Genomic DNA, 72,089 nt, shown 5'->3' with positions numbered 1-72,089 from the left:
ATTTTTCGAAGTCCCAAAGAGCTAGTGGGATGGCTCTGAGGGCGCCGAGCTGAAGGCTACCGAACGGGTCGCAGGTTGCGGATAGCGAGCGCCCTGGTTCTCCAGGGTAGCTACGAATAAGCGTGGAAGTTGGACACGGCCCGGCTACCACCAAGCCCCCAACACGAAGCGCAAATAAGTAGCCCCGGACAGTCAGCGGGTATCTGCGCCGTAGCAGTACCGACGTCGCGCTTGTGCTGCCGCCTCCGACAAATAGCTCACACACACCCCTGCCCACACGCTCTGTACCTACCTCTTCCCTACCCACACAACTCATCTCACCCCGGGCTGGACTAAGGTGTCACTCGTACCGTGCCGAGAGTCATTCTGGCTGGGAGCCCGAGTCATCAAACAACTCAGTCTCAAACGGTGAGCTCAGGCAAGTGGCGACCGCCTGTTCTAATTCAGCCTTACCCGGGTACGGCGGATCTCTGCCTGGGTGGACCTGTCCTTTCTTCGCAGCTCGTGGGAATTAACATGAAGAATTTAACAAATATAAAACTAAAAGACTGCACAAGACAAGAGCCCGACACTCTTATAAAGTCGGAAGTCGTAACCAACGACGAAAGAAAGAGCAAGATCACGGCTCTGAATACCCCAGTCCACGTGACGTCCACCCCTGCCAAGGCCAGCGAACAACGCAGCCGGCTAAGCCCAACTCGCCATAGCGACAAGCCCAAGCCTCCCACCAGCATATGTGTGGCTAACAAGCGACTCCAACCTGAGGGTAGCGCTAAGGCCGGTCTCGTGGTGAGTACCAGGGCAAAGGAGTTTAAAAGGGTACCACCTAACCAGGCAGGACCTCTTGAAAGAAGGAAGGCTTCTAGGATCCTCAAACGGCTGGCCACCAATCCGATACGGGAGGATCAGACATCGAAATTGGATTACCTTAAAATCCAAGAGGACATAGCCTGGGCAAAGGCAATTATCCCAGACTTCGACATCGCTATGACCACCACCCACAGCAACAAGCGAGAGAGGTCGATGGAGTCAGCTCAACCAGCGAGCAAGAAGGCTAAGGTAACCAACCGCGGCACATGGTCGAGATCCTTTGCGGAAGTGGTAAAGGATCGGAAGATCATTGGTGTCATCGACCAGAGCGTTGAAGGCGGAAGGATCCCAAGAAACCAATGGGGTCTGGTTAGACGGGCCCTTGCATCAGTGGCCTTGAAAGTGCTGGACGAAAACCCAGGCCCGCCACCCGATTGCACAGATGCAGGGTGGTACCAGGGCAATGTAATGTAGAACAGTCAAAACAAAGAACAAACCCCCATTGTGGAACCCAACCCTAGCGAACCTTAAAAGAGAGTGTAGAACTTACTTCAATAAAGCTAAATACAACAATAGCGAATCCTCCTGGAATTTATATCATACAAAACTAAGCCTATACAAAAAGGAAATTAGAATATCAAAACGAAGAGCCTGGGCTAACTTCTGCAGTGGTATAGAATCTACTGCGGAGGCATCCAGACTCAGAAAAATTCTAGCTAAAGCTCCAGCGACCATTGGCTATCTTAAAACCAATGCTGACAGATGGACGGAAAACATTCAGGAAACCCTTGAACTACTATTAGACACCCACTTCCCTAAGAACACCCATGTAGTGGAGGACCTCCACATAGAGGAGAATTTAGACGACCAGAGTATTGACAACATTTCAAACCCTGGCCGCATTCAGTGGGCTGTCAACTCTTTTAAGCCCTTCAAATCACCTGGCCCAGATGGGTTCTTCCCGGCCCAGTTACAACGGACACTAGATATGTCCCTTCCCTGGCTGACAGCCATCTTCCACGGCTGCCTTGCTCTAAACCATATTCCAACAAGGTGGCTGGACGTTAAGGTAATTTTTATACCGAAAGCCGGCAAGCCCTCCCACACCAACCCAAAGGACTTCCGCCCGATCAGTCTCTCTTCCTTCTTGTTGAAGACCCTGGAACACCGCTGACTGTGCTGACATCGTTTCTTCTTGCTGCATGTTGATACCCACTGCTGCTGGCAGTTCTACGTCCTCCGATTGTTCAAACTCTATTAGTCTTTTAACCAATTCGGCTCTGGTGCCCGAAACTGGCACGTTTCTAGATCTCAGCGAGAATCTTAATACGTCGCCTTTAAGATCTGCTATCTTTGGCATTTTAATGTTGTTTTAGCGACTAGGTTGGCAGTCCTCTTTGCGAGCGAGACAACTATATGTACCTCACAAAGTTCTGCATCCGCTTTCTCACTTGACCAATACACACAAACTCCTTGTATGCATGTATGTGCTCCGGCTTCTAGAAAATTCACAAATACTCACAACCGCTTTGTGTGTATGTGCTTTGGCTTCTCTTGAGACTTCTGCTGCTCTTGAGACTTCTGCGGCCACAGGCTCACTAAGAATCCTGATCTAACTGATGTGCTTGACTCCACGGTTTCACTAAGATTCCCGATCTGCTTTCCTTGAATCCGCCTGCCACGTAGAACTGGAACACATCCGTAATTGGCAATTTAAGCTGTCACATAGACCTGGGAACACATCCCATTGCAAACTTTCCACGCCGACGATTCTTGCTGCTTTCTTAGAGTTCTTGGCACAACTCCTCCGCTTCACACATATCCAACCACACTGATCCCACTTCTGAACTGAGAAGGGTAGCTTTTCGTGTGGTGTAGGTTTATTTTAGGATAGTTGTGTTGGATATAAGGTTACATATAGAAATTATAACTATAAGTGTTCTGCGCACGTTCTGCTCTTGAGTACGACTCTGCCTCGACTACCTTACATTTTCAGAGTCTGGTAACATTATAAAAAGGGACTTCTTCTACACTAATATCGAAGGTTTGGTATATACTATATTAGGCGGTGTTCACATTTTCGAAAACATTTTTACATTTCCATTAAAAGATCCCTGAAACTTGTAAAAGTTGCAAGCGGGATCTTGACAATATGCATTAGCACAAAACGATTCCTTATTCATTCGCAAACTTTTGAAGTTAATTGAACACGCATTATTAACAGAGATAAAGTTTTCTCTTATCACGTGCTCCATGCTTTTTTTTTCTGAAAACTTTGTGCTGCATTTCAACACTATTTCCAGAAAACTCTGAATTTGCATTTCAGCTATTAAAATTTTACACGGCTGTGGTAAGCGAATGTGATTTGGGTCTAGATTCACCATTTCCACATCAACATTGAAACTTGTGTTGCCAAGCCGACAAGTTTTTCGAAGACATTTTAATGTAGCTTCGATATGACTTTCGTCAAACGGAATGGAAATCGAAGAAGAACTTAAAGTAATATTAAGATCTTCATTTAATTCGACTCCGTCTTTATTACCATTGAAATTTGGGATACTAACTTCAGGAAATTCATTTTCTGATTTCTCTGATTTATTTTCCAATAAAAAAGTGTTTCTTTTTAAATTCAACTTTTCTAAAACTCTTTTGTAATTTAGGAAAATTCGTTTCTGCCATTTTTTGGGAGCATTTTTTTTGCTTAAAATATCCACTAATGGCAATACAACAATTTTAACGTAAAGACGTAAGAATTATTTGGTACTCGTTTTCTGACAAACGGCCAGACGTCCCTATTAGTCCTAGCTCTAAAGCGGCTTCTATAGCCTTGGTCACGTTTAAATTTTTATTTCTGAAAATAACAAGAAAATATTCATGTAATTTTTATAATTTTTAGGGGAGAGGTCGGAAAATTAGGAGGTCTGTAAGTTGGGACACTTTGAGCTTGTATGTTGAGTCGCCTTTGAAATTGGGGAAAATGTGATCGTTCAAGGATCGTATTGTTTCTCATTATTATCTGGTCTAAGTACTTTAAAAATGGACTGGAAACAAGTTAGGACGAACTAAACTTAATTAAACAAACATAAGTATATAGTTTATAAAAGTTTGGTGTACTTTTGGTATAAGTTTTAACTGCTTTTAAAATTCATTTCAACAAATGAGGTGTCATTCGACGCGTATTCCCAGTAAGAATAAAACTAGCTAAATAGCCGGGAGCTTTTAGCACCACCGTATCCAGCAGCTCCAATTTTCTAAAATTTTACTTTTACACTTTCACCGCCTTTTCTCCCAAACAAATCTATATTTCGAAAGTCTTGGTATGCAATCTTTTTGTTTTTTGCGATACCTTTCGATTGGTGTATCACTCGTTACGATCGTTATCAGGAGCGTTGGCCAAGGATTCGGAGGACCCGGACAAAGGTTTAAGGAAGGCGATGACCAATGTAAAAAGCAAATTAACGTAACACAAAATTAGGCTTACTAACAATAATTGTCCTTTAACAGAAAACCTAAATAACATTATTTAATTAATATATATTTAAAAATATATACAAATTTATGTATTTTAAATTCTATAAGTGAAAACTCACGGAAAAAATCTGATTTTCACAAGTGATTTCACTTGGGACGTGTCACTTGCAAGTGATTTCATAAGTGAAAACTCATGGAAAAATTCTGATTTTCACAAGTGATTTCACTTGGGACGTGTGACTTGCAAGTGATTTAATAAGTGAAAACTCATGAAAAAAATCTGATTTTCACAAGTGATTTCACTTGGGACGTGTCACTTGCAAGTGATTTAATAAGTGAAAACGCATGGAAAAAATCTGATTTTCACAAGTGATTTGACTTGGGACGTGTCACTTGCAAGTGATTTCATAAGTGAAAACTCATGGGAAAAATGTTATTTTCACAAGTGATTTCACTTGGGACGTGTCACCGGCACGTGACAGGCCATACGAATAATGAGTATAGGTTAGGTTAGGTTAGGTTAGGTAGGAGTGGTTGGAGACTAAATATTAGTCCCCTCACTTAGGCCACAATGGGCCCCTTGTGATACCACATGATCTCCGAAAAGATCCGTTTCCCTAGCTCATGGGTTATCTGCTTTCGCGAAGTATTCTGTTTTTCTCAAGAAACATAGTAGTTTTTGAATGCTTACGTCCTGAATGGCCGCAAGGTTCGGAAGTGTGTAGCAACCTAGGGTTTGAAAGCGCTTTAGGTTATGCGCTGGGCAGAAGCATAGGATGCTCTCCTCTTCGTCTATCTGTTTGCAGCTGCGGCAGAAGTCGTGGCTACTTAGACCCAGCCTTATTGCATGAGTCCCTATAAGACAGTGGCCCGTGAGGGCATTTAGGAGAGTGGAGATGTTCTCCCTGCTACATTGTAGGAGAGTTTTTTTTCTTTTCGTGTTGTAGTTTGGCCATGTGAGTCTAGAATTGTGGCATGTTGAGATTGTGTTCCAACGGTTGTTGGAAAGAGTATACAATCTCTGCCTGAGATGGAGCTTGCAGGTAGCCATGTGCATCCCTACCGTATCCTTATCGCGAAGGATATCGGCGGTTGTCCCCTGTCTTGCTAGCTCGTCTGCTATGCAGTTGCCCTCAATGTTGCGGTGTCCAGGCACCCAGATGAGGTTGATACTCAGATGAGTGGCCATCTCGTTAAGAGATTTGCGGCATTCAGAGATTGTTTTTGAGCTCGTTGTGTAGGAGTCGAGGGCCCTGAGGGCAGCTTGACTATCCGAGAAGATGAAGATATCTATGTCTTGATGTACAGACGTGTTCAGTTGGGTAGTGGCTTCCTGAATTGCAATCACTTCCGCTTGGAAAACACTACAGTGGTCTGGTAGGCGGAATGAGACTTTTAAGTCTAGTTCGGGGGAAAAGACCCCCCCACCTGTTTGGGAGTTAAGCTTGGAGCCGTCAGTGTATATGTTGACGGCGTTTACGAATTTATGTGGGAGGTTGTCCCAGTCTGAACGGGTGGGTATATAAATTTTGTATCTTCTTTTGAAGTCGACTATGGGTGGGGCGTAGTCTGTATAACGTGGTAGGGGTGAATGCTTTGATAGGATATTGGAGTGAGCCGTGGAGCCTGTTGTCCATGCCGCTGCTTCACGGAGCCTCAGCGCTGTGGCTGATGCCCAGCTTTTGGCAAGTAGGTCCAGGGGTTGGAGATCGAGAATTGTATTTAGTGCCTCAGTGGCGGTAGTGCGCAGCGCCCCACTGATGCAGAGCTCTGCGCTTCTTTGGATCTTGTGAAGGATCCGGAGGTTACAGTTTTTATCTAGAGAAGGCCACCAAACGATGTTTCCGTAGAATATAATGGGCCTGACTATTGCAGTATATAGCCAGTGAACTATCATGGGGGAGAAACCCCACTTCCTCCCCATGGCTTTTTTACAAGCGAAGAGGGCTATGGCCGCTTTGCGTGTGCGATCTAGGATGTTATCAGTCCAGAGGAGCTTTTTGTCAAGAATGACACCTAGGTACTTTGCTTGGTTGCTAAAGGTTAGGCGCGTTTGGTGTAGTTTTGGGGGAACTAGAATTGGTACCTTGTACTTCCTTGTAACTCACAGTCCACAGCCAGCTGTCCACCGGGAGAGGGTGGATAGGGCTGTCTCCATTAGATTGCAAAGGGTTTGCGGGAATTTACCCTGCAGTAGGATAACCACGTCATCCAGGAACATCAACATATACACTGACGGCTCCAAGCTTAACTCCCAAACAGGTGGGGGGGTCTTTTCCCCCGAACTAGACTTAAAAGTCTCATTCCGCCTACCAGACCACTGTAGTGTTTTCCAAGCGGAAGTGATTGCAATTCAGGAAGCCACTACCCAACTGAACACGTCTGTACATCAAGACATAGATATCTTCATCTTCTCGGATAGTCAAGCTGCCCTCAGGGCCCTCGACTCCTACACAACGAGCTCAAAAACAATCTCTGAATGCCGCAAATCTCTTAACGAGATGGCCACTCATCTGAGTATCAACCTCATCTGGGTGCCTGGACACCGCAACATTGAGGGCAACTGCATAGCAGACGAGCTAGCAAGACAGGGGACAACCGCCGATATCCTTCGCGATAAGGATACGGTAGGGATGCACATGGCTACCTGCAAGCTCCATCTCAGGCAGAGATTGTATACTCTTTCCAACAACCGTTGGAACACAATCTCAACATGCCACAATTCTAGACTCACATGGCCAAACTACAACACGAAAAGAAAAAAAACTCTCCTACAATGTAGCAGGGAGAACATCTCCACTCTCCTAAATGCCCTCACGGGCCACTGTCTTATAGGGACTCATGCAATAAGGCTGGGTCTAAGTAGCCACGACTTCTGCCGCAGCTGCAAACAGATAGACGAAGAGGAGAGCATCCTATGCTTCTGCCCAGCGCATAACCTAAAGCGCTTTCAAACCCTAGGTTGCTACACACTTCCGAACCTTGCGGCCATTCAGGACGTAAGCATTCAAAAACTACTATGTTTCTTGAGAAAAACAGAATACTTCGCGAAAGCAGATAACCCATGAGCTAGGGAAACGGATCTTTTCGGAGATCATGTGGTATCACAAGGGGCCCATTGTGGCCTAAGTGAGGGGACTAATATTTAGTCTCCAACCACTCCTACCTAACCTAACCTAACCTAACCTATACTCATTATTCGTATGGCCTGTCACGTGCCGGTGACACGTCCCAAGTGAAATCACTTGTGAAAATAACATTTTTCCCATGAGTTTTCACTTATGAAATCACTTGCAAGTGACACGTCCCAAGTCAAATCACTTGTGAAAATCAGATTTTTTCCATGCGTTTTCACTTATTAAATCACTTGCAAGTGACACGTCCCAAGTGAAATCACTTGTGAAAATCAGATTTTTTTCATGAGTTTTCACTTATTAAATCACTTGCAAGTCACACGTCCCAAGTGAAATCACTTGTGAAAATCAGAATTTTTCCATGAGTTTTCACTTATGAAATCACTTGCAAGTGACACGTCCCAAGTGAAATCACTTGTGAAAATCAGATTTTTTCCGTGAGTTTTCACTTATAGAATTTAAAATACATAAATTTGTATATATTTTTAAATATATATTAATTAAATAATGTTATTTAGGTTTTCTGTTAAAGGACAATTATTGTTAGTAAGCCTAATTTTGTGTTACGTTAATTTGCTTTTTACATTGGTCATCGCCTTCCTTAAACCTTTGTCCGGGTCCTCCGAATCCTTGGCCAACGCTCCTGATAACGATCGTAACGAGTGATACACCAATCGAAAGGTATCGCAAAAAACAAAAAGATTGCATACCAAGACTTTCGAAATATAGATTTGTTTGGGAGAAAAGGCGGTGAAAGTGTAAAAGTAAAATTTTAGAAAATTGGAGCTGCTGGATACGGTGGTGCTAAAAGCTCCCGGCTATTTAGCTAGTTTTATTCTTACTGGGAATACGCGTCGAATGACACCTCATTTGTTGAAATGAATTTTAAAAGCAGTTAAAACTTATACCAAAAGTACACCAAACTTTTATAAACTATATACTTATGTTTGTTTAATTAAGTTTAGTTCGTCCTAACTTGTTTCCAGTCCATTTTTAAAGTACTTAGACCAGATAATAATGAGAAACAATACGATCCTTGAACGATCACATTTTCCCCAATTTCAAAGGCGACTCAACATACAAGCTCAAAGTGTCCCAACTTACAGACCTCCTAATTTTCCGACCTCTCCCCTAAAAATTATAAAAATTACATGAATATTTTCTTGTTATTTTCAGAAATAAAAATTTAAACGTGACCAAGGCTATAGAAGCCGCTTTAGAGCTAGGACTAATAGGGACGTCTGGCCGTTTGTCAGAAAACGAGTACCAAATAATTCTTACGTCTTTACGTTAAAATTGTTGTATTGCCATTAGTGGATATTTTAAGCAAAAAAAATGCTCCCAAAAAATGGCAGAAACGAATTTTCCTAAATTACAAAAGAGTTTTAGAAAAGTTGAATTTAAAAAGAAACACTTTTTTATTGGAAAATAAATCAGAGAAATCAGAAAATGAATTTCCTGAAGTTAGTATCCCAAATTTCAATGGTAATAAAGACGGAGTCGAATTAAATGAAGATCTTAATATTACTTTAAGTTCTTCTTCGATTTCCATTCCGTTTGACGAAAGTCATATCGAAGCTACATTAAAATGTCTTCGAAAAACTTGTCGGCTTGGCAACACAAGTTTCAATGTTGATGTGGAAATGGTGAATCTAGACCCAAATCACATTCGCTTACCACAGCCGTGTAAAATTTTAATAGCTGAAATGCAAATTCAGAGTTTTCTGGAAATAGTGTTGAAATGCAGCACAAAGTTTTCAGAAAAAAAAAGCATGGAGCACGTGATAAGAGAAAACTTTATCTCTGTTAATAATGCGTGTTCAATTAACTTCAAAAGTTTGCGAATGAATAAGGAATCGTTTTGTGCTAATGCATATTGTCAAGATCCCGCTTGCAACTTTTACAAGTTTCAGGGATCTTTTAATGGAAATGTAAAAATGTTTTCGAAAATGTGAACACCGCCTAATATAGTATATACCAAACCTTCGATATTAGTGTAGAAGAAGTCCCTTTTTATAATGTTACCAGACTCTGAAAATGTAAGGTAGTCGAGGCAGAGTCGTACTCAAGAGCAGAACGTGCGCAGAACACTTATAGTTATAATTTCTATATGTAACCTTATATCCAACACAACTATCCTAAAATAAACCTACACCACACGAAAAGCTACCCTTCTCAGTTCAGAAGTGGGATCAGTGTGGTTGGATATGTGTGAAGCGGAGGAGTTGTGCCAAGAACTCTAAGAAAGCAGCAAGAATCGTCGGCGTGGAAAGTTTGCAATGGGATGTGTTCCCAGGTCTATGTGACAGCTTAAATTGCCAATTACGGATGTGTTCCAGTTCTACGTGGCAGGCGGATTCAAGGAAAGCAGATCGGGAATCTTAGTGAAACCGTGGAGTCAAGCACATCAGTTAGATCAGGATTCTTAGTGAGCCTGTGGCCGCAGAAGTCTCAAGAGCAGCAGAAGTCTCAAGAGAAGCCAAAGCACATACACACAAAGCGGTTGTGAGTATTTGTGAATTTTCTAGAAGCCGGAGCACATACATGCATACAAGGAGTTTGTGTGTATTGGTCAAGTGAGAAAGCGGATGCAGAACTTTGTGAGGTACATATAGTTGTCTCGCTCGCAAAGAGGACTGCCAACCTAGTCGCTAAAACAACATTAAAATGCCAAAGATAGCAGATCTTAAAGGCGACGTATTAAGATTCTCGCTGAGATCTAGAAACGTGCCAGTTTCGGGCACCAGAGCCGAATTGGTTAAAAGACTAATAGAGTTTGAACAATCGGAGGACGTAGAACTGCCAGCAGCAGTGGGTATCAACATGCAGCAAGAAGAAACGATGTCAGCACAGTCAGCGGCAATTTCACAATTGCAAAACGAGATGAAGGAACTAAAGGACATGTTAGCTCAACTAGTTACCGTTCAAATGGGAAACGCAGCAGCAGCACATGCAGGAAATCAGCAACAGCACCCAATAATCGATTTGGATATCAACGAGATCAACAACGAGAGCATTCCTGTACAGGCTACTAACAACGTGAGGCAAGCTTCAGTCAAGGAAATTGCTAACACCTTGCCAGAATTTGATCCCAACGACGACAACGCCATTTCAGTCAATCAGTTCATCGATCGTGTCAACAAAGTGGTTGATGCCTACCAGTGGGACGAGAAGTTCCTGTTACTCGCCATTTATACAAAGCTTAAAGGTCCAGCCAAGATGTGGCTTGATTCATCACCCATTCTACACACTACGTGGAAAAACTTCGCCGAAGCTATACAGGATGCGTTCGGAGCAAATCCAGACGAAGCAGAAGTGCATTTCAACATGGCCAATGCAACCAGGCGACCAAAGGAGACGGTAAAGAAGTACTGTTTCAGGATGTCAGCCCTTGGGGTGCGCTACAAGCTCAGCGAGGCAGCGATCATCAGATATGTTCGCGCAGGTCTACAGCATCGTGAATTGCAAAACAGTATTGCAGCAATTCATTTCGCCACAATGAAACAGGTTCGTGATGCAGCCGAATCGTATTTCGTTAATCGATGTCGGCCAAATACGAGCAAGAAAGAGTATTCACCGAAAGCCAGCAACTTCGAGCAGAAACCAGACAGCGATGTTAAACCACCAAGGACAAAGGAATCCGTTATATGCTACAACTGCGGAGAAAAAGGACACTTTGCCAATTCGTGTCCAAAGGAAAAGAAAAAGTCACGCTGTACCAAATGCAACAAGTTCCACGAGCCAAATGGAAGTTGCCAAGCCACCAATGTCATGCGTGTAGGAGCCGCAAATCAGGACAAACTTTTCACAAGGAAAATCTGCGTACACTCGCACGATTACAGCGCCTTCATCGACACGGGTAGTCAAGCCAGTCTCATCCGACAATCGGTTGCCGAGCAAATAAACCCCAAGCGCCACAAGTGCTCTATGAAGATTAGAGGCATTTGCGGAGGTTCATGTATCCTCACAGAAGCGATGACTGTGGATATGGATATCGATGGGAAGACGATTACAGCGAAAGTGTATATAGCAGACAACGATATATTGCAGGAGGACTTTCTGTTGGGACAGGACGTCATCATCTCCGCTCATCTCGAGCTCAACTTTGAGTCAGGCGATTCTAAAATCGAACGAGCAGTCCATCAGCCAACAACCCCTGTAAGCACCAATATCGGGAAGCTGCTAGAAAATTTTAAGAACGAAAATAAAATTTAAACAAATGCGCAGCTTACTGGAGAACTTCGCCGATGTTTTCTCGGCAGGATTGGAAGGCATAGGAAAGACAAGCGTGGTCAAAGCAGACATCACCGTCGAAAGCAATCAGGTAGTAGCACAAGCCCCATACCGAGTATCCGAGCCAAAGAAAGAAATCGTAAGCAGCATGGTCGACGAGCTGCTAAAGCAGGACATCATCACGTTGTCAACATCAGAGTACGCCAGCCCGGTGGTGCTCATCAAGAAGCCGAATGGTAGCGATCGAATGTGCGTCGATTACCGCCGCCTAAACAAGCTGATCAAGAAGGAGAATTTTCCAGTACCGAACATCGAAGAACGTCTGCAGCAGGCGAAAAGGTTTAAGTACTTCTCATCCCTAGACCTCAACAGTGGATACTATCAAATAGAGATAGTCCTAGAGAGCCGAAAGTTTACCATCACCACAGATGGATTATACGAATTCAAGCGACTTCCGTTCGGATTGAAGAACGCACCTGCGGTTTTTAATCGACTCATGGCAAAGTTACAAAAGAGAGTGCAGAAAGGCGACATGATACACTACATGGACGACATCCTTATTGGCAGTCAAACATTTGATGAGATGTACGAGAAGCTTGAGAGGATCCTAAAAGTTTTAAAGGAGTGCGGATTAACGCTAAACCTGGACAAATGTGAGTTATATAAGCAGTCAATAACATTCCTTGGTCACCAGATACACGCAGAAGGAAGACGAACGCCATCAGAATGTTCCCGAAACCACCCAATGTTACCGATGTGAGAAAGTATTTGGGTCTCACTGGTTATTTCCGAAAATTCGTTGCTGGATATGCCATAATTTCAGCGCCATTAAGAATCCTATTGCGCAAGGATCAGCCGTTTTCGTGGAAAGCGCCACAAGAAGAAGCCTTCGACGAATTAAAAAAATGTCTAATATCAAATCCAGTTGTCACCAGCTATCGTCTAGACGCAGAGCATAAACTACATACCGATGCCAGAGCCGTTGGTTTAGCCGGAGTTTTGCTACAACGTGAGGAGGACCAGCTGAAACCAATCGCTTATTATAGCCGAGCTACTTCTAAGCCGGAGAAAAATTACCACAGCTACGAACTTGAGGCTCTAGCCGTCGTGGAATCGTTGGATCGATTCAAATACTACATTTATGGCAAAAAGATAAAGGTTATCACCGACTGCAATGCTCTAAAGACGTCGATGGAGAAACGAGAACTGATACCCCGGATTGCAAGATGGTGGTTACGCATTCAAGAATTCGACATAGATATCGTTCATCGAGCAGGAACACAGATGAACCACGTAGACGCACTCAGTCGAGCTCCGTTCGAAGATGCTCGAGAGATGGATACCGCAAGTCTGAAAATAGCAAAAACGATAATCGACGAAGAGGACTGGCTATTTTCCATACAACTACAGGACGAGAAAATACAGAAAATTGTCGCAAACATGAAATTGGAAAAGAAATCTGAGAGCGTCGAGTATGTGATGGAGCAAGATCGCTTGTTTCGAAAACATGGCAACAATTTATTATGGGTTGTGCCGAAGCAGTTGAGATTCCACATTTTACATGAATGTCACGATAAGGCCGGACATATGAGCACGGATAAGACTATGGCAAGAATTCTAAACTTATTTTGGTTTCCCCGAATGCGAAACTATGTCAAAAGCTACATCAAATCCTGTGTGGGCTGTGCGTTTTATAAAACACCAGGTGGACGTCAGGAAGGTCATACCACTACGATGACATTAAGCCGATTCCCTTTTCCACGATACACATGGACCACCTGGGGCCATTTCCGAAGAGTTCCAAGAGAAACGAGCATATTTTGGTAATAGTCGATGCATTCACCAAGTTCACCATTGTACGAGCGGTGAAAAGTACAGCCACTAAACACGTCCTGGATGTCCTGCAAGATGTAACCAGCTACCTGGGAATGCCAATTCGAATTGTAACAGATCTTGGTACAGCATTTACATCAAAATATTTCGATAAGTACTGCAAATCAAACAATGTTAAGCACATTTTAAATGCTGTAAGAACACCCAGAGCCAATGGTCACGCAGAGCGCACAAATCGCATCATTTTGTCAATGTTGTTGCGTTCCAATGACATCGATAAGCGTTGGGATGACAATATCCGATCAATCCAGTGGAGCATTAATACCATGGTAAATAGTACTACTAAATGCTCTCCCTTTTAGCTCCTGTACGGGTATGAACCTCGAGATATCCTGAAGAACGCGATAACCAACATCATTCAAAGCCAAGACAATTGGATCAACTTAGAGCAGATGCTGCGACAACTGTCAACGATCACCGAGCTGCCGCCAAGAAACGGTACGATGCCAAGCATGCGAAGCCAACTGTTTACAGCCTTGGAGACCTTGTGCTGGTCGAGAATGAGCCATTCAGCACGGGCACATCACGCAAATTGGAGCCGCGCTATAAAGGACCTTTTATAATCAACAAGGTCCTGCCGAACGACAGATATCTTGTAGAAGATATCCCTCACGCACAACGAAAGCAGAGACACTACAAGTCGGTGTATTCGTCCGACAAGATGAAGCGCTGGTGTGAGCTGCCACCGGAGGAGCCCGATGAAGATGACGACTTTGAAGATGATCCACCCCATGAATCCTGCGAGGACGCAGAGATTTGTCAGGAGAGTCCGACTGTGAACAGCGCCTAATATAGTATATACCAAACCTTCGATATTAGTGTAGAATAAGTCCCTTTTTATAATGTTACCAGACTCTGAAAATGTAAGGTAGTCGAGACAGAGTCGTACTCAAGAGCAGAACGTGCGCAAAACCCTTATAGTTATAATTTCTATATGTAACCTTATATCCAACACAACTATCCTAAAATAAACCTACACCACTCGAAAAGCTACCCTTCTCAAATAGAATCGGATATAGGCATTCCATAAACTTAAAAAAATCTGCTCAGTGCAGGGCCGTAAATAGATTCCTTTCCCAAAAAAGAAATTAAAGGCAGCACTGCATTTGAATTTAGAAATAAATTGATAAATTTGGCCAACACAAACAGGGCGCTAATTGGTAATGATCAAATGATCAATAAACATTTGTCCTATTACCGGAATTTTATATCAGAGGAAAACGCAAAAGAGGATTTTGATAAAGATCCCTTTAAAGATACCTTTGATATGAAATGTAAGAATTTTTCACACTTCATTCAGTTTCTATCGACGAAACTCGAAGTGTATGTACAGAGAACACATAAGTCTTTTGGTGAATAACATCAAGAAGGATACATTGCATTTAGATGCAACGGGATGTGTTGTGCAACGAATGAAATATGTGGAGAAAAGAATTCTCCTGTACTCATTGGTTGCACATGTTCCAGAATATAATATGGTATATCCTGTGGCGCATGCAATTTTGTCTAATCACTTTACATATGATATTGTTCGCTTTTTAAGCGAGCTAAATAGGTGCCAATATGCAAACGAATAATAAGTATGGCTATTATTCAAGCCATTTTGAATGAATTTAACGATCTAGATAGTGACATATTTCCTAGTGTATGCGTTCAATTTTGCACAAGTCACTATGCCAAAATAATGTGTGCTGATATCGACAGAACCGTTGGATTGGCTAGTATTGAGTTAAGAGATTTTGTTAGAAATGCTCTTGGTCTCAAGACCGTTAAGCAGGTGGGCTTAAAATCACGGTATGGGCATGTTTCTCGTACAGTGGTGTGGGCCCCATCCGTTTGATCGATGCGATCATGGACCAACATGTTTACGTAAATATACTGAGAACCCTCACTCGTTGTAATTATTTATTTATTTATTTATATAAAGCTAGCTGAAATTTAAAACTATAGGCTAACTAAATTAAGAACATTTCAATTTTAAACTTAATTTTGGTTTTTTTATGGAATGTGATGATTTTCATGACGTGGTCGGGGGTTGGGTTTGAGATAATCTTGATGGGGTTAAGCGAATGGAAGGATTCTTATCTGGGTTGGGATAAGGAAGGACAGTGTATAATGATATGTTGGATATTGGGGAGTGGTGGCAGAATGGGCATGTGTTGGGAAGTGTTCTAGTTCTACCTAGTCGTAGCTGGTGTTCTAATTATATTTTATTATTTATATATATATACTTCTGAGCAGATGTATTATTTTAGAGTAGATACTTTAAAAGTGTGTATATAGTTTTTCCGTTCATATAAGTTAGTCGATTACTAGATGTGTTACAAATTGCTAAACTAGTGAGGATTTTTCCGTATTTGCGCGTGGGTGAGCTTAAGTTAAAGACACAATGGTTAGGTTAGGTTAGGTTAGAGCGGCTGCCAAATCATTGACACACTTAGTCCTTAAAAGGTCCATTGTGGTACCGCGTGGATCTGTATCCCCTTTCTTAAAAATCTGCTGCCATTATTGCAGCTGGCTTAGCATATTTCCCATCCGGTTGCTTTAATGAATTTTATTATTCGTTTTAGGCTTATGTTCGCCAGTTCGGATAGACTGTTCATGAAGGGATTCCCTAAGTGGTACAGTCTAGATCTGCACAGGGCCGGGCAGGAACAGAACAGGTGTTCCACCGTTTCCTCTTCCTCCTCGTCCCTGCAGCTTCTGCAGAAATCGTTTCGGGGCGCGCCCAATCTGCTTGCGTGTGTGCCAACCAACCAGTGGCCTGTTAACACTCGTATTACCATTCCGCACTCGGTACGGTTTAGTCTTAATAGTTCCGAAGTTCTCTTCGCGTCGATGATTGGCCATGTCTGGCGAGAGATGCGACAGTGCTTAACATGTGTCCATGCTAGGCTCGCAAGTTTCTTGTATTGATTTCTAATGTTAAGCTTGCAGGTGGTTATCGGCATACCGATGTTCTCCTTGTCCGGAAGGAGAGGTACGGTAGTGCCATGCCTGGCCAGCTCATCTGCAATACAGTTGCCTGTAATGTTCCGGTGACCCGGGACCCAAATCAGGTAAATTTTAAACTGCAGAGCCATCTCGTGCAGAGATTTGCGGCAGTTTGATATGGTGTGGGAGTTTGTATTGGTCGAGATAATCGACCTGATAGCCGCTTGACTATCACTATAGATGTTAATCAGTTTATTCTGACAGTTTGCATCGTTCAGAAGCATCAAAGCTTCAATTATGGCAAATACTTCCGCCTGGAAGACGCTACAGTGATCCGGAAGTCTGAAGGATTTCCTGATATTAAGTTGTTCGGAGTATATACCTCCTCCGACTTGATTATTTAATTTTGAGCCGTCAGTGTAGAAATTGACTGCCTCTGTAGGGTCCGGCTGGCCTTGTTCCCAGTCTTCTCTGGTTGGGAGCAATGGTTATTTAACGTAAGATTACGATAAGTATGTAAGCTTAATCTACCGAGTGTTGTATGTAAATGGCTCAGCATTTATAACGATATATAAATAATCGCCAGTTCGATGTCACCTGGGTAAAGTTCACCCTAGCCCGTTGCTGCTACCACCGCTCCACCTACAGATCCTTAACCCGGATGTCGGCACTCTGCTGCCAATGGTCGAACACGCAGTGAGGGAAGGCATTTCCAATAGATCTTTCAGGCCTTGGTCACATCGTTGTCATGCTGTATCCTTCAGACAGATCTCCAAATGCGGCTCACCGGTACCGGCAAAAATGTGCTCTCCGGACTTCTCGATGATGCACTGCATCATTGGAGTTGGTCAGGCGCTTCAGACCCTACGCCAGCTTGGGCAGATCGGTAGGGTTCTTGGGCTCCACAGGGGATAGGAGGAGCTTCTTGACCTGAAATCGAATGAGAAGATAGTACGAAATTAGTAATTTCAAATATTGTATTCTTCACTGTTTAATCTGTAAAAATTTTAAATATTCTATAAGTGTATGAAGATATGTAAATCACAAATTACATTGACAATTATTTTCTTTCCCTGCCGATTCGAGTAAGGGTCGCGCCCCTGTAACTTCTGTAGTTCCATGACTATACCGTCGCATTTCAAACTCACATCCTTGATCTGCTCTGAGGGACAGCTTGGAAAACTAGAGGCGCTTTAGTCTCCTCTTCACGGCCGACGGACTGGTGTACTTTTTGTGGCCAAGGCAAGATGTTCTGGTGAATTCGACGCTCTTATTCGACGTCGTTGACAAGGTCTTACAATCGTCTATCTCAGATGAAACCTGCTAAGGACTGTGTGCCCGCTTGGGCGTGCTGATGGGAGCTGGCCCGGTATTCGCGGGAGAAGCATTGATGAGGGCTCTGGAATAGTGTATCGCTGAAGATAGATGTCTCCGAAATAGTGAGGTTGTTACCGTACAGAGATAGCTCTAAGAACTTGAGGCGCTTCAGTGATAAACCCTTCCATGCGTGGTGTCCATTGAGGAACTTGCCTTTTCATTTGCTGGGCGTTCCGGACTCTGCAGTTGCTCCCCATCGACCACGCCCGCGGTATAGAAGGTTTGCTTAATCTCGAGCCCAGGCGGCAGGTTGAACACTAGATTTTCTCCACCACCGCTGACATCTACTGTCGATGCCTCGTTGGCAAAGTCCAGCTGGCGCTGCTCCTGCTTCACCTGCAGCTGCAGCACGTTCTTTATATCCTCCTGCCCCGCTCCATCGTCCTCCAGCTTTGTCCAACAAAGGTTCTGATGGTGCTGTTGCTGCTGCTGCAGGGTGCTTTGTATCACAGATGAATAGGCCACAGTAAGGGGCGCCTGCCTCCGACCGCCTTTGTACCGGGGACGCCGTCTTGTGGACGATCACCTGGGCCTGCGGTGTGCTGACCACGTCCACGGCATGTAAATTCGTGATGGGCGATCCATCTGCGGAGCTCAACGCCGTGCTCGCATATTGCGCCGGATAGGATCCCGCCGGAACTGGCACTGCCAGCGGCACCGGACTGCCATCCTGCTGCTCAACTATTGTCGCTCGGAACGGCTGGCCATCCTTGCGCGTCACCTTGACCTTCCGGCCATCGATCATGTAAACGGTGTCCGGCTCTGTTTCCGCCTCGGCGATCTCCTGTTGCAGTTGCTGCTGGAGCTGCTGCTGTTGTTGCTGCGCTGCCTGCTGTTGTTGTTGCAGTTGGATCAGTTAAATCGAGTCGTTGTAGGCTTTTAATTGCTTTTCCTGCTTAATCTGCACTTTGTCGGCCACCAGGTTGAGCTGTTGCTGCTGCGCCTGCTGCTGTTGCTGTTGGGCCTGTTGTTCCTCCAGAGCTGCCGGCGCTGGCGGGCACGATGCGGTTGTAGGCGTAGGACCAGGGACTGGAGTTGGGATCCATGGTTGGCTTGGACTCTTCTACTGCTGTTGGCTGGTAATTTTTAGACGTTATAGAATCGGAACTGTCGGTCTGCTCGGGCCCAGCATTATCTTCACATCGGACTGCACAACGCTCCAAATAGCACGAGCGGTTTTTATGTTGAATTTCGGACGCAGCGTTACGTTTTTTTAGATTCGGTGCATAACTTGTTTGTGGATGAAACAATCTCCAAAATGCCCGCTCTGCTGCCCACCGGCCAAGGTGATTTGCAACTTTCTAGGTAAGTTTTCGCATTTCCTCACTCCTTTCTATTTCATCCTTTCTCTCTCCAGACGACCTCTCTCGCCTCTCGTCTCTCTCTCTCTCGCCCTTCAATCGTCCTCCGCCGGCTGAGCCTGGCTTCACGCTGGCAACACTCGAGAGCTGGTGTGGAGAGGACTTCGCATTTGCTTCGCTGCAGGTGAGTATTTTGGTGTCGTTTGGCTGCTTCCTGTATTAACCCAGTATGAATTTCAGGATGCTGGAGCTGCCATGTATGCCCCTTACTTCTGGCCCCTGTTTCAGCCGCGTTTCCCGTTTATGCCGGTTTTCAAACTCCGTTTTGTTCATTTTATTCAAATTTTATTTCGGCCGCTCCTCGAACGCTCTCGTGCCCGCCAGCCCCAACCTCTCTCCAGACGCGCACGCTGCGCCTGCCGCCCATGATGCGAGCCTCCTGTACCACCGGTGCCTCCGCGATCCCTTCGGGCCACTCCGGCTCCGCGATCTCTCGCCATCGCTGGCCCTCCGGCGCCGACACCGTCCGCGACAACTTCGGCCGGGCCACCACCTCGGACACTTCGGGCGCCGAGTGCTGCCGCTTGAGCGGAGGACGGCCGTTTTCCACGGGCTCAGGCCACACCCAGGGTCCTCGCTCCAGAGGCTCCGCGGTTACTGCGCTCCCGGTAGGCGTTGGCGTCGATGGCCCTGTCCTTGGCGTCGTTGGTCCGGTGCTCGGCGTCGGTGGTGCCCACTGCTCCGGTCTGCCACGGGTCCTGGGGTCCAGCGGGCTCACCCGGGGACCACATTCTTCCCAGATCCGGGGTTCTTCCGTCGCTGCCGTCTCCTCCGCGGGTCCCTCCGGGCAGGTCCAGACAACCGTCTGCTGCTGCGGTGGCTGCTGCTGCGGTGGTGGCTGCTGCTGCTGTGGCTGCTGCTGCTGCGGTGGCTGCTGCTGCGGTGGCTGCTGCTGCGGTGGTGGCTGCTGCTGCGGTGGCGTCCACTGTGGTGACCCCTCGTACCGCGGTGTGGGCGGGATTTCGGGCAGCCACCGCGGAGGCGAGGGCGCCCAATCGTCTGCCACTTCTTGCGGCGCTGTCGGAGCTGATCACCGGATCGGGGACGCCCCGCCCGGAGATCCGCCGCGAGGTTCGGGTAGGCCGGGCTGCCGACCATCCTTGCCCCGGGCTAGATCCTCCGGACGGTTGGTGGGCAGCCATCATCCTGCGCGCTTCGCTCCTCGTCACACGTGTGCTCATTATGCTCGTTGATTTTGATTGTGCAGCTGGAGCCTGGGCTCCCTTTAACGACACCTCGGTTCCGAGCCTTCCTCTTTGCTCAATCCCGCTATTTCCATCGGCCACTCCTTCTTACTACCCAGATCTACGGTACAGCTCTCTGCTCTGTGCCGTCTTCCCCCTTCCTTCGGCAGACTTTTGATGCGTGTTTTTCCTTCCTCCGATCAGTCCCAATCGAGACCTTAGACGCTCTGGTTCGCTCCCTTTGTGTTCTTCCTTGGAATTTGTTCGTAGTATCCTTTGGGAATCCTTGCAGGTATCCTTGGACTCTTTCCGTAGTACCCTTTGGGAATCCTTGGACGTATCCTTTGACTCCTTTTGTAGTATCCTTTGGGCATCCTTGGACTCCTTTCGTAGTACCCTTGGGCATCCTTGGAGGTATCCTTGGGATCCTTTCGTAGTGTCCTTTGGTCATCCTTGGAGGTATCCTTGGACTCCCTTCGTAGTATCCTTTGGCCATCCTTGGAGGTATCCTTGGGATCCTTTTGTAGTATCCTTTGGTCATCCTTGGAGGTATCCTTGGACTCCTTTCGTAGTATCCTTCGGGCATCCTTGGAGGTATCCTTGGACTCCTTTCGTAGTATCCTTTGGGCATCCTTGTAGGTATCCTTGGGATCCTTTCGTAGTATCCTTTGGGCATCCTTGGGGGTATCCTTGGACTTTCAATGTTGTTTTGCGTCTGTTGTGGTTGCTTGCTGTGGCCGCTCTCTTGTGATTTCAGTTTGTTGCTGTTTCAGCTCGCTTACGTGGATGGTCCGTTCTTTCTTTGTGTTTATGTGTCGTATTTTGCAGATTACTGGTGACGCAAAACCTATGACTTGGTAAGGTCCCTCGTATCTAGAGGCCAATTTTGCTGCGAACCCCTCGGCCACTTTTGATAAGTGGTGTTCCTTGGCCCACACGACGTCACCCACCTCTGGCGTCCATTGCCTCCTCCTTAGGTTATAATGCCTAGCCTGGTCCTGGGATGCTTTCTCCAGGTTCCGCCTTACAATCTCGAAGATTTCCCTGAGTTTGTTTGCTTTCTCTTCCGGGGTCTCTGTCGGTCGTCCGTTCCCTACGGTTTCTCTGTCGTATAGGGCGCTCGGTAGTCTTGGTTCCCTGCCTTGGGTAATGAACGACGGTGTGTAACCTGTAGATTCTGAAACGCTCGTGTTTACTGCCAGCATGATTTCTGGCCATTTTTCGTCCCAGTCTCTTTGGTTCTGTCCTGCGAACTGCGCTATCATTGTTTTCACCGTCCTATTGGCTGTCTCAGTCGGGTTCTCCTGTGGGGTGTATGGAGCTGTGAACTGTTGCTTGGCTCCCATTTCGACCAGGAAACTCTTGAAAGTTTTGCTGGTAAACTGGACTCCGTTGTCCGTTATGACTATTTTGGGGACCCCATACCTCACGATTATACGTTCTTTAAAAGCTTTCTTTAGGGACTCGGCCGTCGCGCTTCGCAGCGGCACCAACTCAGTCCACTTGGAGAACCGGTCTATCAATACCAGCAGCATTTGGTTACCGTGCTTCGAACGCGGCAGGGGTCCGCAAAGTCCGCACATACCGTAGCCCATGGTTCCTCTGGCACCTGCGTAAGCGTTTTCCCTGCCATTTGCATCTGATTCGGCTTGAATCTCATGCATGTCTCTCATCCTCGCACGTGGGCTCGGGCGTCCCTGTGCATTCCTGGCCAGTAGTACCGGGCTGCCAGACGTGCTATTGTCTTTCGGCTTCCTACATGGCCAGCCGCCGGTGAGTCGTGGTTCTCCTTCAGCACCGTTTCCCGTAGAGCTTTCGGGACGCACATCTTCCATGTTGCAACATCTTCGCTGCCCGCTCTATGAGGTATATTCCTGTACAGGGTGTTACCCTCCATCACGTAGTCCGGATACTTTTGCGGCTGTGTCCTTATCTTTTCGCGCATTTTCAGAATCCAGCTGCATGCTGCAGAAGCTTCCGCCGCCGACGTCTCCTTGATCCCTCGAAACGTTTCCGGCAGTGGCTGCCTTGACAAAGCGTCTGCCACCACGTTGAGTTGCCCTTTCCTGTACGCTATTTCGAAGTCGTACTGCTGCAACTCCAGGGCCCATCTGGCGATCCTCCCTGAAGGGCTCTCTATGCTGTTGAGCCACTTCAGCGCCATGTGGTCGGTTACTACTTTAAAGTGGTAACCTTCCAGATACGGTTTGAGCTTTCGGATTGCCCAGACGATTGCCAAGCCTTCGAGGAGCGAGATTGCTACGTCGAGACGTTCGGGATTGGGATACCAGGAATCTCCGAATTGAGACGCAGGTAGCTGAGATCCAGAGGGCTTCACGCGGCTAGGTCAAGGCGGTCGATTAACCCTGTCCACAAAGTCCTGGCCTTACGCCTGGAAAGAGTATACCAAGCCAGAAGGGAGAGCGGTCGATCGGTACGGTCTCGAGTGGAATTATCCAGGAGAGCCCTACGGATTCGACTTGCGAGGTCCCGGAGCGGCGTGCCCGAACCCCGAGTATAACAAGCCAGAAGGGAGAGCGGTCGATCGGTACGGTCTCGAGTGGAATTATCCAGGAGAGCCCTACGGATTCGACTTGCGAGGTCCCGGAGCGGCGTGCCCGAACCCCGAGTACCAAAAGCCACGCGGAAACGTCCCAGACAAAAGGCAAAAGGGTGAGGCTAGGGTGGAACGTTCGTTTACACTAGGCGTGGAAGCGAAGTAAGGCGCGAGGCAGCTTCCTGGCGTTCCGCCTTGACTGTCCGCGCGGGCTGAGCAGAAACCCCAGTGGGACCATCCGGGACAGAGCAAGGGTCAGGCGGCGGTGTGTCGAAAGGAGCGATCCTGGAGAGCGCAGCTTCTGTTCACCCTAGTCTGAGAATGGTGACGCTTCCCTAAGCCCGTACGGCCGATACCCCTCGCGAGTCCGAGTCGGTACCAGCAGTCACCAAGTCACGCGTGAGAAGCGATCAGCGAGCGAGCGTCTTCAGGGAGCTGCGAGGCTCTTCAGGGAGCGGCGAGGATCTTCAGGGAGCTGCGAGTATCTTCGGGGAGCTACAGGACAGGAGCACCGAGTCATCAAGGCGAGAGGTCGTCGAGTCAATCAGGACCGTCGGAAGCACCGAAGGTCACAAGCATCGAGTCCAGGCCAACCAAGCGACTAAGACACTTGTAATAATATACCCGCAATAAACCCAATACGAACCCGTGAATTCTGTGCTTCCTCAATGAGCTACTGGGTGGTCACGTTAATATAAATTTGGTGGGACCAACACACAATATACTGAGCTAGCCGCACGAATCTCGTAGCGAGCAGACCATAAAAATCAGTTCGTTACATCTGGCGCCCAACGTGATTGTCCCAACAGTGAGAACAGCACAATAAAAATGAGAAAGAAGTGGATTTACCGCCTCAAGAAGGAAGACTTCGCCCATGTCGCACACAGGCTCAACGTCGCCCTGGAGGGCAGGCTAGTCGACATGAGGAAGGCGCTATCGGAATGCTACTCCGAAACAGAGAACGATCCACAACTCGTCGACATCTGGGACGAGCTGGAGGCGACATACTACGACAGAGCCGGCCAAGCATTACGTTAACAACCGCCGAAGGGGACAACCTGGTGGCAAGCCTGAGCATTGACAACATGCAAAAAGAGGCCCACAGGAGAGAATCAAGCCAAGAAAAGAAAGCAGCAGCGCTGACCCCGAGGCCAAGCCAGGCGGACTATGCAAAGGTCGCTAAGAAGGTCCGCGAATGGTCGTTCAGGTTCGACGGGGCGGAAAAACCATTCGAGTTCCTGGAGCAGGTAGAATGGTCCGCCAACACGTACGGTTTGGAGCTTGATATGATCCCTCGAGCGATGCCGGAGTTGCTAAAAGGAAGGGCTTTGAAATGGTTCATCGCCTACAATAAGCAGTGGAGAACTTGGGTAGAATTCATTGAAAGTTTCCACACATACTTCCTGCCAAGAGATTTCTTCACCAGGCTGGCGGTCCAGGTCCGGCAAAGGAAGCAAGGCTTGAGCGAGTCGTTCAAGGACTACATGATCGACATGCAGACGATGGTGAGGCCACTTAGCTATTCTACGAAAGAGACGTTAAGGGTCATTAAAGAGAACTGCACCCCAAGCCTACGGATGTTCTTAAGAGCATACAAAGTGTCGGACCTGGACACTCTAATGATCCTAGCCGATGAGTACGAAGAACTTAAAAAGGAACGGGAAGTCTTCGCACAGGAGAACAAGTTCTCAAAGACAAAGTCGGCGTCACCAACACAGGTGACATGCAGGAGATGCGAGGTGGTAGATAACCAGGACACACGAGGAAACGACCAATGGTCACCACCACACCAAGCCAGACGACAGCAGGCAACAGACGCACCACGCGGAGGCCATTGTGCACCACCCCCACAGCAACAGAGACAGCCAAACAATACCTTGTGCAGGCCTCCAAGCAACACACAGAGGCCACAAGATGCCACCCATATCACAGACCCGCAGGAGGCCTGTCGGAAATGCGGTGGGAACGGACACTGGGCTAGAGGATGTCGAAACCAGCAGCTGCTGTTTTGCTGCGATCTCCGCCGCAGAGAGGCGAGCGGGGATCGCACAATGCCACTCCAAACTAACGGGCAAGCTAATCGAGGAGGAGCAGCAGTTGTCCGCAGCTGTGATGACTGGTGGGAACAGCTACAAAGCCACAATCGACACCGGAGCAACGGCAAGCTTTGTCAGCGAAGAATTGGCGGACAATGTTGCTGCTCTAGGACGGATTACAAGGACGAGACGGCAAGTTAGGTTGGCAGATGGAAGGTGCGGCGGAATTGATGCGCAGTTCGAGGTGGAGGTCAAATTCGGGACCACAAACAAGTGACCATGAGCCTGTTGGTTTTACCCGGAGTAGTGGATCCATTAGTGCCCGAGGATCCAAGGATGTTGGGATGGAACTTCCTGAAACAAGTCGGAAGCGAGATAAGGTGTGCTGGACACGAGAAAATAATACCAACCAGGAACCGACACAATGGATGGCTCGAGGAGAAGCTATCAGTAGCAGTCATTCAACAAGTAGACGAGTTGGACGATACTACAGCATTCCTTGAAACAGAGCTGGCAGACTTCAGCACAATGTCGGGAACATCGAATCTGGCAGAACACCAGATAAAAATGAAGGACGACAAGCCAATCATGCAGAGATACTACCCAAAGAACCCAAAAACTCAAGGGGAAATCAACGCAAAGGTGGACGAGCTTCTCCAAATGGGGTTCATAGAGCATTCAAAAAGCCCTTACAGCTCCCCCATCGTGATGGTGAAAAAGAAGACAGGCAAGTGGAGACTGTGTGTCGAGTTCAGGCAGATCAACGCGAAGTCAGTTAAGGATGCCTACCCAATGCCTCGCATAAACTACATCCTGGACCAACTAAGGGAAGCGCGGTACATCAGCAGTTTGGACCTGAAGGATGGATACTGGCAAATCCCACTGGAAGAGAGTAGCAGGCAGTATACGGCGTTCACGGTACCAGGCAAAGGTCTGTTTCAGTGGAGGTCAGTGTCGTTCGGACTTCACTCGGCGTCGGCAACGTTTCAGCGAGTTTTGGACCAAGTAATTGGCCCCGAGATGTCACCTCACGCATTCGCTTACCAGGATGACATAATAGTGATCGGTCGCACGCTGGAAGAACACAAAAGAAACCTGAGAGAAGTGTTCCGGCGTCTAAAAGAGGCAAACCTGAGGCTGAATCCAGAAAAATGCCAATTCTTTAAAAAGGAACTGATGTACCTGGGACATCGAGTGACAAGCGAGGGAATAGGAACAGATCCAGAAAAAGTAGCCGCCATAGCCGAACTGGAACCGCCATCGACCGTCAAAGAACTTCGGCAATACCTAGGAGTAGCGTCGTGGTACCGCCGATTTGTTCCAGATTTTTCCAGAATCGTCAAACCCCTGAACGACCTGCTGCGCAAAGGCAGTAAGTGGGAGTGGACACCAGAGCACCAGATGGCGTTTGAGGAGTTTAAGGCAAGACTCGTGGCAGATCCAGTGCTAGCATGCCCGGACTTCAGTAGAACTTTCATCCTGCAAACAGACGCCAGCGACTACGGCATCGGAGCGATACTGACCCAGGACACCGAAAAGGGCGAAAGAGTAATCTCCTACTCAAGCCGAACACTCAAAGGCGCGGAAAAGAACTACTCGACAACGGAGAAGGAGTGTTTGGCGATCGTCTGGGCGATCCGGAAGCTCAGGCCATATCTGGAAGGTTACCACTTTAAGGTAGTAATCGACCACATGGCCCTGGTGGCTCAACAGCATAGAAAGCCCTTCAGGAAGGATCGCCAGATGGGCCCTGGAGCTACAACAGTACGACTTTGAGATAGCGTACAGAAAGGGTCAGCTAAACGTGGTGGCCGACGCATTATCAAGACAACCACTACCGGAAACACTATGAGTTTTAAAAGAGGCATCGGCAACTACAGCTTCAGGAGGATGCAGCTGGATCCAGGACATGGGCGAAAAGATAAAGACCCAGCCGCAGAAGTACCCGGACTATGTTATTGAGGGTGAGGCACTATACAGAAACATACCTCACCGAGCAGGCAGTGAAGACGTCGCGTCATGGAAGATGTGCGTCCCAAAGTCGCTACGAGAAGCAGTGTTGAGGGAGAACCACGACGCACCGTCTGCGGGACACGTAGGAAGCCGAAGGACAATTGCACGGTTGGCAGCCCGATACTACTGGCCAGGCATGCACGAAAATGCGAGATTTGCATGCGGTTTAAGCCCAATCAGATGTAGGCGGCCGGGAAGAAGTTGAGCCAAGTGCCGGAGGAACCATGGGAACGGTATGTGCAGACTTCGTTGGATTCCTACCAAGATCTAAGCACGGGAACCAAAATCCTGCTGGTCATGATAGACAGGTTTTCGAAATGGACGGAACTGGTGCCCCTACGCAGTGCGACAGCAGAGTCGCTCAAGAAGGCGTTTAGGGAGCGCATAGTCGCAAGGTACGGGGTCCCGAAGGTGGCCATAACGGACAACGGAGTGCAGTTTACAAGCCGTATCTTCAAGAGTTTTCTGGCTGAGATGGGTATCAGACAACAGTTCACCGCACCATACACACCACAAGAAAATCCGACCGAGCGAGCGAACAGAACGGTCAAGACCATGATTGCGCAATTCGCAGGGCAGGACCAGAGAAACTGGGACGAGAAGTGGCCGGAGATTATGCTAGCTGTGAACACGAGCACATCGGAATCCACCGGCGTTTCTTACCCAGGGAAGGGTAGACGCAGCAGCCTGTAGGATAAGGAAACCCTAGGCACTGGACGAGCTACGGAGACCCCTGAGGAAAATTCCAACAAACTAAGAGAGGTATTCGAGATCGTGCGGCGAAATATGGAAAAGGCGTCGCAGGACCAGGCCATACACTACAGTCTGAGAAGGAGGCAATGGTCACCAGCGGTGGGCGACATAGTGTGGGCCAAGGAACATCACCTGTCCAAAGCGGCCGAAGGATTCGCTGCAAAACTAGCCCCGAGGTACGATGGCCCTTACCAGGTCGTAGATTTCGTCTCTCCAGTGATCTGCAAAATTCGCCACACACAGTCGAAAAAAGAAAAGACAGTTCACGTTGGCGAGCTCAAGCAACAACTAAACGAGCAGACAGCAGAAACGTCAGATGTCTAACAACGGGTACGAGGCGACAGGATTAGGCGTCAGGCCGAAGCGAGAGTCATCCATACGCCACACGGAAAGGACAATCAGGATAGCACAAGGACATGGATAAGGGTTTCTCGTTAATCCAGACTGCGAGGCCAAAGGATTATGCGTCAGGCCGAAGCGAGAGTCATCCACACGCCACGCAGAAAGGTCAAGGACGTGGATAGGGATGGAAGGTGATCCCGACCGCAAGGCAACAGTTTTCAGCGTCGGGCAGTTGCCAGAGTCATCCGCGATAACGCCAGGTGGAACGGACACTTACAAAACGGCACAAGGATACGGGTAACGTAGAAGAGAGTATGCGCGGAAGGAGACAAGCAACACAAGACGCGCAGTCCAGACATACACCGCAGCATCCGGAGATTCTATACGGAATGCGCCGGACGAGCTCGTCTAGTTGTTACCCGAGGAAAAGGGGAGGACGGTGCAGAATCAGATCTACACCGTAGCCAGCTGGTCACAAAAAAAAAAAAACAGAAACACGCACCACACCAACAGTTGACTAAAAACAAGAAAAAGAACGGGGCATGCATGGGCCGCACCAGCAACCTGAAATTTAAAGGGGGCTTAATGCAGGAAAGAGAAACGGACATCATAAATACTTACCTGCTGTGCTGGTTGCGAAGCGAATGCGAAGTCCTCTCCGCACCCGCTCTCAAAAGCTGCCAATGTGGAGTCAGATGCTGCCAACAGAGGACGAGTGAAGGGCGAGAGAGGACGAAAGGATGAGATAAAAAGGAGTGAAGGAAATGCAAAAGAAACTTACATACCTATGAAAGTTGCAAAATCACCACGAGCCAGGGAAGGGGGCGCCTCGATAGGCAATCGATTGGCACTGGACGATAGTGCGATCGATGGGCACACGACAATGGAAATATCGGCCAAGGTGGAAATATCGCAAACGAGCAGGTGGCAACGCCGCACCGTCGGTATCGATATGCGAATAAATATCGATCACGCACGAATGGTGTGACCAGGCGGAGGAAACATGGAAAGGAGTGAGACGCAGCAACGAGCACCGAGCTGGGATCGATAGCCCATGAGTATCGATGTCCCAGTGGAGACACGGGAAACATCGGCGCGGGAGATTTAAAGTTGCTACGAGGAGGATGATCAGCGCTGTAGAAGCTCAAGGGAGTTAAGAGCGTCGAGGGAGCATCGAGGGAGCAACGAGGGAGCGCCGCGGGAATCACAATGACTCGAAGGCTAGGACATGCAAGGAAACGCCGGAGAGTAGAATAAGTTCTAAATGTTTCCCGAAGTAAGGGGGGAATGTGAGGAGTTGAAGAACTCCCCACAAATAGAAGCAGCAGCAGATGGCCGGCCGCTTACCAGTTACGCGGCGAATTCGCGTAGTAACGGCGCGGCGAGGAGAGTTTGGAGACTTGGATGGAGAGCGAGAGAGTTTGGAGACCAAGGATGGAGATCGAGAGAGTTTGGAGACCAAGGATGGAGATCGAGAGAGTTTGGAGACCAAGGACGGAGAGCGAGAGAGTTTGGAGACCAAGCATGTTGAACGAGAGAGAATGGAGACTTCGCGGGCAAGGCAAGAGTGCCGGGTGCAAAACAGGATAACGGAACTCCACCGGACTTTGGACTCTCCCGTGAACTTTGGACCGGGAGAGGAAGTTCCACATCTCGGCAGTGGAGCGGCACACAGGCGTGCCACAAGCAGCACGGCAATCAGCGGAGTGGCAGCAGTGGGCGGAGCATCTATTGGAAGCGGTACGTGAAGGACAAGTGGGTCAACCAGGAGGCACGGACTTTGGACCCAGAGTCGAGAGATCCTTTTTATTTTTTTTTTCATTTTATTCAAATTTTATTTCGGCCGCTCCTCGAACACTCTCGTGCCCGCCATCCCCAACCGGACGCGGAACGCGCGCCCCTCTCTCCATACGCGCACGCTGCGCCTGCCGCCCAGGATGCGAGCCTCCTGTACCACCGGTGCCTCCGCGATCCCTTCGGACCACTCATGCTCCGCGATCTCTCGCCATCGCTGGCCCTCCGGCGCCGACACCGTCCGCGACAATTTCGGCCGTGTCACCACCTCGGACACTTCGGGCGCCCAGTGCTGCCGCCTAAGCGGAGGACGGCCGTTCTCCACGGGCTCAGGCCAGGGTCCTCGCTCCAGAGGCTCCGCGGTTACTGTCGCGCTCCCGGTAGGCATTGGCGTCGATGGCCCTGTCCTTGGCGTTGTTGGTCCGGTGCTCGGTGTCGGTGGTGCCCACTCCGGTCTGCCACGGGTCCTGGGATCCAGCGGGCTCACCCGGGGACCACTTTCTTCCCAGATTCGGGGCTCCTCCGTCGCTGCCGGGTCCCTCCGGCTAGGTCCAGACAACCGTCTGCTGTCGCCACCTAACTCATTCGGCCACGAACGTCCGGGTGCCGGTATGTCCGTCCGGATGTGTTGCTGCTGCGGTGGTGGCTGCTGCTGTGGTGGTGGCTGCTGCTGTGGTGGCTGCTGCTGCGGTGGCTGCTGCTGCGGTGGTGGCTGCTCGCGTTCGAGCTGCTGCCGCTGTGGTGGCTGCTGCTGCGGTGGTGGCTACTCGCGCTCGAGCTGCTGCTGCTGTGGTGGCTGCTTCTGCGGTGGTGGCTGCTCGAACCTCGGCGTGGGTGGTCGTGCTGGCGTCCACTGTGGTGACCCCTCGTACCGCGGTGTGGGCGGTATTTAGGGCAGCCACCGCGGAGGTGAGGACGCCCAGTCGTCTGCCACTTCTTGCGGCGGGATGCAGGGCTCGGGCGCATACCTCGGCGTGGGTGGGTACCCCGGGTTTTCCCACAGCTGCTGCTCCTCCTCCTCGGCCATCCGCAGTTGGGCCTGCCACTCCGGCGACTCCTCCATCTCCTTTCACCGCCGCTCCTCACTCCGCCTTCGCGCCACGCACTTTCGTCGAAACTCCCACGTAGCCGCTACCACAGCCTCGGCATGGCTACTGGGAGCCAGCTGGTCCTGGGGCGGCTCTTTGCTAGCCCACTCCACCTCCGCCTCGCCGGTCGGGATGCGTCCGTCGGCCCGGTTGACCGCTTTGGGAAACCGCCATCGCCGTTGCTCCACCCGCGGGTCCTCCACCCACTCGACGTCGCTGTCGGAGCTGATGACCGGCTCGGGGACGCCCCGCCCGGAGATCCGCCGCGAGGTTCGGGTAGGCCGGGCTGTCGACCATCCTTGCCCCGGGCTAGATCCTCCGGACGGCTGGTGGGCAGCCATCATTTTGCGCGCTTCGCTCCTGGTTATGCGAGTGCTCATGATGCTCGTCGATTTTGATTGTTCAGCTGGAGCCTGGGCTCCCTTTAATGACACCTCGGTTCCGAGCCTTCCTCTTTGCTCAATCCCGCTATTTCCATCGGCCTCTCCTTCTTACTACCCAGATCTACGGTACAGCTCTCTGCTCTTCCCCCTTCCTTCGGCAGACTTTTGATGCGTGTTTTTCCTTCCTCCGATCAGTCCCAATCGAGACCTTAGACGCTCTGGTTCGCTCCCTTTGTGTTCTTAACGTTCTCCTGATGTCCTTTATGTATTTCATTGCGCCTTTGTAGATGCCCTGTAGTATCCTTGGAGTCGATTTGTGGTATCCCTTTCGAATCCTTGGAGGTATCCTTGGAATTTGTTCGTAGTATCCTTTGGGAATCCTTGCAGGTATCCGTGGACTCTTTTCGTAGTATCCTTTGGGCATCCTTGGAGGTATCCTCGGAATCCTTTCGTAGTACCCTTTGGGCATCCTTGGAGGTATCCTTGGACTACTTTCGTAGTATCCTTTGGGCATCCTTGGACGTATCCTTGGACTCCTTTCGTAGTATCCTTTGGGCATCCTTGGAGGTATCCTTGGGATCCTTTCGTAGTATCCTTTGGTCATCCTTGGAGGTATCCTTGGACTCCTTTCGTAGTACCTTTTGGTAATCTTTGGACGTATCCTTGGACTCCTTTCGTAGTATCCTTTGGGAATCCTTGGGGGTATCCTTGGGATCCTTTCGTAGTATCCTTTGGTCATCCTTGGAGGTATCCTTGGACTCCTTCCGTAGTATCCTTGGGGCATCCTTGGGGGTATCCTTGGACTTTGTGAGGAGTCGTTTGACCCCTCACAAATAGCGCCACCAACATCGCCAGCGCCAACAGCATCGGCCGCCAGCGCCAACAACATCGCCAGCTAGCAGCTACAACATTGCCAGCGCCAACAGCATCGGCCGCCAGCGCCAACAACAACGCCAGCTAGCAGCTACAACATCGCCAGCGCCAACAGCAAACAAAACCCTCGCGAATAACTTTGTAAAAAAAAACATTGTACAGTGCATTTAATATATAAGCTTAGCCAATAATCATAAGATTTGTAGTTATATTGATACACAATAATTATTTTAGCTCAGCCTAAGCGATAGGTTCTGTTTACCTTTTCCCCCTCCGTTCTCACATCAGCAGTAGCCACACACACACACACACCAGGAGAGCAACGAAATATTCACCACGATAAGTGCAGCGCCGCACAGGAGCAAGCGAGAGAGGACATGCGATCGAGGAGGAAAACAACCCCCGAAAATTGGCACGCGCCAAGGGAAGAGCGATAGAAAAGGAGTACCGAAACTTCGACAAGTGGAAAAAACCCAGAGCAGCCGAAAACTTGAACAAAACGCGGCGGCACAGCTTAACTAGCTCTCTTTTGGAAAAGGCGGTGCACGGGATCAGAAGTGCGAGGAGTCATTTTTGCAAAGGCGGTGCACGTGATCAGAAACAGGAGCTCTCTTTTGGAAAAGGAGGTGCACGGGATCAGAAGTGCGAGGAGTCATTTTTGCAAAGTCGGTGCACGGGATCAGAAACAGGTCTCTCTTTTGGAAAACGCGGCGCACCGGACCAGAAGTGCGAGCAGTTCACTTTTGGAAAACGCAGCGCACCGGACCAGAAGTGCGAGCAGGTGACTTTTGGAAAACGCGGCGCACCGGACCAGAAGTGCGAGAAGCAGGGGACTCTTGCAAGGGCGGCGCACGGGATCAGAAGTGCGATCAGAGCAAATTTATGTGGACAACAGGAGTCTTTTGCCTTCGGGCTGATGCCAAGTGACCCAGGAAGGCGTTTACCTAGACGACCTCGAGGAGAGTGTGCCGGCCCAGGACCAGCGGCGGAGCACCCGGAGTCACGCGTGTGTGTGTGCGTGAGAGCGAGACGGGTGAGTGAGTGGAGTGAACCGCGTTTTGGCCAGCGAGAGTCCCGTGCAATGAGAAATTTCTCGAAGGCCTCGATGCGGTTTCGCCCAGAGTAGGCTAGAATTTATAAACCATGACCTAACCTAACCCGTTAATTGCGAGCACTGAGAAAAAAAAAACATGAACCAAGAATTTTAATAAAGAATATTTTCTTACATATCTGAACACATGTTGTTGCCATGTTGTTCTTTTTCCCTTTGACTACTTTGATTTCTGATTTGATTTCCGAGCTGACTACACCGAGAGAAAGGGGTGGACCCAACTTTAGGAAACCCGTTGCTCATTAATTAAATAAAAATATTTCTCAGATATTAAAAATACTACGCACTGCCACACCCTCTTTCCAAAGGAACTTCGGGAAATATTTTTTTAAAAGGAAAATTTATTCTTCTTCTTTTATCACTGCCGGCTGTATTGAGCCAACTCGCGCCCGACTACGCTGGGAAAACAAAATAAAGTAGAAACTCGAGTTACAAATGAATCAATAAAAATACCCCAATAAAAGTATTTCTCGCCTGATTTTAATGCAACTCGTAGGGAAAAAAAATCCAATCAAGCTGGCCACGCATAAATATGAATATTTCCAGACAAATGCCTAGATTTTAGGCCATAAATTCTGCCCTAGGGAAAAGTTGTCCCCATAATCGATCCCCTCTCTCTCGGCCTTCTCGTAGCGAATGCTATGAGCCAGGCCCAAATGCGCGTTACCGCTGACGCTTTTCACTCTGCTACAGACACCGAATAAACTGTTTCTCTCACTCCGTACCCCGGTGGCTGGCACTCTACATCTCACGCCAGCCAACCGATTTTCGTCTTAGACCTTTTTGTCCCATATCTTTACAAATATTTTCGGAAAAGAGACCCTGGCGGGACTGAGTATATCCCAGCCTACGAGACTTCTTTACAGAATGGAGCCCGAACAGGGACATGGGGTTTACGAAAATTTTAGACGACCTAAATATGGCCTAAATACCCATCTGTGTACAGAGTTTGAAAATTTTCGGTTCAGTCACTTAGAAGCGAAATTTTTAAGTCGGAACGTAAGGAGAGTCATATATCGAGGGACACAAAAATTTCTAGGGCAGGAAACAGGAAAATATATATATATTCAAAAATATACCAACGCATCGAACATAACCTCAGAAAAAAAAACTTAGAATTTAAGCAGAGCACATGGCATTCGGGAGAACTTATACAAAAGTATACCCATACACAGCGAGAAATTTCTAACGCACGCAGACACACATACATGTATTTCTAAGCAGAGCAAAGTACATAACCTAAAATCAGAGATTCTTTGTTCCAAGCTCACGTGGCCAGCAAATCAAGTGAGGACGAAACACATACAGGCAGATAATCGGAAAGAGAGAGAGAGCGAGAGCCCTCTAGGCTAGCCAACTCAGGTCACGAGAGTTTCGAAAGAACGAGGTAGGGAAAAGCTAACGTATACTCCCTACAGCGCAGCCATTTTGTTTTTTTCGTTTTCACTCTCATCGTCGTCCCTCTCACACGAGCAGGAGTCGATCAAGTACAGGCAACGGGATCACATCGTTGGGGGCTTCTCATATAACCATCGCCGAGTCAACACGTGCATCGGCAGCTCTCAAAAACATCGTCGTGGAAAAATTTAAAACTACATCGTCGTCGAACAAAATTTAATCACCGTCGAGAAAATTTAGGAATTAAATCGTCGTTTGACATCGGATTGTGGTCACCATCGTTGCACGTGGGAATTCAGTGAATTCTTGGTGACAAACAAAATAAAATTTTCAATGAAGATTTTAACCAGTTCGAACATCGTTTGACCCTCGTCCAAGAATTTCTCTCGTCCTATCGAAACTTTTCCTGTCGTTTGCCAGTTAACTATTATTTCACAGCAATATGGGGGCGCGTTGGATTTCGTATCTCCGGAAGCGGGAATTGGAGGCGATTCTGAAGGAGTTTTCCTTGGAAGCAACCGGAACAGTTGAGGAAATGAGGAGCCGGCTGTCTGCTTTTAATAATCGGGACGACCACGTGCTGGAGATAGCCGAGCGGCTACAGGATTGCGAAGCGGAAATTACAGCCGCCCTAACGGATAGGAAGCAGCGTTCACCGACTCCGAACCCACACCCACCGGGTCCAACACAGCTTCAGGTGCCAGCACTGGAAGGCCGAGGTGCCGCCGATGTAGTCGGAGACACGGAGATCCATCCGGTCAAGCGGGATATTTTTCCCAGGAAATCAGAGATGTCCGCAGCCACGCTAGCGGAAAAGCTGAAGAATTGGGGAATCACTTTTGACGGGACCACGGACCCCATAACCTTCATCCAACACCTCGAGGAACGAGCCACCGCACACGAAGTTGACGTGGAGAAGATGCCGCAGGCCATCCCTGCTCTTTTGACGGATACAGCTGAGCACTGGTTTCGGACAAGCCAGCTGCTAGGAAAATCTTGGACGAACTTCAAGAAGGCGTTTCTTGACTTCTTTCTGCCACCCAGGTACTTTCAGCGACTCGAGGATGAGATCCGCACCAGAGATCAGCGACGGGGAGAGACTTTCAAACAATACCTAGTCAACATCAGACTCATGATGCACAGAGCGGGGTATAATGCGGAGCAGGAGTTGGACCGGATCTATGAAAATCTCCAACCGGAGAACCAGATGTACGCAAGGAGGCACGACTTCACCACTTTGGAGCAACTTACCACTTTAGCGGTAAACTACGAGGTCACCCGCGATCGGAGCACAGGAAGCCATGCCAGAATGTTGGCCGAACCACAACCAGCGCCTACAAGGAACGAGTACGAGATCCCAGCGTATGCAGGAGCATCACCAATAGGTCAACAGAATTTCACACGACCGGCCAGACGACCACCCACCCCAGCCACAGTTTTACAATCAGTTTTTCGAGTGGTGAACCGGTCAATGGTGCCGAACTTCAGTCTTGCTTGCAGGAATTGTGCCCAGGAGGGTCACCGTTTAGCTACATGTCGCAATCCCATAGTCCTCTTTTGTTGGGATTGTGGTCGCAGAGGAGTACGCACTCTCGAGTGTTGCCGTCGTACCCAGCCGGGAAACGAGAGGAGTCTTCCCCGGAATTAGGAGAAATCTTACAGGTTCAGTCGAGCAGAATTATCGCGCAGGTGCAAATCGAGGGTCAGGAGTTTAACGCTACCATAGACACCGGAGCTAGCAGAAGCTTCGTGAGCGAACGAGTTGTTCAACGTGTAGGGACGCCACATAACGTACGGTCGGTACACACTCATGTCAGCCTGGCGGAAGGCTCACGCAAGGAGATAACCAAGTCTCTGGTAGTTTTCCCTTCGTTCATGGAAGACGTACTATTGGGCATGGGCATGTCTGCCACTCTCCAATGCGGCCGCGCTTCGCTGCAGCTGTACCCTCTCCTAATAAGCAGCCCCACTAACGACTTAGCTATGCCTCCTCTCTTGACAAATGCGTTCACTCCAGCAAACAACGATCCAGATAACGAGGTGCAAACCACCCCGACCAGCAGTATTTTAGGGTCTCGAGACGACAACGCCGTGCGAAATAATCCATTTCGACGGAATCATGCTACTGTTTCAGCGGAACCAGTAGAGGAAGGGCGAGCGCCTTCCCCAGTCAGACCAGGATACACGCCTGACACTGGAGGAGCACTAGCCGCAATCACCGCAAACGCCGAGCAAGAAGAATTAGAACCCTGGGTAAACAAATTCCTACAGGAGGAATTGGCCAAATTCGAAGGATTGACGGGAGTGTCAAATATCGCTGAGCATACGATCACGATGCGAGATGATAAGCCCATCAAACAGAGGTATTTTCCTAAGAATCCCGCGATGCAGAGGATTATCGATGAGCAGATCGACGAACTGCTACGCAACGACTGTATAGAGCCTTCTCGGAGCCCCCACAGCGCCCCTATTGTACTCGTGGGCAAGAAATCTGGAGAGATGCGACTATGTGTAGATTTTCGACAACTAAATGCCCATTCTATTCCAGATGCATACCCGCTGCCAAGGATAACACACATCTGGGAGCGTCTGCGCCATGCCAAGTACATATCGACGCTCGATTTGAAGAGCGGACCAGCCGCGAGTGCACAGCATTTACAGTCCCCGGGAGGGGCTTGTACCACTGGAAAGTGATGCCGTTTGGCCTCCACTCAGCACCAGCCACATTCCAGCGGGCGCTCGACAGCGTCATAGGACCGGACATGGAGCCCAACGCGTTTGCGTATTTGGATGACATCATCATCATCGGCCGCACTCTGGAGGAGCATGTGCAGCATCTACAAGAAGTATTTCGACGGCTACGAAAGGCGAACCTTCGTCTCAACGCGAAGAAATGCAGTTTCTTTAAGCGCAGCCTGGTGTACTTGGGACACGTTATCAGTGAGGAGGGAATTCACACGGATCCCGACAAGATTTCGGCAGTACGGCGACTGAGTCCGCCCACCACATGCAAGGAGTTGAGGAGATGTCTAGGGATTGCGTCATGGTACAGGAGATTTGTACCCAACTTTGCCAGCGTAGTGCAGCCCATGTCTTTGCTACTCAAGAAAGGAAAGAAATGGCAATGGGAGCAGGAGCAGCAAGATGCGTTCGAGGAACTCAAAAGAAAACTCACGGAGGCGCCGGTTCTCGCCTGCTCCGACTTCAACGAGAAGTTCGTGTTGCAAACAGACGCCAGCGACATCGGCCTAGGAGCAGTTTTAACGCAGAAAATCCAGGGAGAAGAACGAGTCAACGAGAACGCATTCGCCAGCAGACGCCTCATCGCCACCGAGGAGAACTACTCCGCCACAGAAAAGGAGTGTCTGGCTATCATATGGGCCATCAGGAAACTCAGATGCTACTTGGAAGGTTATCGATTTGAGGTGATAACGGACCACCTCGCCTTGAAGTGGCTCAACTCGATTGATAATCCCACCGGCCGCATAGCGCGCTGGGCGTTTGAACTGCAGCAGTACCAGTTTGACGTCACCTATCGACGCGGGAGCCAGAACATTGTTGCAGATGCACTTTCTCGACAGCCTTTGGAAGTACTTCAGATGATCCAGGAGGATAAGCCGGGATGCACATGGTACCAGCGGATGCTGAAACTTGTTCAGGACAGGCCTGAAGATTACCCGGACTACGCGTACGAGAACCAACAGCTCTATCGGCATATCGGATCCCGACCTGACGACGAAGACTCCGTGCCCTGGAAACTGTGCGTAGCCAAGGAACACCGACAGCGAGTACTGTCGGAATGCCATGACCAGCCGACGGCAGGACATCTCGGAATCAGGAAGACAACCACCCGCATCGCCCAGAGATATTACTGGCCAGGTCTTTTCCGCGATATTGCCAGGTATGTCCGCCAGTGTGACACTTGCCAACGGTTCAAAGTCAGCCAAACCAAACCGGCGGGTAAAATGTTCACCAGACAGATTAACGAGCCGTTCGATACTGTCTGCGCCGATTTTATTGGCCCCTTCCGCGATCCAAGAGTGGGAATACGATGTTGCTCGTATTCTTCGACGCCTTTTCGAAATGGGTTGAGTTGGTCCCCTTGAGAAAAGCTACTTCGGCGCATCTCGAAAAATCCTTTCGGGAGAGGATTTTGAATCACTTTGGTATTCCCCGAACATTTGTCTGCGATAATGGGACACAGTCAGATAGGGCCAATCGCACCATTAAAACGATGGTCGCCCAGTATATCGAGGAAAGCAGACGACGTGGGATGAACTTCTGCCCGAACTGAATCTGGCAATTAATAGCAGCATCTCAGAATCAACCGGATTCAGTCCAGCGTTCATCGTCCAAGGCAGAGAGCCACGACTCCCAGGAGCCTTGTATGATGAAGTGACTCCAGGACCAAGCCAAGCGCCACGTTCACCCGAAGCGAAAGCGGAATTGCTACGGGACATTTTCAAGGTAGTACAGGAGAACACTCAGAGAGCTTCGTTGGAGCAGCGGAAGCATTACGATCTCAGGCGACGTGCGTGGAGACCGACCATAGGATCGCTGGTCTTCGTAAAACAGCATCATTTGTCCAGGGCAGCGGATAACTTTGCCGCTAAGCTAGCACCCAAGTACGAGGGCCCATACAAAGTAAAGTAAAAACCCAGTTAGTAATCGTTAAAACAAAGCACTAATACCCTTTTGTTCTCCCCTACAGACATGGCGTCGGACAACCCGTCACACCTGTGGCGCATGACAACACGCAAGCCACGGCCACCCACATTTCTCAACGCCCCCCGAAGTAGGAGGGGAATGTGAGGAGTCGTTTGACCCCTCACAAATAGCGCCACCAACATCGCCAGCGCCAACTGCATCGGCCGCCAGCGCCAACAACATCGCCAGCTAGCAGCTACAACACCGCCAGCGCCAACAGCATCGGCCGCCAGCGCCAACAACAACGCCAGCTAGCAGCTACAACATCGCCAGCGCCAACAGCAAACAAAACCCTCGCGAATAACTTTGTAAAAAAAAACATTGTACAGTGCATTTAATATATAAGCTTAGCCAATAATCATAAGATTTGTAGTTATATTGATACACAATAATTATTTTAGCTCAGCCTAAGCGATAGGTTCTGTTTACCTTTTCCCCCTCCGTTCTCACATCAGCAGTAGCCACACACACACACACACACCAGGAGAGCAGGTTGACATTGTCTCGCAAAGAGCCATAAAATACCTAGGCGTCATGATAGACACCAGGCTGTCCTACAAAGAGCACCTAGAGTACGCCAATAAGAAGGCCGCTGCGACCGCCAGATCGCTCGCGCGGATTCTCCTGAACACAAGGGGCCCAAAGCAGGAACGGAGGAAACTCATAGCGAGCGTCGTCACGTCCCAAGTACTAAAGGGCTAAAGCCGCCACGACGCCCTCGTATATGAGTGGCGTGGCTCGCACGCACAGACTATGTGCAACAAGGATATCGTGTGCCTTCCGGACAATCTCTGAGGAAGCTGCGCTGGTCATAGCTGGTCTAGTTCCGGTGCAAGAACTGGTAAGAGAGGCGGTAGAAGTGGAGGAAACGGTCACGACCACGGACGACCAAACTAGGCGCGAGGCAAGACGGCCCGCGAGAGAGAGATCCATCTCTCGGTGGCAGGAGAGGTGGGATTCCGCAACCTCTGGACGCTGGACCCACGATCTGATTCCCGTCTTGAGTCCGTGGCTGGAAAGGAGGCACGGGCAGGTGGACTTCTACCTGACCCAGATCTTGAGTGGGCACGGATGCTTCCGGTCGTACCTGAAGAAGTACGGTCACGACACGAGTGACGGATGCCCATCCTGCGGCTCTGGAATCGAGGAGAACGCACGCCACGTCCTGTTCGAGTGCGTGCGGTTCGTAGAGGACAGGACCGCCCTGGAAATAGCGACCGGTGTCAGCACTAGCCCCAGCACGCTAGTGCCAACCATGCTAAGAGGCCAAACGGAGTGGGACGCGACGACCAAATTCGCTGCGTCTGTAATGCGAAAACTCAGGATAGCTGAGAGAGAGAGGAGAGGCCTGGACACGTAAGCTGCCGCGGTTGTGCGAAGCATTGCTTTGCGGCCGTACCGCACAACATCTGCAGTTTACGCCCATTTATCTTCTAAATGTATATTTATTAGTTGTAGTAATAAAGCTAACAAAAATGGAATACAAAAAAAAAACACCAGGAGAGCAACGAAATATTCACCACGATAAGTGCAGCGCCGCACAGGAGCAAGCGAGAGAGGACATGCGATCGAGGAGGAAAACAACCCCCGAAAATTGGCACGCGCCAAGGGAAGAGCGATAGAAAAGGAGTACCGAAACTTCGACAAGTGGAAAAAACCCAGAGCAGCCGAAAACTTGAACAAAACGCGGCGGCAAAGCTAAACTAGCTCTCTTTTGGAAAAGGCGGTGCACGGGATCAGAAGTGCGAGGAGTCATTTTTGCAAAGGCGGTGCACGTGATCAGAAACAGGAGCTCTCTTTTGGAAAAGGAGGTGTACGGGATCAGAAGTGCGAGGAGTCATTTTTGCAAAGTCGGTGCACGGGATCAGAAACAGGTCTCTCTTTTGGAAAACGCGGCGCACCGGACCAGAAGTGCGAGCAGTTCACTTTTGGAAAACGCAGCGCACCGGACCAGAAGTGCGAGCAGGTGGCTTTTGGAAAACGCGGCGCACCGGACCAGAAGTGCGAGAAGCAGGGGACTCTTGCAAAGGCGGCGCACGGGATCAGAAGTGCGAGCAGAGCAAATTTATGTGGACAACAGGAGTCTTTTGCCTTCGGGCTGATGCCAAGTGACCCAGGAAGGCGTTTACCTAGACGACCTCGAGGAGAGTGTGCCGGCCCAGGACCAGCGGCGGAGCACCCGGAGTCACGCGTGTGTGTGTGCGTGAGAGCGAGACGGTTGAGTGAGTGGAGTGAACCGCGTTTTGGCCAGCGAGAGTCCCGTGCAATGAGAAATTTCTCGAAGGCCTCGATGCGGTTTCGCCCAGAGTAGGCTAGAATTTATAAACCATGACCTAACCTAACCCGTTAATTGCGAGCACTGAGAAAAAAAAACATGAACCAAGAATTTAAATAAAGAATATTTTCTTACATATCTGAACACATGTTGTTGCCATGTTGTTCTTTTTCCCTTTGACTACTTTGATTTCTGATTTGATTTCCGAGCTGACTACACCGAGAGAAAGGGGTGGACCCAACTTTAGGAAACCCGTTGCTCATTAATTAAATAAAAATATTTCTCAGATATTAACAAGGGAAAACGCTATAGTCGAGTACCTCGACTATCAGATACCCGTTACTCAGCTATATGGAGATATGCAAGCAGCAAAGCGAGATTAAAATGCGCCACCTACCGGCGGTATACAGATTTAAGCGTTATGGGCGTTAGCGTGGGCGTGGCAAATTTTTTTTTGGATCAATCGATAGGTATTGACGAGACCAATACATTTCAGTTAAAATTTTTTATCTAGCATGAAAATTGTGGGCGTCACAGGGTTTTGCGGTTTGTGGGCGTTAAAGTGGGCGTGGCAAATTTTTTTTAGGGGCAATCGATAGGTATTGATGAGAACATTACATTTCAGTTAAAATTTTCTATCTAGCATCAAAACTGTAGGAGCCACAGTTTTGGGCGGTTTGTGGGCGTTAGAGTGGGCGTGGCAGTCTACTGAAACAAACTTGCGCTGCGTAGGAAGCTCAGGAATCTGCACGCCAAATCTCAATAGCCTAGCTCCCATAGTTTCCGAGATCTCAGCGTTCATCCGGACAGACGGACAGACGGACAGACGGACATGGCTAGATCGACTCGGCTAGTGATCCTGATCAAGAATATATATACTTTATGGGGTCGGAAACGCTTCCTTCTGCCTGTTACATACTTTCCGACGAATCTAGTATACCCTTTTACTCTACGAGTAACGGGTATAAAAATACTACGCACTGCCACACCCTCTTTCCAAAGGAACTTCGGGAAATATTTTTTTAAAAGGAAAATTTATTCTTCTTCTTTTATCACTGCCGGCTGTATTGAGCCAACTCGCGCCCGACTACACTGGGAAAACAAAATAAAGTAGAAACTCGAGTTACAAATGAATCAATAAAAATACCCCAATAAAAGTATTTCTCGCCTGATTTTAATGCAACTCGTAGGGAAAAAAAATCCAATCAAGCTGGCCACGCATAAATATGAATATTTCCAGACAAATGCCTAGATTTTAGGCCATAAATTCTGCCCTAGGGAAAAGTTGTCCCCATAATCGATCCCCTCTCTCTCGGCCTTCTCGTAGCGAATGCTATGAGCCAGGCCCAAATGCGCGTTACCGCTGACGCTTTTCACTCTGCTACAGACACCGAATAAACTGTTTCTCTCACTCCGTACCCCGGTGGCTGGCACTCTACATCTCACGCCAGCCAACCGATTTTCGTCTTAGACCTTTTTGTCCCATATCTTTACAAATATTTTCGGAAAAGAGACCCTGGCGGGACTGAGTATATCCCAGCCTACGAGACTTCTTTACAGAATGGAGCCCGAACAGGGACATGGGGTTTACGAAAATTTTAGACGACCTAAATATGGCCTAAATACCCATCTGTGTACAGAGTTTGAAAATTTTCGGTTCAGTCACTTAGAAGCGAAATTTTTAAGTCGGAACGTAAGGAGAGTCATATATCGAGGGACACAAAAATTTCTAGGGCAGGAAACAGGAAAATATATATATATTCAAAAATATACCAACGCATCGAACATAACCTCAGAAAAAAAAACTTAGAATTTAAGCAGAGCACATGGCATTCGGGAGAACTTATACAAAAGTATACCCACACACAGCGAGAAATTTCTAACGCACGCAGACACACATACATGTATTTCTAAGCAGAGCAAAGTACATAACCTAAAATCAGAGATTCTTTGTTCCAAGCTCACGTGGCCAGCAAATCAAGTGAGGACGAAACACATACAGGCAGATAATCGGAAAGAGAGAGAGAGCGAGAGCCCTCTAGGCTAGCCAACTCAGGTCACGAGAGTTTCGAAAGAACGAGGTAGGGAAAAGCTAACGTATACTCCCTACAGCGCAGCCATTTTGTTTTTTTCGTTTTCACTCTCATCGTCGTCCCTCTCACACGAGCAGGAGTCGATCAAGTACAGGCAACGGGATCACATCGTTGGGGGCTTCTCATATAACCATCGCCGAGTCAACACGTGCATCGGCAGCTCTCAAAAACATCGTCGTGGAAAAATTTAAAACTACATCGTCGTCGAACAAAATTTAATCACCGTCGAGAAAATTTAGGAATTAAATCGTCGTTTGACATCGGATTGTGGTCACCATCGTTGCACGTGGGAATTCAGTGAATTCTTGGTGACAAATAAAATAAAATTTTCAATGAAGATTTTAACCAGTTCGAACATCGTTTGACCCTCGTCCAAGAATTTCTCTCGTCCTATCGAAACTTTTCCTGTCGTTTGCCAGTTAACTATTATTTCACAGCAATATGGGGGCGCGTTGGATTTCGTATCTCCGGAAGCGGGAATTGGAGGCGATTCTGAAGGAGTTTTCCTTGGAAGCAACCGGAACAGTTGAGGAAATGAGGAGCCGGCTGTCTGCTTTTAATAATCGGGACGACCACGTGCTGGAGATAGCCGAGCGGCTACAGGATTGCGAAGCGGAAATTACAGCCGCCCTAACGGATAGGAAGCAGCGTTCACCGACTCCGAACCCACACCCACCGGGTCCAACACAGCTTCAGGTGCCAGCACTGGAAGGCCGAGGTGCCGCCGATGTAGTCGGAGACACGGAGATCCATCCGGTCAAGCGGGATATTTTTCCCAGGAAATCAGAGATGTCCGCAGCCACGCTAGCGGAAAAGCTGAAGAATTGGGGAATCACTTTTGACGGGACCACGGACCCCATAACCTTCATCCAACACCTCGAGGAACGAGCCACCGCACACGAAGTTGACGTGGAGAAGATGCCGCAGGCCATCCCTGGTCTTTTGACGGATACAGCTGAGCACTGGTTTCGGACAAGCCAGCTGCTAGGAAAATCTTGGACGAACTTCAAGAAGGCGTTTCTTGACTTCTTTCTGCCACCCAGGTACTTTCAGCGACTCGAGGATGAGATCCGCACCAGAGATCAGCGACGGGGAGAGACTTTCAAACAATACCTAGTCAACATCAGACTCATGATGCACAGAGCGGGGTATAATGCGGAGCAGGAGTTGGACCGGATCTATGAAAATCTCCAACCGGAGAACCAGATGTACGCAAGGAGGCACGACTTCACCACTTTGGAGCAACTTACCACCTTAGCGGTAAACTACGAGGTCACCCGCGATCGGAGCACAGGAAGCCATGCCAGAATGTTGGCCGAACCACAACCAGCGCCTACAAGGAACGAGTACGAGATCCCAGCGTATGCAGGAGCATCACCAATAGGTCAACAGAATTTCACACGACCGGCCAGACGACCACCCACCCCAGCCACAGTTTTACAATCAGTTTTTCGAGTGGGGAACCGGTCAATGGTGCCGAACTTCAGTCTTGCTTGCAGGAATTGTGCCCAGGAGGGTCACCGTTTAGCTACATGTCGCAATCCCATAGTCCTCTTTTGTTGGGATTGTGGTCGCAGAGGAGTACGCACTCTCGAGTGTTGCCGTCGTACCCAGCCGGGAAACGAGAGGAGTCTTCCCCGGAATTAGGAGAAATCTTACAGGTTCAGTCGAGCAGAATTATCGCGCAGGTGCAAATCGAGGGTCAGGAGTTTAACGCTACCATAGACACCGGAGCTAGCAGAAGCTTCGTGAGCGAACGAGTTGTTCAACGTGTAGGGACGCCACATAACGTACGGTCGGTACACACTCATGTCAGCCTGGCGGAAGGCTCACGCAAGGAGATAACCAAGTCTCTGGTAGTTTTCCCTTCGTTCATGGAAGACGTACTATTGGGCATGGGCATGTCTGCCACTCTCCAATGCGGCCGCGCTTCGCTGCAGCTGTACCCTCTCCTAATAAGCAGCCCCACTAACGACTTAGCTATGCCTCCTCTCTTGACAAATGCGTTCACTCCAGCAAACAACGATCCAGATAACGAGGTGCAAACCACCCCGACCAGCAGTATTTTAGGGTCTCGAGACGACAACGCCGTGCGAAATAATCCATTTCGACGGAATCATGCTACTGTTTCAGCGGAACCAGTAGATGAAGGGCGAGCGCCTTCCCCAGTCAGACCAGGATACACGCCTGACACTGGAGGAGCACTAGCCGCAATCACCGCAAACGCCGAGCAAGAAGAATTAGAACCCTGGGTAAACAAATTCCTACAGGAGGAATTGGCCAAATTCGAAGGATTGACGGGAGTGTCAAATATCGCTGAGCATACGATCACGATGCGAGATGATAAGCCCATCAAACAGAGGTATTTTCCTAAGAATCCCGCGATGCAGAGGATTATCGATGAGCAGATCGACGAACTGCTACGCAACGACTGTATAGAGCCTTCTCGGAGCCCCCACAGCGCCCCTATTGTACTCGTGGGCAAGAAATCTGGAGAGATGCGACTATGTGTAGATTTTCGACAACTAAATGCCCATTCTATTCCAGATGCATACCCGCTGCCAAGGATAACACACATCTGGGAGCGTCTGCGCCATGCCAAGTACATATCGACGCTCGATTTGAAGAGCGGACCAGCCGCGAGTGCACAGCATTTACAGTCCCCGGGAGGGGCTTGTACCACTGGAAAGTGATGCCGTTTGGCATCCACTCAGCACCAGCCACATTCCAGCGGGCGCTCGACAGCGTCATAGGACTGGACATGGAGCCCAACGCGTTTGCGTATTTGGATGACATCATCATCATCGGCCGCACTCTGGAGGAGCATGTGCAGCATCTACAAGAAGTATTTCGACGGCTACGAAAGGCGAACCTTCGTCTCAACGCGAAGAAATGCAGTTTCTTTAAGCGCAGCCTGGTGTACTTGGGACACGTTATCAGTGAGGAGGGAATTCACACGGATCCCGACAAGATTTCGGCAGTACGGCGACTGAGTCCGCCCACCACATGCAAGGAGTTGAGGAGATGTCTAGGGATTGCGTCATGGTACAGGAGATTTGTACCCAACTTTGCCAGCGTAGTGCAGCCCATGTCTTTGCTACTCAAGAAAGGAAAGAAATGGCAATGGGAGCAGGAGCAGCAAGATGCGTTCGAGGAACTCAAAAGAAAACTCACGGAGGCGCCGGTTCTCGCCTGCTCCGACTTCAACGAGAAGTTCGTGTTGCAAACAGACGCCAGCGACATCGGCCTAGGAGCAGTTTTAACGCAGAAAATCCAGGGAGAAGGACGAGTCAACGAGAACGCATTCGCCAGCAGACGCCTCATCGCCACCGAGGAGAACTACTCCGCCACAGAAAAGGAGTGTCTGGCTATCATATGGGCCATCAGGAAACTCAGATGCTACTTGGAAGGTTATCGATTTGAGGTGATAACGGACCACCTCGCCTTGAAGTGGCTCAACTCGATTGATAATCCCACCGGCCGCATAGCGCGCTGGGCGTTTGAACTGACGACGAAGACTCCGTGCCCTGGAAACTGTGCGTAGCCAAGGAACACCGACAGCGAGTACTGTCGGAATGCCATGACCAGCCGACGGCAGGACATCTCGGAATCAGGAAGACAACCACCCGCATCGCCCAGAGATATTACTGGCCAGGTCTTTTCCGCGATATTGCCAGGTATGTCCGCCAGTGTGACACTTGCCAACGGTTCAAAGTCAGCCAAACCAAACCGGCGGGTAAAATGTTCACCAGACAGATTAACGAGCCGTTCGATACTGTCTGCGCCGATTTTATTGGCCCCTTCCGCGATCCAAGAGTGGGAATACGATGCTGCTCGTATTCTTCGACGCCTTTTCGAAATGGGTTGAGTTAGTCCCCTTGAGAAAAGCTACTTCGGCGCATCTCGAAAAATCCTTTCGGGAGAGGATTTTGAATCACTTTGGTATTCCCCGAACATTTGTCTGCGATAATGGGACACAGTTTACGAGTCGTTCATTCAAAGCCTTCTGCAAGCAGGCGGGAATGGAAATCCAACATACAGCACCTTATACTCCGCAGCAGAACCCGACAGATAGGGCCAATCGCACCATTAAAACGATGGTCGCCCAGTATATCGAGGACAAGCAGACGACGTGGGACGAACTTCTGACCGAACTGAATCTGGCAATTAATAGCAGCATCTCAGAATCAACCGGATTCAGTCCAGCGTTCATCGTCCAAGGCAGAGAGCCACGACTCCCAGGAGCCTTGTATGATGAAGTGACTCCAGGACCAAGCCAAGCGCCACGTTCACCCGAAGCGAAAGCGGAATTGCTACGGGACATTTTCAAGGTAGTACAGGAGAACACTCAGAGAGCTTCGTTGGAGCAGCGGAAGCATTACGATCTCAGGCGACGTGCGTGGAGACCGACCATAGGATCGCTGGTCTTCGTAAAACAGCATCATTTGTCCAGGGCAGCGGATAACTTTGCCGCTAAGCTAGCACCCAAGTACGAGGGCCCGTACAAAGTAAAGTAAAAACCCAGTTAGTAATCGTTAAAACAAAGCACTAATACCCTTTTGTTCTCCCCTACAGACATGGCGTCGGACAACCCGTCACATCTGTGGCGCATGACAACACGCAAGCCACGGCCACCCACATTTCTCAACGCCCCCCGAAGTAGGAGGGGAATGTGAGGAGTCGTTTGACCCCTCACAAATAGCGCCACCAGCATCGCCAGCGCCAACAGCATCGGCCGCCAGCGCCAACAACATCGCCAGCTAGCAGCTACAACATCGCCAGCGCCAACAGCATCGGCCGCCAGCGCCAACAACAACGCCAGCTAGCAGCTACAACATCGTCAGCGCCAACAGCAAACAAAACCCTCGCGAATAACTTTGTAAAAAAAAACATTGTACAGTGCATTTAATATATAAGCTTAGCCAATAATCATAAGATTTGTAGTTATATTGATACACAATAATTATTTTAGCTCAGCCTAAGCGATAGGTTCTGTTTACCTTTTCCCCCTCCGTTCTCACATCAGCAGTAGCCACACACACACACCAGGAGAGCAACGAAATATTCACCACGATAAGTGCAGCGCCGCACAGGAGCAAGCGAGAGAGGACATGTATCGAGGAGGAAAACAACCCCCGAAAATTGGCACGCGCCAAGGGAAGAGCGAGAGAAAAGGAGTACCGAAACTTCGACAAGTGGAAAAAACCCAGAGCAGCCGAAAACTTGAACTAAACGCGGCGGCAAAGCTTGACTAGCTCTCTTTTGGAAAAGGCGGTGCACGGGATCAGAAGTGCTAGGAGTCATTTTTGGAAAGGCGGTGCACGGGATCAGAAACAGGAGCTCTCTTTTGGAAAAGGCGGTGCACGGGATCAGAAGTGCGAGGAGTCATTTTTGCAAAGGCGGTGCACGGGATCAGAAACAGGTCTCTCTTTTGGAAAACGCGGCGCACCGGACCAGAAGTGCGAGCAGTTCACTTTTGGACTTTTGGAAAACGCGGCGCACCGGACCAGAAGTGCGAGAAGCAGGGGACTCTTGCAAAGGCGGCGCACGGGATCAGAAGTGCGAGCAGAGCATATTTATGTGGACAACAGGAGTCTTTTGCCTTCGGGCTGATGCCAAGTGACCCAGGAAGGAGTTTACCTAGACGACCTCGAGGAGAGTGTGCCTGCCCAGGACCAGCGGCGGAGCACCCGGAGTCACGCGTGTGTGTGTGCGTGAGAGCGTGAGAGTCCCGTGCAATGAGAAATTTCTCGAAGGCCTCGATGCGGTTTCGCCCAGAGTAGGCTAGAATTTATAAACCATGACCTAACCAAACCCGTTAATTGCGAGCACTGAGAAAAAAAACACATGAACCAAGAATTTAAACAAAGACTATTTTCTTACATATCTGAACACATGTTGTTGCCATGTTGTTCTTTTTCCCTTTGACTACTTTGATTTCTGATTTGATTTCCGAGCTGACTACACCGAGAGAAAGGGGTGGACCCAACTTTAGGAAACCTGTTGCTCATTAATTAAATAAAAATATTTCTCAGATATTAAAAATACTACGCACTGCCACACCCTCTTTCCAAAGGAACTTCGGGAAATATTTTTTTAAAAGGAAAATTTATTCTTCTTCTCTATCACTGCCGGCTGTATTGAGCCAACTCGCGCCCGACTACACTGGGAAAACAAAATAAAGTAGAAACTCGAGTTACAAATGAATCAATAAAAATACCCCAATAAATGTATTTCTCGCCTGATTTTAATGCAACTCGTAGGGAAAAAAATCCAATCAAGCTGGCCACGCATAAATATGAATATTTCCAGACAAATGCCTAGATTTTAGGCCATAAATTCTGCCCTAGGGAAAAGTTGTCCCCATAATCGATCCCCTCGCTCTCGGCCTTCTCGTAGCGAATGCTATGAGCCAGGCCCAAATGCGCGTTACCGCTGACGCTTTTCACTCTGCTACAGACACCGAATAAACTGTTTCTCCGGTACCCCGGTGGCTGGCACTCTACATCTCACGCCAGCCAACCGATTTTCGTATTAGACCTTTTTGTCCCATATCTTTACAAATATTTTCGGTAAAGAGAACCTGGCGGGACTGAGTATATCCCAGCCTACGAGACTTCTTTACAACTTTCAATGTTGTTTTGCGTCTGTTGTGTTTGCTTGCTGTGGCCGCTCGCTTGTGTTTTCCGTTTGTTGCTGTTTTTTGAATATAAAATAAACGACGCGCCGAAAGTAAATGTTATTTGTTCCCCGTGCCCCGTGTTTTTTTTCGCGTCTAGTAGTCCTTGTGCCCGTCGAACGGAAGTGTCAAACTCACCAGTGCTAGTCGCCCCAGTTGTGCAGTCAGTAGGACCACAAGTTTCCACATTTCCACACACGACAGGCCTGTTTGCTGCTCTCTCTGCCCGGCAAACAAACATTTAGTGAATATTTTCTACACTTTTTGTCCGGTCGTGTTTTTTTTATTTTGCTAAAGTCACGTTGTGCCATCGGTAATGTTTTCGTTTCGGTTTTCGGGGAACAGTGCCGTTGTTCGTCTTGGGGGTCTAGTGACCTTGCGCGACCCGCACCATGGACCTGCGCAGCTGGCGTAAGGTCCTTATCCAGTAGGTCATCGAGTGTCGCTTCACCGAACACAACTTCATCACACTGGAGCAGTCGGACATCGATGCCTTCTTCTCGATCTACGTGCAAAAGGCCCAGGTGGCGCCGGTAGAGGAGGAGAACGCGCTGCCGGCCCAGCCTGGGGAGCACCGCTCCCCCTGCAGAACTTCCTCCGAGATCATTATCCAGAGTTCAGTGCCCACATAGATGGCCGTGGCCAACTTGTGACCGCGGACTACGTGTATGTCTACACACTGCTCCTGCATTACTCATGCGTGAAGCAGCCCAGCGTGTTTATCCACAGCATCTGCAAGAAGCTGCCGGAGCTAGTGCAGACCTGCATCGCAAACTTCTTCGGCCAGACGTTGGAGCAACAGCTGACGCGCCAATTTCTCCGCCAGTCTATGAACAATGTGGCTGTGATTTACCGCCAGGGCGTCCAGATCAGCCCCAGTCGTCCGAGCTGCAGCACCATGAGTCCCGAACTGACCATTGACACCACACCGGACACATCCTCGTCCACATCCGCATCGCCTCAGCCGCCGAGCAGCACGCCACAGATCCGTCATCCAGTGCCTCCAAATGTCCGCCAACGAAATGCTAGCAGCGCACCCGGGAGCTGCACGGTGTTCGCGCCCAGCTGGAGGTGGTGTCCTACGAGAAGACCATGCTCGAGGAGCAGCAAACGGAGAAGGAGGACCTGATCATAGAAATGCTGGACAACACTGATGGGGCCAGAGGGTCAGGCTCGATGCTGTGCTTCTCGACGAAGCAAGCCACACTCTCGCTTAGCTCCAGCAAGATAGCGTTCTGCTTCTGCAGCTCTTTCCTCAGCTCGGCGTTCTCGTGCTCCTTCTCGCGCAGCTGCTTGTCGACCACAGAGCTGTCCAGATTCTCGGGCGTGGTGTTCGGGGACAGGGAACAGTTGAGCAAATCCGAGGACGCATTTAGAACCTCACGTCGGTTGTGTAACTCCTCGCGCGCTTCCTGTAGACAACGATCCAGCTCCTGCTTGTCGCGCTTCAGGCTGGATTCCTCCAGGCGCTGTTCCAGCTATTCAAGAAGAAAAACAAAAAAATATAAATATATATTTATGGAATTTTGGGTAGGTATTATGTAGGTACTTTGAATTTATATTTCCTAAACAGCGCCCTTTTTCGCCAATATTAATTTTAGAATTATGTACCTAGTAGCTTTAATTTAATTAAAAAATTAACAACCATTAAATATGAATTCAAAAATATTAATTTAACAAATAAAATTCCCTCTCAATACCAAAAGTGTGTACAGTTCCGACCCAAAGGTGACTAGTTTTTCGCTGATATTCACACAAAATTCGCCGGATTTAGTTCTTTTGTGTAATGCCCCCATAAAATCAGACAGGTAGCATACCTGCTCGACAAGCTCGGATTTTTCGGCGCGCAAATCCTGTAGCTTATCGTTAGTCTCGGCTATAATGGCCTCCTTTTGGCTGCTTTCCTTCATCAGGCTTCGCTTCAACTGAAATGAGGAAAGTTTTATTATTGGTTTATGGCACCAAGTACCTGTGACCATCTGGTGGTCTACTACCTACATGATCGAACTCATTTAGCACGTTGTCGGCATTCTCACCATTCTGGACGGCGTTCTTGAGCTTGGCCAGTTGACTCTTGGCCATCATGTTCTCTGTAATGGGAAAAAACGATAAAATATGTTACTATCATATTTAACTACTATCAGAGGGATGTAAGCCACAAGATCTATGGGGCATTCTTACCTTTGTTTAGCGTTTTAATCAGATCCTCCTCCGCTTGCTGCCCTTCGAGCATGGTCTTCTCGTAGGACACCACCTCCAGCTGGGCGCGAACACCGCGCAGCTCCCGGGTGCGCTGCTCCAGCAGCTCGGTTCTGTGTGTGAGCGGAGCGGACATTTAGAGGCGCTGAATTTTGTGTGAATATCAGCGAAAAACTAGTCACCTTTGGGTCGGAACTGTACACACTTTGGGTATTGAGAGGGAATTTTATTTGTTAAATTAATATTTTTGAATTCATATTTAATGGTTATTAATCATGTTAAGCTACTAGGTACATAATTCTAAAATTAATATTGGCGAAAAAGGGCGCCGTTTAGGAAATCTAAATTCAAAGTACCTACATAATACCTACCCAAAATTCCATAAATATATATTTATATTTTTTTTGTTTTTCTTCTTGAATAGCTTAAAACGTCCGGGAACAAACTACTCGCGTGCGTGGACAGAATCCGGGAGCTGGAACAGCGCCTGGAGGAATCCAGCCTGATTGTATCTTCCAGAGAAGATACAATCAGCTCCCTGAAGCGCGACAAGCAGGAGCTGGATCGTTGTCTACAGGAAGCGCGCGAGGAGTTACATAACCGACGTGAGGTTCTAAATGCGTCCTCGGATTTGCTCAACTGTTCCCTGTCCCCGAACACCACGCCCGAGAATCTGGACAGCTCTGTGGTCGACAAGCAGCTGCGCGAGAAGGAGCACGAGAACGCCGAGCTGAGGGAAGAGCTGCAGAAGCAGAACGCTATCTTGCTGGAGATAAGCGAGAGTGTGGCTTGCTTCGCACAGCATCGAGCCTCTGGCCCCATCAGTGTTGTCCAGCATTTCTATGATCAGGTCCTCCTTCTTCGTTTGCTGCTCCTCGAGCATGGTCTTCTCGTAGGACACCACCTCCAGCTGGGCGCGAACACCGTGCAGCTCCCGGGTGCGCTGCTAGCATTTCGTTGGCGGACATTTGGAGGCGCTGGCGATCGCGATGATCAGCTCGGCGGCTGAGGCGATGCGGATGTGGACGAGGATGTGCCCGGTGTGGTGTCAATGGTTAGCTCGAGACTCATGGTGCTGCAGCTCGGACGACTGGGGCTGATCTGGACGCCCTGGCGGTAAACCACAGCCACATTGTTCATAGACTGGCGGAGAAATTGGCGCGTCAGCTGTTGCTCCAATGTCTGGCCGAAGAAGTTTGCGATGCAAGTCTGCACTAGCTCAGGCAGCTTCTTGCAGATGCTGTGGATGAACACGCTGGGCTGCTTCACGCACGAGTAATGCAGGAGCAGTGTTTAGACGTACACGTAGTCCGCGGTCACAAGTTGTCCACGGCCATCTATGTGGGCACTGAACTCTGGATAATGATCTGCGTTGGAATAAAAATGGGTCTCATTATTTGGCTAGTTTTAAGCAACAAGTTAGGGGAGGAAAATCATTGGAAAATCCCAAAACCTTTTCGAGGCGCCAAGGGAACTAGCTTAAAAGAGGACTTGAGAAGTGTACATACCCTTGCATGTCCTATAGTAATCTAAGGTTTCACTAAAATTGTATAAAATGGCCATTAATCCTTGAATAATCCTACTATTTCAACTAGTTTATTGACAATAAAGTGAAGTAAAGTAAAATGGAAGAAAGAAAATCCTTTGAAAATCCCAAAATAAGAAAATAACTAAATTAAAAAGGGGAATTTGATATGTACATATCTAAAAAGAATTTATATTCCCTTGTATTTATAATCACAATTCAATATTTGACTAAATAGGAATAAAATAAACATTTGCCCTTGAATAATACTTATATTTCAACTAGTTTTATTGAAATTAAAAAAAATTGCTCATATAATCAGTTCTATAAGTTAAATATCAAGTCGGTTAGGGTCTATACAAAGTCCTTCCTTTTCCCCATGAATGTTCCTATATCCAAAACATTTTTTTCTTATCTAGATATGAGGTAATACACCCAGACAGTACTGAAATAATATACAATGACCATTAGTCCTTGAATACCATTATTTCCACTTGTTCTGTTTACAACAAAGTGAAATTCTCATATAATCATTCTTTAACAATCGACTCTGGTAGGTGCCTATGTTTTTTCTATATGAAAGTTCCTATATCAAAGGTGTCTTGGAATGTAGACTCATGACATTTGGGCAACCATGACTTTGAAAAAATAGTATCCCCTATAGTATAGTATAGTATTGAAAAAATAGTATAGTATAGTAGTAAAATAGATGAAGGATGACAACCCTGTTTTTCAGGAGACATGACATGCAAAATTATTTCGGGCTGGAAATGCAAAATACCCGAACTCACCTCGGAGGAAGTTCTGCAGAGGCGAGCGGTGCTCCCCGGGCTGGGTCGGCGTTCTCCTCCTCCACCGGCGCCACCTGGGCCTTTTGCACGTAGATCGAGAAGAAGGCATCGATGTCCGACTGCTCCAGCGTGATGAAGTTGTGTTCGGTGAAGCGACACTCGATGACCTGTGTCGGGAAATCGCGTAAGTGGATGGCATCGGGAAGACCTGCGAAGATCCCAGGATCTCTACTACTTACCCACTGGATAAGGACCTTACGCCAGCTGCGCAGGTCCATGGTGCGGGTCGCGCAAGGTCACTAGACCCCCGACGAACAACGGCACTGTTCCCCGAAAACCGAACCGAAAACAATACCTATGGCACAACGTGACTTTAGCAAAATAAAAAAAACACGACCGAACAAAAAGTGTAGAAAATATTCAATAAATGTTTGTGTTTGCCGGGCAGCGAGAGCAGAAAACACGTCTGTCCTGTGTGGAAATGTGGAAGCCTGTGCTCCTACTGACTGCACAACTGGGGCGACTAGCACTGGTGAGTTTGACACTTCCGTTCGACGGGCACAAGGACTACTAGACGCGAAAAAAAAATACACGGGGCACGGGGTACAAATAACATTTACTTTCGGCGCGTCGTTTATATTATATTCAAAAGCCGACGCTAGGGATGGGAGAAATGTATCAAAATCGATACTTTTCGTATAAAAATAAATATTTATATCGTGATATTTTTCAACTGACTTATCGCTGTTATCTCTATCAGCAACGTAAGTGACGGAAACGTAAGTGCGTAAATACAAATAAATATTTATGTCCTTCAAATTAGCGTCGGCCTGTTAGCAATGTCCGTCAAATTAGCGTCGGCCTGTTAGCAACGAAAGTGGAACGGTGGAATTTGGGGGCTCTTTTTATTTTTAAATTTTCTCGCTTTTTGGGGACCAAATCGAAAAATCTAAAATGCTAGATTGTTAAGAAAGAAAAGATCTATCGATCTAGGTAGGTTTGACACATCCGAGGTCTTTTAATGTTTCAAAAATGCATTTGAAAAATCGTGTCCCCACAATTTTCTTAACTGCTCCCCTTTCAGAGGTTGTGCCAATATGCACGATAAGCCAAGCTACTGGGGGTTAATTCAAGCTCCTTTTCTGAAAGTTTCATTAAAATCAAACCCACAGTTTTCGAGAAAATAGCCTAACAGTGACGCAACCTCGGATTTTCCCCATACAAAAAAGGGGGCAAAAATGAAATTACCTACGGCTCCACTCCTAGAAGTTGTGCCAACATGCACGGTATATGGGTAGATAGGGGATAATCTAAGGAGTGTTCTGTGAAAATTTTATCAAAATCAAACCCACAGATTTTGAGAAAACTGCTTTACAGTTGGGGGTGCTAAAAAGGTTAATAAAAGACCGTTTAATCCAGAAACTGAACCTTTAGATACTAAGACATGAACCACAATGTAAACAGCTTAGCCATGACAATCATTCGACTCTAACTTTCTATAACTTTATACAACTTTCACAGAGGTTGTGCCAACTTGCACGGTATCGCATTAGAAGGGGCATCATTTTAGCTAATTTCTGAATAAATTACAGGCAATTCAAATCCACAGTTTTCGAGAAATTCAAGTATTTTCAATTATGGCTTTTGCCACGCGGTCACACTGTCCAGGCCAGCGAGAAATCGTATGCACCCGTGACATCAACTATCAAAATATATATGCAAATTTTAATTAATTCATACAACTCTCACAGAGGTTGTGCCAACTTGCACGGTATCGCATTCGAAGGGGCATCATTATAGCTAATTTCTGAGTTAATTACAGGCAATTCAAACCCACAGTTTTCGAGAAATTCAAGTATTTTCAATTATGGCTTTTGCCACGCGGTCACACTGTCCAGACCAGCGAGAAAGCAAATTCAGCCAAGACATTTACCACGAAAAGGTATTTATCGATATATCGCCAAGTGCCAAGCTACGACCTACAACTTAATTGAGCCAATCGAATACTTTTGGCCGCCAAGTATTGAAAAATATATATTTTATGTTTCAAATTTTCATTGTGATATGTATGCACCCCCTAATTGGTATTTATTTCCCTATTATTTTAATGTATAATTCATCGAAATCGAGCCAGTGGTTTGGTAGAATTTAACATTTTATTGATTTAAGAAAAATATAAAAATTACCTATTTGCTATTGTGGAGTTGCCATACTGCCGAACAGAATCCCCGTTACTTTGAATTAGAAGCTCGTGCAGAGAAGTAAAGTGAAAAGAAAATAAAAGCTGAAATTTATAATAAAACTTAAAACATAGATACATCATGTGTAATTTATTCGTATTAAAACTATTTTGCTGCTCGCTAATGCGATTAGTGTGAGTGCTGGCAGCGCGGTTGCCAAACGATTTAAAAATCGCTTAACAGACAACACATCCGCGGCCCAGCTTCATCGCGCCCAACATCCCAGCTTCCACAAAGTGCATATCGATATCCTTCTGTGTCGACATGTTGATGTCCCAGTGCCACAGAGAGTCTGCTGCATCATTTCTAAGTCTCCTCCGGCTTTTGTTTGAGTTTCGATTCGTGACTTCTCCATCCTGGTTGAAAGTAAATCCGCTCGACACAAAAGGAGCGCGCAGAAGCACACGGAGCATAGCTGGTACAGCGAGGAGCACTCTTCAACTTCCTCCCTCCCCGGCATCGCTATCTTCGTTATCCTTATCATTATCCGGCATACGCGCGGAAACATCGTCCACCCCGAGTAAACAATGTTGGCGCCTGGAAACACTCAAGTGCAATATTTGGCAACAATAACTTAATGTCTACATAAGGTTTTTTCGGATCGTGACTGCAACTCCAGTGGCGGCTTATCAATGTTTAACCAGAGCTGCATAACAGGCGCAGAGCTACAGCAATAAGCCCCGGAGGAGATACTGCTGAGAAGACTTTGATATTTTTGAGAAAAAATTTTTTTATTGGACGGAAGAGGCGAGCCCCAAGTGGTATGCATAGCCGAGGACATCGGGCAGGTGCTGAAATCCCATTCTCCCCCAACTAACATTCCGGGGATATGGCGACAAATCCGCTCTTAATTAATTAACATTTGACTTTGTTTACCGCCATGTGAGCTAATTAGAGGTCGCGACCCCCCGCATGGCGACCCCAGTTAGTCGCCCCATTCGATTAAACCCGAGTGCGCTTCGGCTGCATTCCGGAATGGTGTCATACCTGCCATAAAGCATGTCTGCCAGCCGTCAAAGGCGCCGTGTCAACACGACCATTGCACTTCTGCTCCGGCAAGACCAAGATGACATTGCATCACCACCATCGATTCCAGTGGGTCAACAGCCGTCCCGGTGACGGGGTTGCCATCCCCCCGACCCAGGGCTTAGTTCGGTGCGTGTGATTAAACAACTGCATGGCCGGGTGGGAAGCCCTAAAAGTTTTGAATTTCTCACACGGACACCCTACAACAATTTGGCTCTCAAGTGGCGGCAATGTGCCAAGTGGGGGTATTATTTCAAGTGCAGTGGCGTTCATGACTGGGACCACGGGTGGAGCGGACGCGTCCGCAAAACATTACTCAAATCGCCCCTAATGGTGGTGTATTTATATTTCGGGGCACGGAGGCCAGCTGACCGACTCATGGACGCGCAACATTTCCATTTACAAATTATAGCTTCGGTGTTTTATAACATATAACCTCCTAAGCTTGGAAATAATTTTTATTTATTTATTTACATTCTGGTTTTGGGACAATTGCAAATTGCCACCAACCACTTAATTTAGCTATAGCTACTGGGCCTTAAGCTATTTACATATTTTCTGCAAAAGTTTATTTATGTATAGTTATTAACAAAATTTAGATATTGTTATATAAGCGTATGGCCTTGATGAAATCATTGGCGCTGGCGATATTGGATTTTGGGGATAGGGCATGCGGTGACTTTATGGAGAGGAAAAAGTGCCGCACGTTGTTTCGCGTACCGCAGTGCTCGCACTGGGGTGGGGGTTGTTTATTGAGAACATGCTCATGGGTGTATCTTGAGTGTCCAAAACGTAGTCTTAAGAATTTTTTGAGATCTCTGCGGTTGATGTTGTCTTCGGATGGGATGGTGTAATCTTTAATTGATCATTTCTTTTCGTTGACATATTTGTAGTGGTCAGATGCGTTTTGCCAGATCGATTCCATTTGTTTTTTGAAAGTATTTTTAATGAATAACTGTGTGTCTGTGAAGTTATAGTTGCATTCCATAACCTGTGGGCTTCTTTTGTTGTGAGCTTCTTTTGCTGCTAGGTCTGATGTGTCGTTACCTGGAATCCACAGTAATATAATCTTTGGTTGGTGGCGGTTGAGGATGTCTCGAGTACGAACGGTATAGAAAGATTGGTTATTGGTGTTGGTAACTAAAGTTACAGCCCTTCAGTTCAAAAAAAAAGTTTCACTTGTGAATCACCTTGTGAATCCCGTGGGACATGTCCTCTTGCACAAGTGAAGAACAAGTGACGCTCCATATAGAAAATTGTATGGGATGTCCGCATTTTCACAAGTGAAAATTCAAATGAAAATTTTTCGAAGTCCCACGGGATTTCACTTGTTCCTTATACTCATTTTTCGTATGGCCTGTCACGTGCCTGTGACACGTCTCAAGTGAAATCACTTGTGAAAATAACATTTTTCCCATGAGTTTTCACTTATGAAATCACTTGCAAGTGACACGTCCCAAGTCAAATCACTTGTGAAAATGAGATTTTTTCCATGCGTTTTCACTTATTAAATCACTTGCAAGTGACACGTCCCAAGTGAAATCACTTGTGAAAATCCGAATTTTTCAATGAGTTTTCACTTATTAAATTACTTGCAAGTGACACGTCCGAAGTGAAATCACTTGTGAAAATCAGAATTTTTCCATGAGTTTTCACTTATGAAATCACTTGCAAGTGACACGTCCCAAGTGAAATCACTTGTGAAAATAACATTTTTCCCATGAGTTTTCACTTATGAAATCACTTGCAAGTGACACGTCCCAAGTCAAATCACTTGTGAAAATGAGATTTTTTCCATGCGTTTTCACTTATTAAATCACTTGCAAGTGACACGTCCCAAGTGAAATCACTTGTGAAAATCAGAATTTTTCAATGAGTTTTCACTTATGAAATCACTTGCAATTGATACGTCCCAAGTGAAATCACTTGTGAAAATCAGATTTTTTCCATGAGTTTTCACTTATAGAATTTAAAATACATAAATTTGTATATACTTTTAAATATTTTCTGTTAAAGGACAATTATTTTTAGTAAGCCTAATTTTGTGTTACGTTAATTTGCTTTTTACATTGGTCATCGCCTTCCTTAAACCTTTGTCCGGGTCCTCCGAATCCTTGGCCAACGCTCCTGATAACGATCGTAACGAGTGAGAAGGGTAGCTTTTTGAGTGGTGTAGGTTTTATTTAGGATAGTTGTGTTGGATATAAGGTTACATATAGAAATTATAACTATAAGTGTTCTGCGCACGTTCTGCTCTTGAGTACGACTCTGTCTCGACTACTTTACATTTGTAGAGTCTGGTAACATTATAAAAAAGGACTTATTCTACACTAATATTGAAGGTTTGGTATATACTATATTAGGCGCTGTTCACAGTCGGCCTCTCCTGACAAATCTCTGCGTCCTCGCAGGATTCATGGGGTGGATCATCTTCAAAGTCGTCATCTTCATCGGGCTCCTCCGGTGGCAGCTCACACCAGCGCTTCATCTTGTCGGACGAATACACCGACTTGTAGTGTCTCTGCTTTCGTTGTGCGTGAGGGATATCTTCTACAAGATATCTGTCGTTCGGCAGGACCTTGGTGATTATAAAAGGTCCTTTGTAGCGCGGCTTCAATTTGCGTGATGTGCCCGTGCTGAATGGCTCATTCTCGACCAGCACAAGGTCTCCAAGGCTGTAAACAGTTGGCTTCGCATGTTTGGCATCGTAGCGTTTCTTGGCGGCAGCTCGGTGATCGTTGACAGTTCTCGCAGCATCTGCTCTAAGTTGATCCAATTCCGCATCGGTTAGCATCTTTTGGTCTTGGCTTTGAATAATGTTGGTTATCGCGTTCTTTAGGATATCTCGAGGTTCATACCCATACAGGAGCTGAAAGGGAGAGCATTTAGTAGTACTATTTACCATGGTATTAATGCTCCACTGGATTGATCGGATATTGTCATCCCAACGCTTATCGATGTCATTGGAAGGTAACAACATTGACAAAATTATGCGATTTGTGCGCTCTGCGTGACCATTGGCTCTGGGTGTTCTTACAGCATTTAAAATGTGCTTCACATTGTTTGACTTGCAGTACTTCTCGAAATCTTTTGATGTAAATGCTGTACCACGATCTGTTACAATTCGATCTGGCATTCCCAGGTAGCTGGTTACATCTTGCAAGACATCCAGGACGTGTTTAGTTGCTGTGCTTTTCACCGCTCGTACAATGGTGAATTTGGTGAATGCATCGACTATTACCAAAATATGCTCGTTTCTCTTGGAACTCTTTGGAAATGGCCCCAGGTGGTCCATGTGTATCGTGGAAAAGGGAATCGGCTTGATGTCATCGTAGTGGTACTGACCTTCCTGACGTCCACCTGGTGTTTTATAAAACGCACAGCCCACACAGGATTTTATGTAGCTTTTGACATAGTTTCGCATTCGGTGAAACCAAAATAAGTTTAGAATTCTTGCCATAGTTTTATCCGTGCTCATATGTCCGGCCTTATCGTGACATTCATGTAAAATGTGGAACCTTAACTGCTTCGGCACAACCCATAATAAATTGTTGCCATGTTTTCGAAACAAGCGATCTTGCTCGATCACATACTCGTCGCTTTCAGATTTCTTTTCCAATTTCATGTTTGCGACAATTTTTTGTATTTTCTCGTCCTGTAGTTGTATGGAAAATAGCCAGTCCTCTTCGTCGATTATCGTTTTTGCTATTTTCAGACTTGCGGTATCCAAGTTGAATAACTCCCCACAAATAGAAGCAGCAGCAGATGGCCGGCCGCTTACCAGATACGCGGCGAATTTGCGTAGTAACGGCGCGGCGGGGAGAGCGAGAGAGTTTGGAGACCAATAAAGGAGAGCGAGAGAGATTGGAGACCAAGGATGGAGAGCGAGAGAGTTTGGAGACCAATGAAGGAGAGCGAGAGAGATTGGAGACCAAGGCTGGAGATCGAGAGAGAATGGAGACTTCGCGGGCAGAGCAAGAGTGCCGTATGCAGAAGAGGATAACGGAACTCCACGGGACTTTGGACTCTCCCGTGAACTTTGGACCGGGAGAGGAAGTGCCACATCTCGGCAGTGGAGCGGCACACAGGCGTGCCACAAGCGGCACGGGAATCAGCGGAACGGCAGCAATGGGCAGAACATCTATTGGAAGCGGGACATAAAGGACAAGTGGGTCATCCAGGAGGCACGAACTTTGGACCCAGAGTGGAGAGATCCAGCGGGCCGTGCGAAAAAGGGAAATAACGGTGCTTGGAGGCCCTATATAAGGCCGCAGAGCGCTGGCAGCTGGATCAGTCGATCAAGAGGAGTCAAGCCTTCAAGATCAGTCAAAGTACCAAGTGAGCAATCAGTCAAGCAAGTAATCTACGAGGGAGCTACAACCAAGCGAGTCGTCGGAAGCAGCGCCGTGGGAAGCATAGAAGGAGCAAGATCGCCACGTCGAGAAGTTCGGGATTAGGACATCAGGAATCTCCGAATTGAGACACAGGTGGCTGAGTTCTGAAAGGCATCACGCGGCTAAGTCAAGGCGTTTGTTTTCTAACTTTGTCACGACCACACCCTGGCGAGTCGCCCGGCGGGTCTGTCAGAGACAAGCAAAAGAGTCCTACGACGAAGAGCCGTCAGCTTGGGGAGGAAAGTTGTCTGCGACCCAGCGTACCTTGCCCGACCAAGCAGGACCTGGCGTGACGGACGAGCGGTAGATCGATTTGTGGTTTCGAAAGGCGTCAGCCTGGAGAGCCCTGCGATTACCGGCGAAGTTCCCGAGCAGCGACCGCACAGCTCCCCGAGCGCCAGAACAACGAGATACTGGCCAGAAGACAGCGCAGAGGACATCGACAGCGACGCCAGCAGACATTTCCGGCAGCCACGTTACCATCGCCGCGCGGAGCTCATTGGGGAGCGCAGGAGCGTCGCGGACGTCACGCATTAGGGTGAAGCCGGGTGGAACGTTCGTCTGCGCTAGGCGTAAAGCGAAGTGAACCGCTAGGCAGTCTTGACTGTCAGCGCGAACTGAGCAAGAACCTAGCGGGACCGTCCGGGACAGAGCAAGGGACAGTATTGCCTCGAAAGGCGTCAGCCTGGAGAGCAAGGCTTGTTCACCCTAGTCTGAGAACGGTGACGCTTCCCTAAGCCCACAAGGCCGAATTCTCTGCGGGTCTAAGGCGCAACAAGCGACCCCAAGGCAACGCGTCGGCAAGCAAGCAGAGGCGGCCACCACGAGCGTCCCGAGACCCAGGATCCAGAGGAGGACGAGTCAACGCGTCGAGAAGCCAGAAGGAGGAGCACCAGCAGCCGGCGGAACCAGAACAAGGAGACACAGAAACCAGCATAGCCACACACCCGCTGTACCAATACCACGAGAATAAATCCCACTGTTACCATTTGAACACTTTGTTTTCTCACTGATCTACGGGCAATCACGTCATATAAATTTGGTGGGACGAACACACAATCTTCTGAGCTAGCCGCACGAATCTCGTAGCGAGCAGACATACAAAATCAGTTCGTTACATCTGGCGCCCAACGTGATTGTCCCAACAGTGAGAACAGCACAGTAAAAATGGGAAAGAAGTGGATTTACCGCCTCAAGAAGGAAGACTTCGCCCATGTCGCACAGAGGCTCAATGTCGCCCTGGAGGGCAGGCTAGACGACATGAGGAAGGCACTATCGGAATACTACTCCGAAACAGAGAATGATCCACAACTCGTCGACATCTGGGCCGAGCTGGAGGCAACATACTACGACAGAGCCGGCCCAAGCATTACGCTAACGAACGCTGAAGGGGACAACTTTGTGGCAAGCCTGAGCATTGACAACATGCAAAAAGAGGCCCACAGGAGAGAATCAAGCCAAGAAAAGAAAGCAGCAGCACTAACCCCGAGACCAAGCCAGTCGGACTATGCAAAGGTCGCTAAACAGGTCCGTGAATGGTCGTTCAGGTTCGACGGGGCGGAAAAACCATTCGAGTTCCTGGAGCAAGTAGAATGGTCCGCCAACACGTACGGTTTGGAGCTCGATATGATCCCTCGAGCGATGCCGGAGTTGCTAAAAGGAAGGGCTTTGAAATGGTTCATCGCCAACAATAAGCAGTGGAGAACTTGGGCAGAATTCATTGAAAGTTTCCACACATATTTCCTGCCAAGAGATTTCTTCACCAGGCTGGCGGACCAGGTCCGGCAAAGGAAGCAAGGCTTCAGCGAGTCGTTCAAGGACTACATGATCGACATGCAGACGATGGTGAGGCCACTTAATTACTCCGCTAAAGAGACCCTAAGGATCATCAAGGAGAACTGCACCCCAAGCCTACGAATGTTCTTAAGAGCATACAAAGTGTCGGACCTGGACACGCTAATGATCCTAGCAGACGAGTACGAAGAACTTGAAAAGGAACGGGAAGTTTTCGCACAGGAGAACAAGTTCTCAAGGACCAAGTCGGCGTCACCAACACAGGTGACATGCAGAAGATGCGATGAGACATATAACCAGGACATACGAGGAAACGACCAATGGTCACCACCACACCAAGCCAGACGACAGCAGGCAGAAGACGCACCACGCGGAGGCCATTGGGCACCACCCCCACAGCAACAGAGACAGCCAAACAATACCTTGTGGAGGCCGCCAAGCAACACACAGAGGCCACAAGAGGCCACCCATATCACAGACCCGCAGGAGGCCTGTCGGAAATGCGGTGGGAACGGACACTGGGCTAGAGGATGTCGTAACCAGCGGCTGCTGTTTTGCTGGATATGCGGCAAGGTGGGTGTTAGGAGCGTCGATTGCTGCCAACGATCGGGAAATGGCCAGCGATCTCAGCCGCAGAGAGGCGAGCGGGGATCGCACAATGCCACCTCTCCAAACTAACGGGCGAGCTAATCGAGGAGGAGCAGCAGTTGTCCGCAGCTGTGATGATTGGTGGGAAAAGCTACAAAGCCACAATCGACACCGGAGCAACGGCAAGCTTCGTTAGCGAAGAATTGGCGGACAATATTGCTGCTCTAGGAAAGATTACCAGGACGAGACGGCAAGTTAGGTTGGCAGATGGAAGGTGCGGCGGAATTAATGCGCAGCTCGAGGTGGAGGTCAAATTCGGCAACAAACAAGTGACCATGAGCCTGTTGATTTTACCCGGGGTAGTGGATCCATTAGTGTTGGGATGGAACTTCCTGAAACAAGTCGGAACCGAGATAAGGTGTGCTGGACACGAAATAATAATACCAGCCAGGAACCGACACAACGGATGGCTCGAGGAGAAGCTATCAGTAGCAGTCGTTCAACAAGTAAACGAGTTGGACGATACTACAGCGTTCCTTGAAACAGAGCTGGCAGACTTCAGCACAATGTCGGGAACATCGAATATGGCAGAACACCAGATCAAAATGAAGGACGACAAGCCAATCAAGCAGAGATACTACCCAAAGAACCCAAAAATTCAAGGGGAAATCAACGCAAAGGTGGACGAGCTTCTCCAAATGGGGTTCATAGAGCATTCAAAGAGCCCATACAGCTCCCCCATCGTGATGGTGAAAAAGAAGACAGGCAAGTGGAGACTGTGTGTCGACTTCAGGCAGATCAACGCGAAGTCAGTGAAGGATGCCTACCCAATGCCCCGCATAAACTACATCCTAGATCAACTAAGAGAAGCGCGGTACATCAGCAGTTTGGACCTGAAGGATGGATACTGGCAGATCCCACTAGAAGAAAGTAGCAGGCAATATACAGCATTCACGGTACCAGGCAAAGGTCTGTTTCAGTGGAGGGTAATGCCGTTCGGACTTCACTCGGCGTCGGCAACGTTTCAGCGAGTCTTGGACCAAGTAATCGGCCCCGAGATGTCACCTCACGCATTCGCTTACCAGGATGACATAATAGTGATCGGTCGCACGCTGGAAGAACACAAAAGAAACCTGAAGGAAGTGTTCCGGCGTCTAAAGGAGGCAAATCTGAGGCTGAATCCAGAAAAATGCCAATTCTTCAAAAAGGAGCTGCTGTACCTGGGTCATCGAGTGACTAGCGAGGGAATAGGAACAGATCCAGAAAAAGTAGCCGCCATCGCCGAACTAGAACCGCCATCGACTGTCAAAGAGCTCCGGCAATACCTAGGAGTAGCGTCGTGGTACCGCCGGTTTGTACCAGATTTTTCCAGAATCGTCAAACCCCTGAACGACCTGCTGCGCAAAGGCAGTAAGTGGGAGTGGACACCAGAGCACCAGATGGCGTTTGAGGAGGTTAAGGCAAGACTCGTGGCAGATCCAGTGCTAGCATGCCCGGACTTCAGTAGAACTTTCATCCTGCAAACGGACGCCAGCGACTACGGCATCGGAGCGATACTGACCCAGGACACCGAAAAGGGCGAAAGAGTAATCTCCTACTCGAGCCGAACACTGAACGGCGCGGAGAAGAACTACTCGACAACGGAGAAGGAGTGCTTGGCGATCGTCTGGGCGATCCGGAAGCTCAGGCCATATCTGGAAGGTTACCACTTTAAGGTAGTAACCGACCACATGGCCCTGAAGTGGCTCAACAGCATCGAAAGCCCTTCAGGAAGGATCGCCAGATGGGCCCTGAAGCTACAACAGTACGACTTTGAGATAGCGTACAGAAAGGGCCAGCTAAACGTGGTGGCCGACGCATTATCAAGACAACCACTACCAGAGACGCTACGAGGAGTAAAAGAGGCATCGGCAACAATAACCTCAGGAGAGTGCAGCTGGATCAAGGACATGGGTGAAAAGATAAGGACCCAACCGCAGAAGTACCCGGACTATGTTATGGATGGTGAGACACTGTACAGAAACATACCTCACCGAGCAGGCAGTGAAGACGTCGCGTCATGGAAGATGTGCGTCCCGAAGTCGCTACGAGAAACAGTGTTGAGGGAAAACCACGACGCACCGTCCGCGGGACACGTAGGAAGCCGAAGGACAATTGCACGGTTGGCAGCCCGATACTACTGGCCAGGCATGCATAGAGACGCCCGAGCCCACGTACGAAAGTGCGAGATTTGCATGCGGTTTAAGCCCAATCAGATGCAGGCGGCTGGGAAGATGTTGACCCAAGTGCCGGAGGAACCATGGGCCACGGTATGTGCAGACTTCGTTGGACCACTACCAAGATCTAAGCACGGGAACCAAATGCTGCTGGTCATGATAGACAGGTTTTCGAAATGGACGGAACTGGTGCCCCTACGCAGTGCGACGGCAGAGTCGCTCAAAAAGGCATTTAGGGAGCGCATGATCGCAAGGTACGGGGTCCCGAAGGTGGTCATAACGGACAACGGAGTGCAGTTTACAAGCCGTATCTTCAAGAGTTTTCTGGCCGAGATGGGTATCAGACAACAGTTCACTGCACCATACACACCACAAGAAAATCCGACCGAACGAGCGAACAGAACGGTCAAGACCATGATTGCCCAGTTCGCAGGGCAGGACCAGAGAAACTGGGACGAGAAGTGGCCGGAGATTATGCTAGCAGTGAACACGAGCACATCGGAATCCACTGGCCATACACCGGCGTTTCTTACCCAGGGAAGGGAACCACGTCCACCCAGCAGCCTATATGATAAGGAAACCCTAGGCACTGGACGAGCTACGGAGACCCCTGAGGAAAATGCCAACAAACTAAAAGAGGTATTCGAGATCGTGCGGCGAAATATGGAAAAGGCGTCCCAGGACCAAGCCAGACACTACAATCTGAGAAGGAGGCAATGGTCACCAGCGGTGGGCGACATAGTGTGGGCCAAGGAACATCACCTGTCCAAAGCGGCCGAAGGATTCGCTGCAAAACTAGCCCCGAGGTACGATGGCCCTTACCAGGTGGTAGATTTCGTCTCTCCAGTGATCTGCAAAATTCGCCACACACAGTTGAAGAAAGAAAAGACAGTTCACGTTGGCGAGCTCAAGCAACAAGTAAACGAGCAGGCAGCAGAAACATCAGATGTCTAACAACGGGTACGAGGCGGCAGGATTAGGCGTCAGGCCGAAGCGAGAGTCATCCATACGCCACACGGAAAGGACACTCAGGATAGAACAAGGACAGGGATAAGGATCACACGTTGATCCAGACTGCGAGGCCACAGGATTAGGCGTCAGGCCGAAGCGAGAGTCATCCACACGCCACGCAGAAAGGTCAACCATAAGGGTAGGGCACAAGGACGTGGATAGGGATGGATGGTGATCCCGACCGCAAGGCAACAGGATTCAGCGTCGGGCAGTTGCCAGAGTCATCCGCGATAACGCCAGGCGGAAGGGACACTTACAAAACGGCACAAGGATACGGGTAACGTAGAAGAGAGTATGCGCGGAAGGAGACAAGCAACACAAGACGCGCAGTCCAGACATACACCGCAGCATCCGGAGATTCTATACGGAATGCGCCGGACGAGCTCGACTAGTTGTTACCCGAGGAAAGGGGGAGGACGGTGCAGAATCAGATCTACACCGTAGCCAGCTGGTCACAAAAAAAAAAAACAGAAACACGCACCACACCAACAGTTGACTAAAAACAAGAAAGGGAACGGGGCATGCATGGGCCGCACCAGCAACCTGAAATGTAAAGGGGGCTTAATGCAGGAAGCAGAAAGACATCATAAATACTTACCGGCTGTCATGGTTGCGAAGCGAATGCGAAGTCCTTTCCGCAACCGCTCTCAAAAGCTGCCAGTGTGGAGTCAGATGCTGCCAACAGAGGACGAGTGAAGGGCGAGAGAGGACGAAAGGATGAGATGAAAAGGAGTGAAGGAAATGCAAAAGAAACTTACCTATGAATTTCATAGTATGAAAGTTGCAAAATCACCACGAGCCAGGGAAGGGGGCGCCTCGATAGGCGATCGATTGGCACTGGACGATAGTGCGATCGATGGGCACACGACAATGGAAATATCGGCCAAGGTGGAAGTATCGCAACGAGCAGGTGGCAACGCCGCACCGTCGATAGCGAATAAATATCGATCACGCACGAATGGTGTGACCAGGCGGAGGAAACACGGAAAGGAGTGAGACGCAGCAATGAGCAGCGAGCTGGGGATCGATAGCCCAGGAGTATCGATGTCCCAGTGGGAACACAGGAAATATCGGCGCGGGAGATTTAAAGTTGCTACGAGGAGGATGACCCCGCTGTAGAAACTCAAGGGAGTTAAGAGCGTCGAGGGAGCATCGAGGGAGCAACGAGGGAGCGCCGCGGGAATCACAAGGACTCAAAGGCTAGGATAAGCAAGGAAACGCCGGAGAGTAGGAACCAGTCTTAAATGTTTCCCGAAGTAAGGGGGGAATGTGAGGAGTTGAATAACTCCCCACAAATAGAAGCAGCAGCAGATGGCCGGCCGCTTACCAGATACGCGGCGAATTTGCGTAGTAACGGCGCGGCGGGGAGAGCGAGAGAGTTTGGAGACCAATAAAGGAGAGCGAGAGAGATTGGAGACCAAGGATGGAGAGCGAGAGAGTTTGGAGACCAATGAAGGAGAGCGAGAGAGATTGGAGACCAAGGCTGGAGATCGAGAGAGAATGGAGACTTCGCGGGCAGAGCAAGAGTGCCGTATGCAGAAGAGGATAACGGAACTCCACGGGACTTTGGACTCTCCCGTGAACTTTGGACCGGGAGAGGAAGTGCCACATCTCGGCAGTGGAGCGGCACACAGGCGTGCCACAAGCGGCACGGGAATCAGCGGAACGGCAGCAATGGGCAGAACATCTATTGGAAGCGGGACATAAAGGACAAGTGGGTCATCCAGGAGGCACGAACTTTGGACCCAGAGTGGAGAGATCCAGCGGGCCGTGCGAAAAAGGGAAATAACGGTGCTTGGAGGCCCTATATAAGGCCGCAGAGCGCTGGCAGCTGGATCAGTCGATCAAGAGGAGTCAAGCCTTCAAGATCAGTCAAAGTACCAAGTGAGCAATCAGTCAAGCAAGTAATCTACGAGGGAGCTACAACCAAGCGAGTCGTCGGAAGCAGCGCCGTGGGAAGCATAGAAGGAGCAAGATCGCCACGTCGAGACGTTCGGGATTAGGACATCAGGAATCTCCGAATTGAGACACAGGTGGCTGAGTTCTGAAAGGCATCACGCGGCTAAGTCAAGGCGTTTGTTTTCTAACTTTGTCACGACCACACCCTGGCGAGTCGCCCGGCGGGTCTGTCAGAGACAAGCAAAAGAGTCCTACGACGAAGAGCCGTCAGCTTGGGGAGGAAAGTTGTCTGCGACCCAGCGTACCTTGCCCGACCAAGCAGGACCTGGCGTGACGGACGAGCGGTAGATCGATTTGTGGTTTCGAAAGGCGTCAGCCTGGAGAGCCCTGCGATTACCGGCGAAGTTCCCGAGCAGCGACCGCACAGCTCCCCGAGCGCCAGAACAACGAGATACTGGCCAGAAGACAGCGCAGAGGACATCGACAGCGACGCCAGCAGACATTTCCGGCAGCCACGTTACCATCGCCGCGCGGAGCTCATTGGGGAGCGCAGGAGCGTCGCGGACGTCACGCATTAGGGTGAAGCCGGGTGGAACGTTCGTCTGCGCTAGGCGTAAAGCGAAGTGAACCGCTAGGCAGTCTTGACTGTCAGCGCGAACTGAGCAAGAACCTAGCGGGACCGTCCGGGACAGAGCAAGGGACAGTATTGCCTCGAAAGGCGTCAGCCTGGAGAGCAAGGCTTGTTCACCCTAGTCTGAGAACGGTGACGCTTCCCTAAGCCCACAAGGCCGAATTCTCTGCGGGTCTAAGGCGCAACAAGCGACCCCAAGGCAACGCGTCGGCAAGCAAGCAGAGGCGGCCACCACGAGCGTCCCGAGACCCAGGATCCAGAGGAGGACGAGTCAACGCGTCGAGAAGCCAGAAGGAGGAGCACCAGCAGCCGGCGGAACCAGAACAAGGAGACACAGAAACCAGCATAGCCACACACCCGCTGTACCAATACCACGAGAATAAATCCCACTGTTACCATTTGAACACTTTGTTTTCTCACTGATCTACGGGCAATCACGTCATATAAATTTGGTGGGACGAACACACAATCTTCTGAGCTAGCCGCACGAATCTCGTAGCGAGCAGACATACAAAATCAGTTCGTTACACTCTCGAGCATCTTCGAACGGAGCTCGACTGAGTGCGTCCACGTGGTTCATCTGTGTTCCTGCTCGATGAATGATATCTATGTCGAATTCTTGAATGCGTAACCACCATCTTGCAATCCGGGGTATTAGTTCTCGTTTCTCCATCGACGTCTTTAGGGCATTGCAGTCGGTGATAACCTTTATCTTTTTGCCATAAATGTAGTATTTGAATCGCTCCAACGATTCCACGACGGCTAGAGCCTCAAGTTCGTAGCTGTGGTAATTTTTCTCCGGCTTAGAAGTAGCTCGGCTATAATAAGCGATTGGTTTCAGCTGGTCCTCCTCACGTTGTAGCAAAACTCCGGCTAAACCAACGGCGCTGGCATCGGTATGTAGTTCATGTTCTGCGTCTAGACGATAGCTGGTGACAACTGGATTTGATATTAAACATTTTTTTAATTCGTCGAAGGCTTCTTCTTGAGGCGCTTTCCACGAAAACGGCTGATCCTTGCGCAATAGGATTCTTAATGGCGCTGAAATGAAGGCATACCCAGGAACGAATTTGCGGAAATAACCAGTGAGACCCAAAAACTTTCTCACATCGGTAACATTGGCTGGTTTCGGGAACATTCTGATGGCGTTCGTCTTAATTTCTCCAGGACTGATTCCTTCCGCGTGTATCTGGTGACCAAGGAATGTTATTGACTGCTTATATAACTCACATTTGTCCAGGTTTAGCGTTAATCCGCACTCCTTTAAAACTTTTAG

At 48.7% G+C, this 72,089-nt stretch overlaps 1 protein-coding gene, 1 long non-coding RNA gene and 1 pseudogene across 2 annotated transcripts; 2 read left to right on the top strand and 1 right to left on the bottom strand.

Annotated features, from left to right (window-relative positions):
* Positions 1-10,238: 10,238 nt before the first annotated feature.
* On the top strand, positions 10,239-14,331 carry LOC139353694 (uncharacterized). Its single transcript, XM_070998022.1, has 4 exons — positions 10,239-11,524; positions 11,643-12,301; positions 12,574-13,120; positions 13,929-14,331. The coding sequence occupies exons 1-4, from the start codon at positions 10,239-10,241 to the stop codon at positions 14,329-14,331; spliced, it is 2,895 nt and encodes a 964-aa protein (XP_070854123.1).
* A 33,653-nt stretch (positions 14,332-47,984) lies between these two features.
* Positions 47,985-49,867, top strand: LOC139353549 (uncharacterized). Its single transcript, XR_011604852.1, has 2 exons — positions 47,985-48,328; positions 48,396-49,867. It is a non-coding gene; the product is annotated as an uncharacterized lncRNA (long non-coding RNA).
* Positions 49,868-50,760: 893 nt separating this feature from the next.
* LOC139353693 (uncharacterized) lies at positions 50,761-55,716 on the bottom strand (annotated as a pseudogene).
* Between the last annotated feature and the right edge of the window lie 16,373 nt (positions 55,717-72,089).

The sequence above is a fragment of the Drosophila suzukii genome, chromosome Y, assembly GCF_043229965.1.
Source record: "Drosophila suzukii chromosome Y, CBGP_Dsuzu_IsoJpt1.0, whole genome shotgun sequence".
Classification (NCBI taxonomy): Eukaryota; Metazoa; Arthropoda; class Insecta; order Diptera; family Drosophilidae; genus Drosophila; species Drosophila suzukii.
Note: the sequence above shows the minus strand (reverse complement) of the source record. Positions and strands in the feature narration are given on the sequence as shown.

Bases quoted from the DNA above. Each gene is read 5' to 3' on its own strand.
- LOC139353694 (XM_070998022.1), top strand. From the start codon at position 10,239: ATGCAGCAAGAAGAAACGATGTCAGCACAGTCAGCGGCAATTTCACAA. The intron at 11,525-11,642 runs GTCAGGCGATTC...ACAAATGCGCAG, and splicing joins CATCTCGAGCTCAACTTTGA to CTTACTGGAGAACTTCGCCG. The intron at 12,302-12,573 runs GTGAGTTATATA...TATCAAATCCAG, and splicing joins AACGCTAAACCTGGACAAAT to TTGTCACCAGCTATCGTCTA.